This window comes from Mustela lutreola, chromosome 5 (assembly GCF_030435805.1).
Source record: "Mustela lutreola isolate mMusLut2 chromosome 5, mMusLut2.pri, whole genome shotgun sequence".
NCBI lineage: Eukaryota > Metazoa > Chordata > Mammalia > Carnivora > Mustelidae > Mustela > Mustela lutreola.
This window is the reverse complement of record NC_081294.1, coordinates 4,283,705-4,355,793: the sequence shown is the minus strand read 5'-3', so window position 1 is coordinate 4,355,793 and position 72,089 is coordinate 4,283,705. Positions and strand designations below refer to the sequence as shown.

General features: G+C 46.3%; 1 long non-coding RNA gene across 1 annotated transcript; it reads right to left on the bottom strand.

Moving 5' to 3' along the window:
- Positions 1-29,447: 29,447 nt before the first annotated feature.
- LOC131831560 (uncharacterized) lies at positions 29,448-57,287 on the bottom strand. The gene is made up of 3 exons (XR_009353693.1): positions 56,954-57,287; positions 38,100-38,198; positions 29,448-30,894 (listed from the first exon to the last, which is right to left on the bottom strand). It is a non-coding gene; the product is annotated as an uncharacterized LOC131831560 (long non-coding RNA).
- Between the last annotated feature and the right edge of the window lie 14,802 nt (positions 57,288-72,089).

Below are 72,089 nucleotides of genomic sequence, written 5' to 3'. Positions count from 1 at the left end.
GAAAATAATACAGTTGCTGTGGAAAACAATACGATGTTTCCATAAAAGATAAAAATAGAACTACCATATGATTCAGCAATTCCACTCCTGGGTATACACCCAAAAGAATTGACTGTCAAAGTGATTTTTTTTTTTTTTTATTTGACAGAGAGAGCTCAAAAGTAGGGAGAGAGGCAGACAGAGAGAGGAGGAAGCAGACTCCCTGCTGAGCAGATAGCCCGATGCGGGGCTCGATCCCAGGACCCTGGGAGCCAAAGGCAGAGGCTTTAACCCACCGAGCCACCCAGGCACCCCCAAAGTGATTTTTTTTAACATCAACATTCATAGCAGTGCTATTTACAGTAGCTAAAACACAGAAGCAATACAAATGTCCATCAACAGATGAATAGATTAGCTAAATGTGGTATGTACATTTAACGTGATCTTATTTAGCCTTAAAATGAAGGGAATTTTGGCACCAGCTACAACATGGATGAACATAGAGGACATAATGTCAAGTGAGATAAGCCAGTCATGAAAAGACAAATCCTGCATGACTTCACAGACATGAAGCACCTGCATTAGTCAAAACCATAGATGCCAAAAGGAGATTGACGGGGGCTGTCCAGAGGAGTGGGAAGTTATGTTTCAATGGCTGTGGCATTTCAGCTTCACAAGGTAGAAGGTTTTGGAGATGGGTCGTCGTGATGGTAGTACAACATTATGGACTTAAAAATGGTTAATATGGTAAATGTTATGTTATGTGTGTTTTATAATAATAAAACACAGGAAAAAAATGTAGCATTTCCCAAATTGATTAACCACAGAAATCCTCCAGATCACCACTACTGCTAGCAGCACTCTAATGGCCATAGAGAGCCCAGGCGAGGTCTAGAAATGGTGCTCAGACAGGGGCATACTATCCTGACCCTAAAATCAGGCCAAAACCATTTCTTCTCAAGACTCTCAAATTAGGTCTTTAGTTCTTTTCAGAGAGCAAAACCAATACATTTCATGTTGTATGGGATTAGGGAGATATCCTCCACACAGTACCCTAACACACACACACACACACACACACACACACACACACACACATACACAGGCAGAGGGAGAGAGAGAAAGAGAGTCATTATTTCCTTTCCAAAGCAAGAAGTGCTGCTCCTCTTAGGTTAGTTACTTGGCCTTCAGTTCCATGGGAAGGACAATTCTTCTCCCCACAGTCCAGACAGATGATAGAGAAAGCCCGTCCTTCCTCAGGAGCTTCATCTCCCCCACAGATAAGTGAACATTCGCACTGTGCTCTTGCACAACCAAGACATGTCCCAAAGAAGAGCTCATGCGAATCTGGATGATATTACTATGCCATCCCATAGCACGGATTCTTCACGCCATCCAGAACACTTGGGTAGTACTTGGGTAAAACCGACGTGAATTTTGCTAGTATTCTCAAGCTGGCTGGGCAAAGGACAACTTCCTGAACCTGCGGTAGATGGACATCGCTGACGAATGAGACCTCTAAGGCCAGCCTGGCAGATCCAGTCGTCCCTCCCCCCTGACCTTCCTCCTCCTCACTACAAGCCCTGGGTGTGCAGGTGACGCTGGGAGGCTCCGAGGGAACTGCCGCAGGGGGTAAACCCATGCTTCTTGGTTGAAGGGAGTGGAAAATGCAGAAAACAAAAGGGTGGAAACCCACAGGAAGAGAACATGTAAGTGTGTTCAGAGAAAGAAAACCACACACTCTTCCCAAGGACGAGCTCTTGGAAGGAGGAGAAGACAAAGGACGAAGGGCGAGTGCGGGAGGCCCTTCAAGGGACCAGGGCAGAGCTGAGAATGACTGCAGGAGTCCAGCAGGGGACACTTTGTCTGTCTTTGAATCTTGGCTGAAGTGAGGTGTGGACAGAGGACAGCTGGGTTTAGCGGCAAGCCTGTGGGGAGCTCTGCAGAGGGACGCACATGGCATCCAGAGGGGAGAACACGGCAGAGACAAGGGGATTTCACAGCAGGTTTCCATGCTGGAATCAAATAACTTTAATTGCATTTAACAGAAGATTTTAGGTAGGTAGCAGAGGGTCAGTTAATAAGCCAGCTTAGAGCCAAGAGCTGGGGTTTTATTAAATTTTAGAGGCAGTACTGAGACCATGTGAGACACTGTCAAAAGAAGTCAAGATCAAGATGAGGCCTGCTGCAGAGAATTCTTTCTTCTCTGCCATGCCAGCCGGAGCTCTGGAATATGAGAAATAGGACCGGGTTTGAAAAGTCTCCCTGGCAGCTGGTAGGAGATGGGCGTTGGGGAGGGAAGAATTGACCGTGAAGTAGGACACAGACAGAGGGAGTTCGAAAACAAACAACCAAATAGACAAACAGAGTCAAGTGTGATGGGTTAAGGACACAGAGAAGTCACCCAATGGTAACCTTCCATGGAGACCTAGAAAGGCTTGCAGGTCTCGGGTATGTAGTTGGGGACCACACGTGGACAAAGTAGTCACGGATTTATTTGCTCACTCGAAGTTTACTGAGCAGCAAACATTGCACTAAGCAGTAAGACACAAATGTGTGTCACAAAAATAATCCTGGACCCTCTGGGTATTCACCGTCTAGAGGAACACACAGACAGGTGACAGTCAGTAACAGCAGGTGTCTTTAGAGCGACGACAGAGCTGGGGGCAGGATACCAGGGAGCCTTACCAAGTCTGGAATGGGGGGCAAGTAATGGTTTCTTCAGGTGCTAAGAGGGAGTGAGAGCCCAGCCCTCCCTTCTCTAGGGCGGCTGATGCCAGCGGTCTTCCTCTCCATCAGGGCTTTGACACTGGTACCCCGGGAAGGCAACGGATGCTCTGTCTTTGCAGGAACATCCCTGGCGAATGACTTGATCATGGAATTCCTTGGGGGGCAGTTTGATACATGAATGCAGAGCGTAGGGGGTGAGCTTGATGTGCGGAGGAAAAGACCACGGAACCCAGAGGGTAGGGCAGCAGTCACACTGAACACTGGGCTGCCATCAGTGGGTGGCTGAGGTGCAGGATGGCCTTGGCAACAGTTAATGGGTTAATATTCTCATCTTGCAGGTGCCTCATAATAGCACACGGCAGGCACGATTCTCAGCTGGGCATCTGAAAGATCTGGGCTTCCAGTCTTCTCTCTTGCTGTGGTTTCCTTTCACCAAGGCGCAACCCAGTTCCACGTACGGTGGACCTTCGTGGCTCGTGATCCGGCCCCGGGTGGCGCACTAATTGGCGGTGGTGTGGCGCGTTCCGGATGCTTCTCCCCTCCCCCTAGAGTCGCTTCACCCCTTGAGGCTGCAGCCTTCCCACCTGAACCGGACAGAAATATGGACCTGCTCACAAGCCCACACATGCCCACCCTGTGGCCACACAGCAGGGCTCCCTCCTGGTTTCTCTTCTCCGCTTTACCTTTCCTCCCGCAGGTCTCGCCCCCCCCCCCCCCCAGCAAAATTTATTATTACATTTTCTGAGCTGCTGCTTAGGTCCTGAAAAGCAACCTTCCATTTCTTTTCTTTCTTAACTCATTAGCATCTTATTGAAAAATGGTCCAAATTTCTCTTCCTGTTCTTCTGCCTGTAATTACACTGGATCGTTTCCATTCCATCTTTATCACCTTCACGGTATTTATTCTGTGCCCCTTACAGAAATTACAGACGGTGAGGGGTTTTCGGTTTACCAGGAGATAAGCACTATGTCCAAAAAAGAGCAACCTGGTAAGAATAAATGGTGAAATATAGAAATGTCCAGAAAATGTCGGCAGTTGCTCTATTTTTAGTTTCCTGGAGGCAGAGCTTGAGTCAAGGATTCAGGAAGAAGTGTAGGTTTGGGCAAAGCAGGAGTCGCTGCGAGTGGTTGGAGAAGTGGGGGATTAAGGGAAGACGGTCAGCCAACAGCATCACCAGGCCTGCTGACCCCCACGTAAGTGTTCTAGGAAAAGTTGGGGACACGCAGCCCAGGGTGAGCCCACCCACCAGGGAGCAGAGACCTGCTGCTCCTGGATTCCTAGCAGTCATGATTGGAGGCATGCTGACCCCTCACAATTGCTGTCTGTGTGCAGAGTTCCTGTCCTTCCCTTTGGAAGGAGCTCTGAGCTGCTGAGATGTGCACAGTGAGACAGCAGTCCAGGGAGGTATGCTTTTGGACCCTGGTAAGCCCTGGCCGCATGGCTACCACCCACTGGGCCTTGGGCAGAGCTGGCCACCCTGTGTCTCCCTGCTGCTCTCTTAGCTGCTGTGGCTACAGAAAAATCACCCGACCTCCAGGACCACAGCTTTCTTGGGGAGAGAGCCACACAGTCCTTCCATCTCTGAACTGGAGTGAAGCTTCATTTAACAAAATGCATTTCTTCCTGGTCCTCTGTGCTCCTCTTCCCTGGCTCTCCTGGCTCTGCGTCTGCCACAATTTCAGAGTACAGAATTTGTATTCCTGCTCTTGGAGGACTGCAGCATTAAAACACAAAACAAAACAAACAGAAAGAATACAAGGAAGTCTCCTCCACAGTCAAGGTCACCCGGCTCCTCCGTAGAAACGTCGGTGCGTCCCCAGCTATCCCGTGGTCCCTCGGTGGTTCTTCCGGCTGAAGGTGCCCGCCCAGAAGATCAGTTTAGCCTCTGACACCTGCTCACCCATGGGTCTCAGCCAGATGAATTGTGGGTGTCTTTAGAATCCCATCTTTGCGGCTGGCGGGGGTTGGATGTGTGCCTTCGCCATCAGGCCCCCTGTACGTTGTGCCTCTTCTCGCCACATCCCCAAACATACCTGCAGCATGCACACTGGCCATGAAAGGGCACATTGTACACTGCAGCAAAAATGCGTTTTTTGCACGGATTAAACGTGTCTACAGTTTTGAAATGGGCAGAGACATTGCCTCATGTTTCCCCAAGCCCCTCTCCCTTCTGCCGGGGCACCGGCCACACTGTGTTTCCAGCGTCCTCTGCATTTAGGTGTGATCAGGTGACAAAGTCCTGGCCACAGAGTACTGGGAAGTGACAGGTGCCACTTCGTGGACGGGCCCATGAATCTCCATCCCTATGTGCCCCAAGGAAGGCAGAATCCCTGATGGAAGGAAGCTGGGTACCAGCTCGCAGAAGCATCTCATTGGACCTCACATGAATGAAATGAACTTGTCTTGGGTTAGGCCACTGAGGTCTTGGGGTCCAATCAGTTGCTGAATCAGCTAGAGTCCCCAAGACACAGATGGCACTCTTCTCTAATGCAGTCTCCTCTGGGAAGCAGCTGGAGTTTCATGACCCACTAGGAAGTTCAAATTGACCTGCATGTCTATGGGAGGTCTTTAGCACCACACTCCCTTTGCAAATTCCCTTAATGCCAGGAAATTCTAAAACTCATGTGTAGCTTTTCACTTTTCTGAAATAATTTCTAGCTCTTACGCCTTCTTTTCAGGGCCCATGTCAATTAAATTCAACTCTCATCTCGTGTTCACCCATTCTGTGTGTAAGCACGAGGCCGTCCACAGAGATGGGTAGCCTTATATTGCTGACTTCACCTATTGTTCCCCAGAACTGGGAGCGTCTGTGCAGAGCTGTTAAATAATGCAATTAACAACCCGCCTTATGCCAGGCTCTGTGCTGAGCATCGCGCTCGGTACTTGCAATTAAAATTCAAATAAAACGTAGTCTCTCACCTTCCGGAGCTTGCAGTCAATGGCACACTGTGAGAGGCTGTGGAAACCTGGAGAATCATCTTGTGCTGGGGTCAGACCTCGCCCTGTGTCTCTCAGCTTTGTAATGGAAACATGGGGTTCTCCATCCACGAAGAGTGACTATCTGGGGGATTGGCAATATTGTGATCAATCGTTTGGTTGTAGAATCAAACGAAATATAGTGGGCACATGCCCTCACACACAGCAGATGTCCACTGCAGGGAAAGTATTATTTTCAATAGCTGGAACTAAATAGTTGGGTAGCGGTTTGGTTTCGACAAATGTTGGCTGCAGGGGAATGAGTACGGGTGTTGAGCCTGCTAGGGGACACCCGGGCAGCCTGGTGGTCAGGTGGTGTCCTGAGGGAAGTGGTGACTACATTGAGTTCAGGAGCTAAGCATGAGTTAACCGGCGGCGGGAGGAACAGGGATGAGAGAGATTATCCTTTACAAAGGACAGGGGGAGGACATGAAATTCCTGGGGACCACCTTGCTTGGAAAAGATCTGAGTGGATGTCACCTTAAAGTGGGTCGCAGTGTCCCCAAACACTGAGATGATACCAAAGGACAAAGGAAACACAGTAAGAAGACGATGATGAGTGAATGGCCCAGAACCTTCGGAGGGCAGAACTTTCCTTTGCAGGTCTAAGTTGCTTCTTTTTGCATTTAGCTCATGTGAGGTTAAGGCTGGACAAAGGTGGGCAGACCCAACGTTCATTTGGCTTCTGGGACCCAAAGCTGCATCAGCAAGAATGAGACGGGCTCTATGGCCGTGGGGTGGGAGCAATAACAGTGATGGTAGGAACTCTAGCAACAATAGCAAAGTCAGTTAGTACTGGGCAAGTGCCCCACTCTGGTTGTATTTCATTAGCTGCTTTACTGTGCACTGTGTTACTGGTTCTACTTTGTTGCCTATTCTACAGTTGTACCTTCTTACAGTTTGCGCCTGGGGCTTAGTGGTTACACAATTCGCCCCACCGCCTGCAATTGCTAACAGCAAGATTCACATCCAAGACACAGTGACCAAACCCTGTTGCCCATCACTCACCTGGTCTGCACAGATTGCAGGGGGCGGACAGGGTGCCCTCACCGGGGGGTGTCTGGGAAGGCGGGTGGGAGGAGCAGGTAACCATCAACCTCATGGAGAAGGGATTGGAGCCTTGGGAACATTCCAAAATCCCAGCCAAACCTGCAGCCCTTCCAAGAGCCGTCTCACCACCAACAAAACCACTGTGGCTGAGGGCGTGTGGGCAGAGGTGCCCTCTTGTAGAAATTGATTTATTAATTCTGCCATTTTTGCAAACGCTCCTTGAATGCTTTTGACACTCTAGACTCCACGCTGGGGATCAGGACCCAGGAAGATCCTCCTTACCCTCCAGAAGCTCGCAGCGCTGTGTGTCCGGCCGGCTAAGCTCGCTGGGCCCTGGGGCACTGAAGGCGGATGGTGCAGGAACCAGCCCCCAAAACCAACACAGGCTCTCCGAGGCAGCTCTCTGGGCTGCTCATGAAAAGCCATGCAGATGTCTGTTCCAGAAGCAAGCTAGCATCTCAGGAGGGCACAGGGGTGACAAAGCAGCTTCAACCTGTAGTGCGGGGAGCCAGGACAGGGGACAACTAGTGATGACAGGAGTCAGCGCGGGTTGGGGTCGTTGGTGCCCGTGCAGTGTGTGGGGGCAGGGGAAGATCTAACAGGAAAATCCGCAGTAACTGCCGGTGGTCCGCCCCGGGGAGGGGGACTCACACCAAACACGGACTCCCCACTGCAGAAGGACGCGCCCCACTGTAGGTCAGAGGTAAAGAGGCAGGATGCGCGTGGTCAGCTCCGCACGACCCAGGAGAAGGAAGAGGGAGGTCAGGATGGACAGCTGGACACCTCCGCAGTCGCTGGGCCCTGTTAATGATGAGGTTGGTTTGCTTTTTAAATCCAGCAACGGAAAATAAAAAGAAATTTCATGAAGAATGTACATGCTAATCACTTTGAAGCTGGAGGCCCTTTGGTGACTGAAAATGATTCTACTGGCCCAAGTGGGAGACCTGAGATCCATGACTTTACCTCTTGCCTGGGCTCCCTTGCTCCCAGGGCCTTCACTCTCGCTTGTGTCCCGGCACCTGGAAAGCGACGCCTGGGGTTTGGGGGGCCCTCCCCTCTCTGAGCAGCCTGCGTCTCCAGGACTGGGGTGACACCTGGTCTTTGTCATCTCCCGCTGGCGGTGCAGGAATGGACATCCTTCACCGAGAAGCAGCACCACACCTGTGCTCCGGGGCCTCGCTCCATGGTTACTGGAAAGAAATTTCCAGCAAAACTAGTCTGTCTTTTGTTGTTGTTGTTGTTGTTACTTTTTTCTTCATGTTTGTTTGTTGTTAGGGAAATCCATGCCTGAAATGTGACACTGGATTTCACGGGCCTCAATCCGCTGGCCCACTGCCTTTCCCGGGGTCCCTGGGGAGAGCGCCTAATGCCCAGGCACGGCTGGAGTGCCGAGCTCAGATGAAAAGCCCCGAAAAGGTCCAAGCTCCTATCTGGATGCTTCCTCCTGATTCCAGTCTGTGTGGAAACAGCTCGTGGAGACTCCCGGTGAGAGAAAGACTGCGAAACCTGACCTTTTCCGTGGTTCATCTCCATGCCCTGCCCTTGAAGCCACCTGCCCGTGACCTCTGTCGCACAGGCGCCTCTCCCTCGACTTCAGAGTGCAGCTACGTGTGCCGTCAACACGCCGACGTCTCTCGTCTTGCACTCTCACGGTCAGCTGGGCGCACCTGTGCAGCCCCTAAGCCAGGTGGCTCCCGGGACCTTAAATTGAACGCGTTTGCGGGAGGAGCGGCTGGGGCGTGGGTCCTACCTAGAGTGAGAGCTGACCTTGTTCTCCTTGTGGCCCCCAGGGCGGGAGGGAGGGAGGATGCGGGTGTCATTGGGCGGATCCCTGGCGGCCTCCGAAGCAGAGCCTAAGGAGTCTGTGGGGACAGTAGATCAGGATGTGACCTGCAGCGAAAACTAGCACTGCCCCAAGGAAGTAAGAGTGAAATCCAACACAATGATCTATTCCAACAGAATAATCTGGTCACCAAACAGAGGTGTGACCAAATTAGTAATAACTCAAATAATAGTAAAATCAATAATAAAAAATTTTTAAAAATAATAAAAAAATCACTATTGGAATTTAAGACATTCTCTGAGAGCCAACAGGATAGAGCAGGCGAGCCCTGACACACACTCATCATGCAGTTTTCCCCTCACAGCTGCCGAGGCACCCCCGCCCCCCGGCCCCACATCAGGGACATGTCCCACTGTGGTTTGGATGCTGAGCTCCAGAGAGGAGCTGTGTGACCTCAGGAAAGCTACCTCACCTCGGTTTCCGGTTTCCGGAGAGCACACCTTTCGCATTTGCAAGGAGTGTGGAGGGAGTGTGGGCCAAGCAGCGGGTGGTGATGAGTGGATTTCTTCCTCATGTCTCTCTCAGCCTGTTTCTCAAAGAACATCCCAGCGTCCCAGTTAGGCGGGGGCGGGGGGTGCGGGCGGCACTGCCAGCCCTGCGCCTTCTGACTTCGGAAGGCACAGCTAGATCTGGGATGCATGGGCCCTAGTCCCTCTGGGACCCTGTGTTCTAGATGCTCCTTGGGAGGCCCTTAGGGCTTCAGGGTGCAGGGGGAGGTGCATTGCACATGCTCAGATCACCCTCATCCTTCTTGACCAGGGCAGGTGCTGTGCAAAGAGGACACCTGAGGGACACCTACACAGCAGGCTGGGATCACATGAAGGTCATGAAGAGGACACAAGCTTTGGGACAGGTGACACCATCAAGAATTGTCTATGAGTAGAAACATTCTCTAAGTTCGAGGGCAAGTTCAACAAAAATGTTCCCGGTCTTATCAGCTCCCCATATGATTGCTTCACCCCCATCTTGTCTCCTCCAGCACCTCAGACAAGGTCTTACCAGCTCCCCATATGATTGCTTCACCCCCACCTTGTCTCCTCCAGCACCTCAGACAAGGTCTTACCAGCTCCCCATATGATTGCTTCACCCCCATCTTATCTCCTCCAGCACCTCAGACAAGACCCAGAGTCAGATCAAGGTCAAAGACCACATCCACAGTTTTGAGGTCTCATGTGTGCCCCAGTTTCCTCTCTTGCATGTAGTGGGCATTTTGGGAAAATTGTTGGAGCCCCCTTGAGGACCATGATGCCAAGCACCCAGTTTAGGCCTCTTGCATCTCGCCTCAAGTCCCAGGTGAGATCACCTGTGACCTGCAAATCTCCTCAGTCCTTTTGCTGACCTGGATTTTTGTTCACAGGTGGCCCCGTATATTTGTTTGGGCTCCTTCCTATCAAGCAGCCTTGGTTCACTTAGTGAACTGGTCTGTGGTGGAACATAGGACCAGAATGGATCATGGCATGAGGATTTTGTCTCCATGAACTTAACCTCTTTGGTCACCGTATTTTCCTTGCTTGAAGGTCATTTCATGCCCCAAGGCTCTGCCCTTCTAGGGCTGAGATTCTTCCCCATATACTTACTTGTTTTTGTCGGTGTGTTGATTCTCAGGAGCTGCAACAATTGATTAATAAGATAAATATAAAGGCTGTTGGATTTTTTGAGAACGCAGCTAATGTGGGTGTCTTCCTCTCCCTGAAAGGAAAGCTACATTGCACAACCGCATGTCCAATTGCAATTCTAAACAGAAAAGTGCTAGACTGAATAAACAAACATCAAAACAATAAACATCTCAAAATGCAACCTATCTGATAAAAAGTATAGCTCTCTTTTATGAAACTGAGACACTCAGGAGTATTTCCACCTTTAAACCATGGAAAAGCTGACTTCATGCCTTCTCTATCATATATTACTTCTGGATCTTGGCAATAAAAAGCCATTTCCAGCTTTGCACCTAATTTGAAAAGTCATTCTAGTACCCCTCACCTCTCACTCCCTTAAACCGACTTTTTAGGAAACTTGAAGAAACCTAGTTTTCTTTTTGCTAAAACAATAGTCCACTTCCTTAGCTATCCATCAATGTCATTCCGTATAGGACTCAGAATTCAAAGCCTCTTGCATGGCATCAGAGGAAAGTGGGTTACGACTGACACCAGGAAGCCACGTCCTGTCCCCTCGCTATGATCTCTGAGTAGAGTGTGGAGGCTGCCCTCGGCTAAGGGTTAGGAAGGGACGACGGAGAACTGAGTGTGTGAGGCTGAGGCAGTGCCAGGGGAAGGCTGACGTATCTGACGGGGGAAAAGACACGTGCCTAAATGCCAGGGGTCACATTTCTGCTACGCAGGAACGAAGTGGGTCCCCTGCTCCGGGGGGATGGCAATAAATACTTGCCTCTTGTTGGATGGAAGCTGGTGAACATGGAGGCGCCTTGGTGTGGCCATGTCCCCATCACATGGAGGGAAATGCTCTGAGCTGTGACCCTCGAGACTTGTGTTTTATTTTTGGCTTTGTGGTGTGACCTTGTACGTGTTATTAAATCTCTCCAGGCTTTTATTCCAGTTGATAACTCTACCCTATTGTCTCTTAGAAGAGCTTTGGTCCAGGGATAAGCAGGGGGAAGCTTTAGTTGGGAGGTCTGAGACACGCTATTGTCTTCAAATATGATTCAAGATGGGTGTAGGTGTCTCGCACCTGCGTGAGAACCTACCCTGGTCAGCAGAATAACTGCAAGTCCACTTTCCCATCATTCTCAACCCCACCGATCGCTGCTTTCCACTTCATTCCGTTGTGTGAAGACTCTGCTCTTCAACTGAGATGCTCAGGGGAATGAGAGCAGGGCTCGGCCAGACCCTGGGGCTGGCAATCTTTGATTTCTAGTTCGCCATTTAACAATCTGGAAATATATAGTGTGTATCATGATATTTGCCTCAAAGTGTTGTATTGAAGAGTGCAGTGGTGTTTGTCAAAACAGTTTATGAGTTCACAGTGATTCAGGACTAAAGTCAATTTAGACACCCATTTTATCTTTCATGTGACTTTCACTTTTCACAAAAAAACCCTTCCCTAAAGGCAGATAAAGCGCCATCTGTTTTATGATTGTAGAATTCCTTACTAAGGAAACATAACCTTGTACAGGGTTTTCCATGAAGACATACTTTAATTTTGCCCCTGGGTTTTGATTAAATGCTAAGGACTAGGCCCACCTCCCTAAACCCACCTTTTTTTTTCTTTTTTTTGGTAATATTTCTAATGAGAGGAGAGCTTTGCTTTGTCTGCTGTATTTCCTCTTTATTCTTCATTTTAGAAGGCAGGAAAACATGGCTTATATGTAGCAGATTTGAAATGTATAGGATTTTTATATTAAAGATTATTGGAAATGAAGTTATGTGTTTGTGACAGTTAATTTTATGTGTCAACTTCTCTGGGATATGGAGTCCCCAAATATTTGTCAACATTGTTCTGGAAGTGTCTGTGAGGGTGCCGCGGAGGAGATTTACATTTAAGTCGCTCAACTGTGAGTAAAGCAGGTTGCACTCCATTTTGTGGGTGAGCCTCATCTGATCAGGGGAAGACCTAAATAGAAGGGCAAGGTTGGTCTCCCCTGAGCGAGAAGGAAGTCTCCAGGAGGTAGCCTCTGGGCTTCATCTACCGCCCTGGTCTTCCTGGTTCTACAGCTGCCTTTGGACTAGAGTTGTAAGTTTGGCTTTCTTGTCTCCAGCCTATAAGACTTCAAGCTGGGATTGTGGTATCCGCTTTCATGGGTGTCTAGCCTGCGGGTGTATGCTGCAGATTTTGGACCTGCCAGTCTTTATGATCCCATCAGCCAATTCCTAACTAACTAACTACTTAATTAATTATATTATTTATATATATCATATATTAAAAATATAAAATATATATTATTTTATATAACATTTATTAAAGTATATAATATTACTTACATATAACATATAATAAATATACTAAATGTAATATATTATATTATTTCTATATCACATACTATATTACTCACATATACACACACATCTTATTCCTGCTGTTTCTCTGGAGACCACAGAATAACTCCACACCCTCACTCAGGGGAAAAAAAAATCACAAAACATCTCTTTTTATCCATCAGTAATTCCCATGTGCTCCATGGCCTCTGTAATTCAGGAGCCCTTGCAAAATGCAGTGACAGGCCTGGTGCATCACAACTCTGGAGTAACACAGAGCAGCCCAGGAAGATAAATGCAGAGAAATATGAACAGGGTGACATCTTAGCATATTTCTAAGGTCAGTAAGTGCATAAAAAATAGGTTAGTGAGAATATTGATTTTATCGATTTCCATGGCATCCGGTATGTGTTTTCTTCTTAAAAAATCATGCGTTTACAGAAGAAAGTTAATGTTGCGTTTTGGCTTCCAAATATCTAAAGCAATGAGTTTTCTGAAGCTCTACATTTAAAACAAACAAAATAAAGGAAAACAGTCTTGTTTTGAATGTTCCAGAGGCTCCGCATGGATTGAGTTAAATGAGGATTACATGTGTACATTCGTTGGCCAAATTCTGATCCAGAACTATAAAACAATGGCGTAATTGAAATAATGGGGCAATCTATAAATATTATGCCTAGTCACATGTGTACATATGTGTACATGTGACTTTCACACAAGCGTTTACTGTGTATATGATGCAGACATGCCTCCCTGAGGATGTCTCCCTCAGATGGACGCTCCTGGTTGCACATGGAGTCTTCAATAGTCTGTGCATGGTTGGTGCTCAGGAACGATTGATTTATTGAGAGAAGTTTCTATGTATTTCCACATTTTTCAATTTTTTTACGTTAAGTATTAGGAAATAAGAAGATTTAAATTGGGGGCACCTGGGTGGCTCAGTGGGTTAATCCTCTGTCTCTGGCTTGGGTCATGATCTCAGGGTCCTGGGACAGAGCCCAGTATCAGGCCCTGCTCAGCGGGAGACCTGCTTCCCGCTTCCTGTCTGCCTGCCTCTCCACCTACTTGTGATCTCTCTTTCTGTCAAATAAATGCAAAAAAAAAAAAAAAAAAAACATAAAAAAAAGATTTAAACTGTTTTGTAAAAAATATGCCAAAGTGTTATAAAATCTGTTTTGGATTTGCTTAGTATAGCTGAATTTAGTAGGAATTCGATCTGAGGGAGAGTCCTTGACCCTGCGTGGTGGGCCTGAGTCTGGCTGCGACAAACCCGAGAGAATGACGCAGACGACAGAAAGCTCATGAAGTCTGGCTCCGGGAAAGGAAGGGCACCTCCCACCTGCTGCCTCTGTGATGGGGAGCCAGGGATGCCACATCCTTCCCTGAGGCTGCGGAGTTGCCACAGGACCGGCTGCTAGATAGTGCAGCCCCACTGGGTCAATTCCCTTGCCCCCGGACAACCAAACCCCCCTTTGTATGATGCTTTTAGAAGGGGTCCCAGTGATCCGAAAGCTGGCAGGGGGATTAAAGTCATTATGTTCATTGCCAAGTATGTTTCTTTCCCATTAATGTAAACTGATGGCCGTCACTGCTGGGGACCCCCCGGAGAACTTGCCAAGACAGTAGCTATTCCCAAGCCTGTGCTCCATGCTGCCTCAACCTCCCAGTCACAGACAATGGGTCAGTTGACATACAAAATGTCTTGTCTCTGAGATTTTGATTGGGAGAGCATTACATTTATAGATCAATTTGGGCGGAAATAGCTGTTTTTCTGCTATTGAATTTTCTAATGCATTAATCCAATATATCTCTCTACTAATTTATATCTCTCAAGCTAGTGAGCTAGTTACTACGTGAGGGTTTTCACCTGTGTTTGTGGAGTAATCGAACTGTAATTTTCCTTTCTTGAATTGTCCTTTTCAGGTTTTATTATCAAGTTTTGTCTAGCGTTCTACATTGACTGGATATTTTCTCCCCTTTCCTCTTCTCTGGGAAATTTTGTGCAAAGTTGGTGTTATTGTACTTTAAATGCTTTTAGAATATACTGATGAAGTCAGCTGGGCCTAGAATTATGGATTAAATGATAGAAGATAGATGTTATATTATTTGTTGTGCTACTCTGTGTGTGTTCTAAAAATTATGCCAATATATTTATAAATTTATACTAAATGGACAAAAAATTACTATAATGTTTTGTTGTTGTTTAACCTTGAGATAAACCAAGTGTTTCTTTCTTGATATTGGTTTGCGTTCTGGAATCTTTGAAAACATTGGTCTACTTTGCCCTTTCTCCTTGACCACACCACTTTAGAGATCCCTACTGAAGATCTTCAAGCTATGCCTACTTTGGGGGTCCTCTACTCTTTTCTGCCATTTGACTTTTCCTGCTCCTTGGATTCGAATCCAAGGAATGGAAATCAGTCCACTTTTTTTAGTCAGAAAATGTCTTGAGGGAAAATACTATCCTGAGTGTTGGGGTTCCTCCTTTCTCTGATCTTGTCTTCTGATGTTCTCAAAGCCTAAGAAGCTCTCCAGTGTTCTTATGACACTCTTAAGTATCTTCGGATTATTAATGAAAATGAGAAGAACCCTTAAATAATCCCACCATCCATGCTGCGTAGGTACTGTATCATTCCAGTAATTGACCATCTTTGGAATCATTCTGCATGATCACCCTTATGCCATTTTCCCATCCTCAGAGTGTGAGGAAGGAATTATGTGTAGTTGCTGCACAATCAAGGAATTCAGGTAAATTAAATTTGTTTATCCATTTGTCTTTTGAAGGGCATCTCGGCTTTTTCCACAGTTTGGCGACTGTGGACATTGCTGCTATGAACATTGGAGTGTAGATGGCCCTTCTTTTCACTACATCCGTATCTTTGGGGTAAATGCTCAGTAGGACAATTGCAGGGTTGTGGGGTAGCTCAATTTTTAATTTTTTGAGGAACCTCCACACTGTTTTCCCAAGCAGCTGCACCAACTTGCATTCCCACCAACAGTGTAAGAGGGTTCCTCTTTCTCCACGTCCTCTCCAACATTCATTGTTTTTTGCCTTGTCAATTTTTGCCATTCTAACTGGTGTAAGGAGGTATTGCAATGTGGTTTTGATTTGAATTTCCCTGATGGCTAATGATGATGAAGATGATGTGGTCCATATACACAATAGAATATTACGCCTCCATCAGAAAGGATGAATATACAACTTTTGCATCTACATAGATGGAACTGGAAGAGGTGATGCTAAGTGAAATAAGTCAAGCAGAGAAAGTCAATTATCATATGGATTCCCTTATTTGTGGAGCATAAAGAATTGCATGGAGGACATTAGGAGAAGGAAGGAAAAAATGAAGGGGTGTGTAAATCAGAGGGGGAGATTAACCATGAGAGACTATGGACTCAGGGAAACAAACTGAGGGTTTTAGAAGGGAGGGGGGTGAGGGACGGGTAAGCCCAGTGATGGGTATTATGGAGGGCATGTATTGCATGGAGCACTGGGGGTTATATACAAACAATGAATCTTGGAACACTACATCAAAAACTAATGATGTACTGCATGGTGACTAACATAACATAATAAAAAAAATTGTTTATTTGTTTCCAACATGCATTTAGTGGGATTTAACAAATAGATAGAGGTTAAGATGAATTTGGAATAAACAAAAGAATAAACAAAATTGGGGACAAACAAACAAACAAAAAGACTATTTTCACCTGGAAAATTCTGTGATTTGGAGCCTGGAGCTTGGGACTTCGTAACATCCATGTCAATTGGGAGAGTGTTTTCCTCTAATTTGTACTTGGCAGCATTAATAATCTAAAAAGTGCTTCGATCATTAGAAAGCAAAAAGGAGGCATAACAGGCTGCAAATTGCCTTATTCACCCAATCACATGGTACTTACCACACTCACAATGATGATTATTCACATTTTTATGTGTCTGCCTGTTTTTTCATGTTCCAAAGTGGCAATTTTCTTCTCTGGCAAGATCAGTGTTTTGGTTGGTGTAAATGGTAATGTACGAGGCGGGTAAAGAAAAGCTGCCAATCATGGGCTTCCAGAATTTGAAATGAAGACCACCAAAAAGGCAATAAATAAAATGAAGACCACCTCTCGCATGGGTGACAAAGCTTTTTAAGAAATTTCCAGTATACGACTGCTGTTTGAGGCAACAACCTGGTGAACCAGCAGTGTACATGAAGCAGACTCATCAGAGCAAGTTCGTTGAAGAGGAATAAGAGCTTTCTCAACCCATCCCCCCCCCCACTTCAGACAGGGCTCCCTCCCAGTCTCTCCACGGCCAACAATGATCTCCAAGTTACACATTCCACTCGCACTGCTGGACCCCTGTAGCACTGGGCATGAGTGAACAGTGTCTCCTCCCTAGACACACACCCCTACTTTTTGTGTCCTTCCTCGGTGGTAGCTCCTTTACAATCTTTTCTGCTGGCTTTTCCTGGCCTACCTGCTTCTGAGTGTTGACACGCCTCTGAGGTTAGCCCTCCACCCTCTGATCTTGTCTCTGCAATTGTTGCAAATGAGTTCATCTACCTCACTGACTTTAAATATCACCTAACTGTTCATTACTGCCATGTTTCTAAGTCCTGTCTGGACTTTGGCTCTGAGCTCCAGACACAGTCATCTGGCTGGAGATACAGTGAGATAGTTAGACTTAAAATAATCACCCGGCACTTAGAGTGTTTCAGAAAGGACTGGAAGTTGGAGGCATCTTTCTAGGACTAGCGATGGCTTTTTACTGAGCCGTGTTTCTTCCCTGAAGGCTCAGCACACCTTCAGATGGATGACTGTGGTGGTGGCTGCTTGTTCTTCGCCAAAGTCCATCTCCTTCATTGGTGGCATATATCACATCCACAATTTCCAGCCCTGTGTACAGATAGATGAATGTGGTCCATGCTTGGGTTCTGTCCAGCAGATGGACAGCAGAGGGGCCAGAAGGCAAAAGTGTAGGAGAGCTCTGTGCTCTTAGATACGCAAAGCTCAGGGACCATCTCCTTCACCCAGTGAGTATTTATCGAAAATGCAATCAACAACCGGCTAGTTGGCTGCTTAGTGGGACACCGGCATGTAAAAGGAACCGGTTTATCCCTTGGAAGCAGCCTACTTGCTAGGATAATCTACTTAACTGCAAGGTATCCCTGAAGCTTCTGTGTTGAATAAAGAATGCTTTGAGGAAAAACAAAATAAGATAAAACAATCCCTGAAGGTTTTGTTATCACAATATATCTGCAGCCAATTACTTTGTGGAGTAAAGTAAATTATTTACTTTGTAGTAAAAAAAAAAAAAAGAAGTACAAGTGACTGTTTTACATTGAGGATAAAAATCGGGCTCTGCTGTTTCACGGCTTCATCTACTTTGTTCCTTCTTTGCTGTGTCTGAGCCTCCGTCTTTCCACTGCCCACCCTGACCGCCTTGCGGAGCCTCGTTCAAAAGGCTGCTCATTTCCTCTCTCATGCACTCCGCGTCCCCAACGCCCACCTCTCCAACACCTTGCTGTTCAGGCAAGCATCATGCCAGATTTTCAAATACTTCATCTTGGCTCATATACCCCTGAAAGATAACTTAGAGCAAAAGCAGTATTTTCAGCACTGGTTCATTGGAAAGTACACCAGAGTCCTGCCTTCATCTCTTCCCTGGAACAAAACAGCATTCGTTGAGAATGAGGGGTCCCAAATCTGCCCTCTTTCATGGCACAGATCATGATATGAATGCTGGGTTGGTTTTCATCCAAAATCACATCAACAGACAAGCGAGGCCAAGAGCCCTTGACACACACAAAAGTCATTACATTTTCTTCTTCTCTTACATGACTTGAGGAATCTGAACAACGCAAATGCAAAAAATAAACATCTCAGAAGTTGATGGGGCACACCCTAGCTGTGGACATCAGTGGCCCCTCGGTTTCTCTGGCTAGGGAAGTGCGGTCCGACCGCTGTGGTGTGAGGGTAGAAGGTGTGGGGGTGAGCAGTGTGGGCTTTGAATGAAAGGGTGTGGACGTTGGACTCAGCAGGGGACACACATGGCAAATATTTGAATCTGACATCAATGCCATATCCAGGTCCTATATCTTCATCATCCCCTGGTATTAATTACTCAATTCTCACACGCAAAGGGGTCACACCGTGGTCATTTTCGCCAAAAGCTATGTGTCATTGCTCCTCTGAACAAAGGTCAAGTGGACTCATGGATCCAGAGGACCTTTGGAGACAGAAACACGGTAACACAGTCCACTTGTGATGTAAATAAAGTGCCAGGCAGCCACAGAGTGCACAGGTGGGGGCCCCACTGCACCCCAGCACCCCCTCTGGAACTTTGCACGTTGCTGGGAGAGCCAGCCAGCAGAACCATGTACATACAACCCAGACATGATAATATTTGCCTGTACGTAGATGACAGAGAGGTAAGGACAGCTCCTGCAGGTACAGATACAGATCCCACAGACTGGCATATTTGTACACAGGGGAGTCTGTGGCCACCCACGTGCAGATATGTGCCTGTGTTCGTATGGGATACCCCTGTATGGGAGACATGTGCCTGAATGGGATACACGGGGATACATGTATGGGAATATAGTCTGTGTGTATAGAGATACAGGACATGCTTGTATGTGTTTACACGGGATACATGCATGTACATACAGCTCGGTATGTACGGTGATAGAGACCTGGTACATAGGCTTACATGGGGCCTTTGCCGGTGTTTATGGGGAACATGTTTGTTAAGTTCATGCAAATGTCCCATAGTGGCTATCATCGTTGAACTTGGACCTGCCTTGCAGGTAGTGAAGGACTACATTAATCCACATTGGAGGCGGCTTGGTGTTAACTTTGTGGCTATGTCTGAAGTTGAAAATAAGACTATAAACAGGTAGAACAAATGAGTAGGTCATTGAAGTTATTGGTAATGAAACGTGGGACGGACCGAAGGCCATGGGAGTATAAATGGAGGGGCGGGCACACACTGGGGAGCCCACTGAAGCCCCTCAACAGTGAGGGAAATAAGCAGTAAGGGTTTGGTGTGGAAGTGGGTGGGAGGCGGGAGGGAGGTCAGGCATGGCGGTCAGGTCTCCTGGAGAGACAGGCCGGGTGGCCAGGGATGGCCTGGGGACGGGACAGGCAGGTTGAAATGGTTTAGGTGTCTGAGCTGTGCATCAGAAAGCTGTGTGGTGAGCTTGGGGCTCCTGGCCGTCTGTGATGGCGGCCACGTCAGCCTTCACGGCAGGGAGGCTGTGGCACAGGCTGCAGGCATCGTGGAAGGCAGCTTCGATGCCTCCCTCCTTCCTGTGCTCCCTGCTGGACCTGAGTGTGTCTTTAATGTCTCTCTTCTCCAAGTTCCTAATTTGCAAAGTGATGAAAGTAAGAGGGTTGTTAGGGGGTCTTTATGAAGGTTGGTTTATGATTTGACACAGCTAAAGCTTCTAGAATAGGGGCTGGCACTCCATCATGTTTAATGACAGCCAACATTTATGTAATGCTCCTTCCACAGTTCTAGCCCAAATCAGCTCTCAAGCGTACCTGTGATTTTTCCGTGTGGGGGGTTGCAGGCAGAGGCATGAAAGATTTTCCTGGGACAGAGAAGTCAGTGAGAATAGCAAAAGGAAAAGGAAGAAACTGGGGATAAGTCCAGTGCTTGGAGGGGAGATAGTGTAAGAAATCGGAAAGGAGAAACTGATACAGACTAGTGAAGGGGACAGAGACTAGGCATCAGAGGGAGCTGGAGGCGTGGGTCACCCAGGGGCACTGACCTCTGTCACAAGGGACCCTGGCCTCAGCCTTAGATGTGCTGTGACCATGTGCTCCTCAAACTCTAACACGTGTGCCAGTCCTATCAAATGCAGATTCTGTGCAGTTGGTCTGGGTTCTGGCCCGAGTGCATCTCTCACAAAGTTCCCAGGGGACACTAATGCTGCTCTGCAGATCTTGCTTGGAGGAACAAGGATCAAACACTGGCGGTAGCTCTTGGTGTTGCTTTGTTTTACCTTAATGAAGACTAAGTCGCACACCACTCAGGTCGGATCTATTTCTATATTCCGTGCTCATGTCTCGCTACCAGCAGGTAGGGTCTCCACAGGGATCCCTTTACTTGTCTCTGTTCCTGGCTCAGGACCGAAAACTAAAGAGCTCCCCCTTCAGCATCTCCCTCTCTTCGGAGCCATCCCAGAGAACTCAGACACGTAGAACACACGACGCTAAACATGCCCTTAAAAGCTATTCAAGGCAGGGCCCTTGTTGAGCTTCCGTTGCTAACCACAGAGCCCGGAATTCCTGGTCTCAGGAATTGTAAACTGAATCCAGAAATCCCAGGGGCTTTGGAGGTGGGAAAAGTCAAGCATGTGCATTCTGCCTTTTAATTCTGTTCTCGAAGCCTCTGCATTAAACACTAACTACATAGCCAGGGACCAGATTCTTGGCAGGACATAAATTATGAATGTAAAAGTCATAAAGGGAAATTTATAGGTGGCTTCTGTTGCACTTAAAATTAGCATTTGAAAATTGTGTCACATTCTGATTCCACCATGGGATCGATCAATTGCTTCCTGCATTAATTTTCTTTCGTAGGTGCCACAGGTTATTGCTTTCAGGGGGGTGCATGAGACAATTTGTCCATTGCCCCTTGCAAGAGACCCAAGTTTTAGATGCCTGATACATCTTGTGTTACAGGGGGGAGGCTAAGGGTGGGCTTGGTGAAGGGGCACGGGAGTCAAGAGGTAGTGCATTGTCCCTGGGGCTCTGGAGGAAGACGGAGTCAGACCCCGAAGGCCTCCTAAAGGAGGTGGTTGGGACACCCACTGATCCCCCTTTTGTCTGGGCTATAATTCATCATGTCCTAAGGGAAGAAAATCTAGATCCCTCTTATTCTGAATTTATGGAGTTAAAGCCCACATAAATCCTAATACTACAGATTTAAAATTGGATTCCGGTGGTATAAATATGCAGTGGTACAAAACATAATATATTTAATAGGAGAATCTTCTCAAGAATGCTGGTTTTTGTGTTCTGCATTGCTACAGCAACTGATGCTCCCCTTTGACTTTTTATATCTGAGTGTCTTACTGAAAATCAAGTCTGATTTGCCCTGCTTCGATCAAGCAGGGAAATGAAGGGAGGACTTTCATTCCAGGCAGAGCCTTGAATAAACATAAGACGTCCAGAAGAACTGAGTTCAAGGTGTTGGCAGGGTGTTAACCATGAATGATGGCATCCACACTCTCCAGAACCAAAGCCCAAAATGAGTCAACCCCGATTTGTAAGGTGAAGGGGGGGTGCCATCAGCACAACCCAGATGTTGGTCCCTCGGCCCAGAGGCTCTGACTCGGGAACGATGAGGAAGCCCTGTCTGTTGCTATCTCTGTGTCCCTGCTGACCCTCAGACTTCACGGCTCATGCACCCAACCCCCTGGGCTCAGCCCACCCCACCCGATCTGCAGGGTCACGGAGGGTAAGACACCATGAAACGTTAGGGTAATGAGTTAAAGGAAAGTGTATTTCTGTCCTTCCTCCTGGTTCCTGTCCCTCCATTGCCAGACCTCTCTCTCCTCTCTCTCTATGCCCGGCACTTCCGTTCACTTCTCAGCCCACAGCCAGCTCTGAACTCCATCGTGGCCCTGAAGTGGCCTCCAGTAATGTCATCGAAGACTTGTAGCTGTCGACTCTGATGGTGACCTTCCTGCCCTGTGCTTATTGATTTTTTGCTAGAATGGACAATGCTCCGCCCTCCATCCTGCTTGGGATTCTCTGCTTCTGTCACTCCTGGGACCTGACACTCTGCTCTGCTTTGTGTCTGCCAACCCTTTGACCCTGGTTTCCCTGTGAGCGCCTCTTCTTGCAAATTTAAACGGTGGCATCCCCTTCCTCAGTGCTCACTCCATGAACTCACTTGGATCATCCCTACTGCTTGTAACTGAAGTCAGAGTTAGTAGCACTGACTCTAAATCTGGGTCTGTGGCTTGCACCTCTCTTCTGGGCTTCAGAGTCCCAGGTCCCTTTGGTTGCTGGAGCTTACTTCTCTCTGGTAAGGCACAGACTTCTCAAACCTGAAGTGTCTGCAGGTTTGAGACTGCTTCCTCATCGCTGCCGAGTCAGAGCCTCTGGGCCGAGGGACCAACATCTGGGTTGTCCTGATGGCACCCCCCCTTCACCTTACAAATCGGGGTTGACTCATTTTTGGTTTTCGTTCTGGAGAGTGTGGATGCCATCATTCATGGTTAACACCCTGCCAACACCTTGAACTCAGTTCTTCTGGACGTCTTATGTTTATTCAAGTCCATCTTCCCTCTTGAGCCGAGCTCTCTGACTGGCTGCCCCCAGCACTCACTCTAGTTAGCCGTCTGTGGCACTTCCCAGACCATCTTGTCACCTTCTCTTGTATCTGGCCAGTAAATGTGTCCGCCAATTTACCTTCCTTATAGTCAGGACGTTTCCCCTCTGCTGTCCCTAACTCTTCTGTGGCTTGGCTTCCGGCGGGAGCCTCGTCACTTGTCAGCTCTGTCCCATTGAGGTCATCTGCTGGCTGATCAGACTCGACGAAACACCTGTGCGTGTGTCCATCTGAATTATGACCTGGCTGTGCCTCCCTGTGCATGGAAGGGCAGATCTAGCTCTTTAGTCAGGGACCACATTTCCAACCTCAGGCCCTCTCAATAACCCCCCTCACTGCTCTCAACACGTCGCTCATACTCATACACCCCCTGTCGCCAACCCCAGAGTCACAGTCAAGACAGTTTACAGCTGGTCATGGGAGGGGGTGACTAATCAGGCAGGTGCTGGCCACTGGCTGGTGCAGGGCCATGGGAGCAGACTCCTGGGCCAACTGTCACCCTCCACACTGCACCTTGGAAAGGACAGTCCTGGGGAGGGACTGGGGATTTGTGCCCCGAGGGCTCAGAGCCAGAGGCACGGACACATTGTCTGTGTCACCCTAGAGCACCTGCTCCTTTTCTTTTGTCTTTGTTATAATTTGAATGACATGTAAATGTAGTAGTTGTTTTTCTGCTCTCTCACAACCCTATGAGCTGGGCGAGAGCAGAACATGGACAATCACCCTCCATGATATGCACACGTCGCACGTGAGCGTGACTTATAGAACTGTCCTCACTAATCATATTTCATTGAAAGCAGAATGTTAAGGAGGTTGGGCTATTGGAACAAAACCATGGGAAGTAGGTATGATGGAAAACACGCAAGCCAGCCCCATACATTAGAGACTTGTCCCCACCAGGCAGCACACTGCGTGTGTCATCTGGAAATAATCCCTTATAACTTTAAATCTCCAGATACGGTAAAAGCGCCTCCCTCCATACCTTGCAAGATTGATGTGAACATCAAACAGTATTCGGACGTAAAAGCGATTTGTAAAATATAGAGTGATGACTAATTTTAAGACATCATTATTAAAATATATTGAGGAACAGTGTTGGGCTTTTAAAGGACCGTGTTCCTGAGTGCCTCATTAACTCCACTTTGAAGAAGATGGCTTTAGGATCGAAGGCGCTTGACTCCATCGGGAGAAAGAGTTGATGCCTCCCGTTCCCCTTCCCTCTCGCCTCCCCTTTCTCCTTCTCCCCCTTCTTGTAGGGAAGGAAAAATTCTTCCTCTGCCCTCCAAGGTCTTTCAGCTGGATGAAGGATTACATTTACACGAGATGGTTAATAGGAGGAAAATACCCACAATTTTATTATGTGCCCACAGAGGCCCAGGAATGAAGTTGAGACCTAAAGATGGGGCCAAGTTCTAAGAGATAATAACTTTGTAAACCATTAACAGGATAAAGAAAACAGATGTTCGGGACCATGATTTTTTTATTTTTTAAAAGATTTTATTGGTTTTGTTATGTTCAGTTGCCCACCATATAGTACATCATTAGATTTTGATGTAGTGCCCAATGATTCATTAGTTTTGTATTAATAAGGAATTCTAAACCGAATTTGGGCAGAGGTAGCAGATTAGGGGGAAAAAAAAAGATGATGAGAGGAGAAGGGCGTTGGGGGAACTCGGAGGGAGACGAACCATGAGAGACTGTGGACTCTGAGAAACGATCTGAGGGTTTGGGAGGGGGGGTTGGGAGGTTGGGTGAGCCTGGTGGTGGGTACTGAGGAGGGCACGGATTGCATGGAGCACTGGGTGTGGTGCATAAACCATGAATTCTGGAACACTGAAAATAAATTTAAAAAATAAATAAATTTTTTTTAAAAAATGACATTTCTACAGTGTTCTTGCCTTAGAAGTTCCTGTCTGTGGTGATAAGATATCTTTTTACTTCATTGCAAGGGGTAGGGACCTTTTACATGGGAGATTGACTTGCAGCTTTCAGGGGGACAGAGGAGGGTCTGAGTGTCTTTGCTGTTTCTTCAGAACTTACTTAAAATAATCAGTATGTTAAAGTGGCACATTTTGGGGTTCCCTTGGTCCCTACATCCTTCTCTTTCTTTGTCTTAAAATTGCCTTGTTCTAAGATCCTCACTGTAGCACATCTTAAAATACCTTCACCGAACCAGGGCATGGATTGGGAACAGAAGCATCCTATGGTGAGCCAAGTTCACTTTTCTCCTGGATTCCACCTCAGGCTCACCTTCAGACCTCTTGCCCCATGCCCTTCTCTGGGTGCTGGACTGGACAGACAGATGAGGAAGGAGGACTCCGCACACATTCTAGAAGCACTCCACATGGCACAAGAACAAAGCAGCCCAGAAGGCAACAGAGGAAGGAGGCTTCATTGGGCAACATCTTCTCACCAAAGTAGGCTCTCTGGGTAACAGAGAAGAGAAAAAGTAAGAGGATGGACCACAGAGCTCTGTGCCTGGTCCAGCAGAGGGAGCATATGCTTTCTGGGAGGTTCTGGTAGAGGTTTGGCACATGGAGGTCACTGCATACAAATTTAAGGGTGAAATCTAGTACCCCAGGTTCTCTCTGGCTGATACATAATCTATTTTACAGATGCTAGTGTTGTCTCTGGTGTGAGGTGACAGAAGTCCGACTATAGATATAATTCTTACCTTCGAATAAAAGAAAGCTGTCATGTTCTGGCTGAAAGATGGAGGAAGAAGGAACCACAGATGCTGGACATGTGAACTCCCCAGTGTGTCTGCTCAGGCTTTTAGTACTAGAGTAATTGAATCCAAACACACGGTTCTCTCCTTGTTTTCTACAGACAGGGTGGCTGCTGCCACTGGGAAAGCTCTGGATGGCACGGGAAGCCCACTTTCAGGCTGTGCTTTGGTAGAGTGACCAATAGTGACCTAACATGAACAAGACACAAACCCTCCCATCATATGTGCATAATTCCAGGGGCTTCCACACTGAGAAGATGGTATTATTCTCCTGTTAGAAATTGTGATCCCAGGAAAATACTTATTTTACTCTTGGTCTGTCATTCCATTCTTGGCTTCATAATGAATTCACTTTTCCTGTTTCCTTTATCTGTGCAGGAAAATGCTACATCCCACTGGAATATGAGATATGAAAACTTCACTGTGAAAAGTGAAATTCCCTTCGTGACTAGGAGGGAGCATCCTTTTGTCTCAAGAAAGGCAGAACAAAATGGCCATTCCTGGGTTGACGCAAAATTGCCAACCGAGGTGCTCTTGAGTGCCTCTGATGGGAGGGCGAGTGAACTGGATGGAGGGGTGAGGAGAGACGAGCCTCCAGCAGAGGCAGAACCCTTGGCTACTTCACAGTGGACTGGCTTTCAGCCACTGGCCGGTGGAAGCGGACACAGCCCAAAGTATGTGCATCCATTCTGGCTTAATTGGCTTTTTTAGTTTCCAGCAAGCATCCTCACAACCCTTCCCTGCGCAAAGCTCTTCCAGTGGAGGGAACTCGACGAAGAGGACAGACTTGGGTGGAGCCCAGGGAGCTGAGTGTCCCCACTATGCCCCCAAGAGGCCAAACCCAGGGAGGGATGGCATCCCCTCCGAGAAGTCTTGAAGATGTCTTCAGTCTCTAGCTCAGCTCAGAGCTCCCAGTCTCCAAAGGTCACCAGGAAAGTGACAGTCACCCTGGCCCTTGGCAAATCAAGGAGGAAGGGCCGGGGGAGGGCTGGGCTTCGAGAGCTCTCAGGGGACAACTGACCTCCCAACTGCCTCAAGTAAATGCCTGAGGCTTCCACCTAGGGGGACTGGCCTAGAAGCACATGGACATTTTCCCGCTAATATAGCTAGAAATAAATTTAAAAGATCTGGGCAGAACTCTGTTTTGTTTCCTGACCTGTAAACTTAGGAATCTCAGCTCTTGGATGATGTCAGGGATTCCTTACACGTCGAGGACACTGTATTCTCTGATGCTCATGATTTTCCTGGGAGACTCTAGGGTTCACCGCTTGGGGGCTCTGTGGCTTTGATGAGTTCAAAATCCCCTGTTGACTGGGCCACACTCTCTCGAAGGCTCTAGAGGAGGCCCCTTCCATCCCCCTCTCCTAGCTTCCAGTGTTTGCTGGGAAACCTGGCATCCTTGGCTTGCAGACACTCCACGTCCATCTCTGCCCATGTCATCACATGGCGTTCTCCCTGTTGGTGTCCAGGTCCGTGTTCCTCTCCTCTTCCATGGACACTAGCACTTGGTTAGTGTTGTCCTAATGTGTTTTGGCCTCATCCTACCTTGATCTTATCTGAAAAGCACCCATTTTCAAATAAATCCACATCCTTGGGTACTTGGGATGAGGAATTCAACATATCTTTTTGGGGACACAGTTCAGCCCATGCCAACATCTCAGTGTCCCCTACACAAGGTTAGTCACCGAGGACTTGTTAGCCAGTCTCATCCCTCTCTCCTTCACAGCGTATTGCTCTGTGTGTCCTAAAGTGCATCCTACAAGTTTACCAACAACCTTAATCAACCTGTCAGAGGTGTTTCATGGAGGAATCCTTTGACATTCAGATTTATCACAAAACCTCCTTTGTAGGAATCAGAAGAAAGACTCATTTCTCCCTGTTGTGTTTTACACACCATGATGACGATGGAAATGCAGTTTATTTTAAATAAAGCAAAAGAAGCCAAGCAGGACCTCAGCACATCACCCGTGTTAGCCGGCCACCTAATTATGCGTAGACCATCCGTCTTTTGATTTCCTTAAATAATTCTCTCAATGTTCCAGAAGGTTAGAAAAGACCCTTTTTTACAATAGTTACTACAAAACAAACAAAGAAACAAATAACAACAAAACCCTTTAGCTCCCAGGGTAGAAACCTATGCGAATAGGGGACATTTAAATCCACAAAGTGTTAACGAAGGGTCACAAGTTGAAAGTGATTTTGAACAATCAGGGGAGTGAGCTGTGGTTCACTGAAATCCCAGGTGTTTCTCGTCCGGTCAGCTGCGGGGATCATTTGCAGGTGGGGCTTCCTTCAAGGGCAAAGGCTCCAGAGTCCCCACCAACAGGGACCACCGGACTCACCACCAGTTTTGGGTAAGTATTCGGATCTGTGAGACAGCTCTTCTGCGAGGGTTCTTGAGCACAGGGCACCGCTGACTCACTAGCCAGGAGAAGGCTGGTGGTCTTCTCCCAGCTGACCTCGGTGGGCAAGAACAGTGGGCCCTTGTTAACCTGCCTCCCACAGAGGTGGAAGGAGCCCTTCTAAGTCCCCCCATGTTCTCGGGACAGAGGCAAGATGTGCGTGCTGGTCAGACTGGCAAGCTGTTTTCTCTGGCTCCCTGTTCACAAGCTGTCCCTGGAGTAATCTTTCGACATCATTGCTGACATTCTAATTCAAGCCTCATCTCCGTGTTTTGCCTTGGCATATTACGTCGGTCCTTTTTACATGTCTCTGGAAAATGAAAGTTATTTGACAAGAACAGAAAGACGAGCAGAATGTAAGTGGTAGGCTTTGATAAATGAAATTGATAAAAGGATATGGTTTGACATTCTTTAAGATGGATATTGATAATAACAGATAAATCTCTAACGGGGCTCTTACGGAATTTACACTCCTTAGAAAACCTACAAACAGGACTGGAAGAGAAGGTCTCTCCAACCTACAAACACGACTGGAAGAGAAGGTCTCTCCAACCTACAAACACGACTGGAAGAGAAGGTCTCTCCAACCTACAAACACGACTGGAAGAGAAGGTCTCTCCAACCTACAAACACGACTGGAAGAGAAGGTCTCTCCAACCTACAAACACGACTGGAAGAGAAGGTCTCTCCAACCTACAAACACGACTGGAAGAGAAGGTCTCTCCAACCTACAAACACGACTGGAAGAGAAGGTCTCTCCAACCTACAAACACGACTGGAAGAGAAGGTCTCTCCAACCTACAAACACGACTGGAAGAGAAGGTCTCTCCAACCTACAAACACGACTGGAAGAGAAGGTCTCTCCAACCTACAAACACGACTGGAAGAGAAGGTCTCTCCAACCTACAAACACGACTGGAAGAGAAGGTCTCTCCAACCTACAAACACGACTGGAAGAGAAGGTCTCTCCAACCTACAAACACGACTGGAAGAGAAGGTCTCTCCAACCTACAAACACGACTGGAAGAGAAGGTCTCTCCAACCTACAAACACGACTGGAAGAGAAGGTCTCTCCAACCTACAAACACGACTGGAAGAGAAGGTCTCTCCAACCTACAAACACGACTGGAAGAGAAGGTCTCTCCAACCTACAAACACGACTGGAAGAGAAGGTCTCTTCAACCTACAAACAGGACTGGAAGAGAAGGTCTCTTCTGAGCCTCTTCCCATGTTTTCCTGGGCACTTACGCACTTGCCACATGTGGGTCTATAGGAGATCGACACGTCTAAAAGAGTAGACGCTAAGTGTTCGATGTTGTGTGGGATCTTCTCATATTTTTGGGGAAGACCATATCTATATTTTTTTTAACTGTGGAGATGGGTCATTAACCCAGCAGTTCTGAAAAATAAACATAATAGTAGGGAAAAGTACCTATTATAAGAGCTTAAAGTATCAGAAGTCTGATGTGTTCAGTGAGTCACAAAAAGGGATAAAGTATGAGAAAAGCAAACTGCTATCACATGAACACAGAATTTCACTATAAAAATTCTTTTGTCCAGTGTTGAATTCTCAAATACAGTTTTTAAAAATGTTATATTTATTTATTTGACAGAGAGAGAGAGAGGGATCACTAGCAGGCAGAAGGGCAGGCAGAGAGAGAGCGGGAAGGAAGCTCCCTGATGAGCGGAGAGCCTGATGTGGGGCTCGATCCCAGGACCCTGAGATCATGACCTGAGCCCAAGGCAGAGGCTTAACCCACTGAGCCACCCAGGTGCCCCTCAAATACATTTTTTTTTTTAAATGTTGAATCATCCTCTGGAAATCGGTGAGAGAGCACATCAATGTTTTGGGAAGTCCATGAGTGCATGTTTGTATGTGTGACCGTCCCTCATAAACTACATAAGAAAAAGGAACACAAGAAAAGGTTGTCTCGCATCCCACAGACCCTGCCTTCAGCACAGACCGCCGCCTCCCGGTGACGCTCGCCCATCCTTGGGCTTACACTGAAGCCAACTCACACTCGTCTTAGATGTATTAAACTTATTTCCAATATGTTACTCTTTCCTTAATTTTCTGCTCTTGATAATGGTGCCTTAAATACCCAGATAATGTGTAATCTCTCTCACATTTTATTTCTATGTAAAAATAGCAAACAGAGCATTCCCAATGTCCCTAATCAGGCATCATATCAGCATGACATCGTTTCTTACTCAAACCCCTTCACTTCACAAATATTTAAAAGGAGGCAAACCCTACAATGTCCGTGGGGTGTTTAAGGCTTTACTGTGCTAGGTACCCACATGTCCTGAGAGATGGTTCCACCCAAGATGAGAAACGGAGAAGAGCATTTGCTTGGGGATGGATGGGCTGCAGTCAGGGGCCCGGCAGTCTGCACAGGCGTCCGTGTCCTGCACGGCTTTCCGTGACTTGCCGGCTGCAGGGGCGGGTCCGGCGGCACCTTGCCCATGGTGTCTCCAGTCTCCTGATGAAGGTCATGGGCCACAGGTACACTGTGGAAACACGAGTGCCGTGTTTCCTTTGATCACAGAAGCAAGACAGTCAGACTTGGCTTTATCACAGCACCTGACACGACTGCCTTCCCCAGGCGCCCCGGGCCAGTGTCCTTGCTGGAACGAACGTCCTGCATCAGATGACAATGACTCAGAAATTAGGTGCACGCACCTGTCCAGATGAGGAACCACTGTTTGCCAGCCCTGCTGCAAACCCAGGGCAGCTTCTCAGTTCACACTGCTGCTGGAATTAACACCCCAGTCCTTCCTGCTGCAAACGTGCTCCCGAGACGCACAATTGCAGACCTTCCTCTTCCCAGTTCCGTCCAGCTTGTGTGACATCTGGAAGTTCCATGGCCTTTCTGGGTCTTATTTCCCTGTGATTCAGCAGGTGCTTGCATTCCATGACTGTTCTGAGTGTAAAATAGAAAAGTATGAGAGATGTCTTGTGTAATGCAAACTGTAAGATCATTGCTCTCTTGCTTCCCGATCATTCCACAGGAAGTTCTCCCTCCAATCGTGTCAGCCTCGGACGTGGCAAGAGGTGAACGGAGCAGGTTGGCATCTACCTACCTTCCTACCATCACTGAAGAGTCCTCTCATGATCCTTTGGCTCGGGCACTGCTGCGCACAGTGGCCAGCCCTCATCGGTTTCCCAGTGTTTCATAAAAGCAACGACTCACCAGCGGCTCCACCAAGCCCTCGCCAGAAGGCTGGGAAGCAAGCCCAACGGGGCAGATACCTGCTGACTTGTCCCCTACTATGGGAAGAACCCCCCTCCCGAGATGTGTCCAAAGGGCTTTGAGTGACCAGGAACTGATCAAGCAATCCATCTCTGTATTGTATGGAAGTCTCTGGTATTCCGTAGGAAGCCTTCACAATTCGAGAGAGTGAGGAGAAGGACGTACGTAAATATAACCTTTAACTCCAACCCAGAAAGCTGGGTTCTCAGCCGTCTCACCTGAGACTTGGCCCCTTTCAGGAGGTCCCCGGCATCCTGGACAGAAGGCATGCACTGTGAGGGTGAACGAGTGTCCTTCCCCAACGTGTGCCCTCATTGTGGCAGCAGGAATACTCTGCAGGTCCGGTGCCTCCTGTACGGCAAGGTGTATGGGGGTCTCCACGCATGCTCCGTGAAAGGTGACATGAAGTAGGGCCATTTCTGTTAAGTGTCCTTTTGGTCCCCTGCTGCCCACCACTCCGGCTTTCAGATGCAGCCAGGACGCCATGAAGGCGGCGGAACCATGCGCCCACGGACCGAGCCTCAAACATTTCAAGGACTCCAAAGCAGGAACACGTGCCACTTGCCACAGAATCAGGCATTTGCTCCCTGAGAGCCTTAGCAGACAGCGACGTTCGGCCAGGATTCCTCTTCTGCTGCCGACAAGGATCAACGTTCTTTGTACACAACAGACGCGAGCTCTCCGCTTCGTCTTTAACACCCCTGGCTTGTGTCCCCCAGAAGGACACGATTTGAGTTGCTGCCTGAACTTGTGCTCCCCGAATTGCAATTCTGAGACCCTCAAGTAAAAGCTTCTATCTTATTTCAGGTCTGCCTCTTCTCCGTCAGCGCTCCCCACCCCGAAACTCGCGGCCAGTCTCCTGGAGCCAAAGCTTCATTCTAGGCTAGAGCATGTTTAAGGCATTAGATTAGAGAGTAGAAGAGACCAGAACCCAGTCTAAGTAATCACTGTAGGTTGGTTTGGGGAGGCTCTGGTTGCTGGTGCACATGTGTGACATGTGCGTGAGCATGTGAAAACGAGCTGGTGGGCTCTTCCCCGGATTCCTCTCGCATCAGGTGTCACAAGCTGGAAACCACTTGCGTCGCGACAGTGAACAGGGCAGTGTGGTACACAGCGGCCAGTCACAGTGGACTAGGTCCTTGGAGTCCGGCTGAGCCCTCCACACTGTGTCCCCAGCTCAAAGATGCATTGGCCTTCTCCTCAACATTCTGGAAATAAAATGCATCTTACAGTGGATTTGTGGGTTTAAGTCATTCTTTTCTTGTTTGAACCCTGAAAAAGTCAATAGAATGCTTCAAAATCACTGCCCTCTGGAAATCAACAAAATGGAATGTGAGCTCCGGGGCATCAGCGTTAGGAGATAAAATGAATCCCAACGTGATATAAAGTCTATTTACCCCATGGGGCGAAATGGGGAGTCCCGCCCCAGGGATTCCAGCTCCATCCGCTTCAGAGGATGATGAAGGTCACCACCTCTCCCTCTCCACTGATAAGGAAGTGCTAGGGAACATAGATGCACTGTTCCGGAAGGTCAAGATTCTGAAAAATCCAGCTCTCTTCATGGCCTGTGGCTTCTACAGGCTACTTGTAGTTCATTTCAATTCTATTTCAGCCTCTTTCTTTCTAAATGATGGAACTCCTTCAAGCGACCAGTTTCCTAAGGTTGGGAATGCATTTTATTTACCTGATAGTGACACAATGGCTAATTTGGTGTATATTAGTTGTTTTCTTATTTTATTTTATTTTTATTTTAGCTTTTTAAAGATTTTATTTATTAGAGAGAGAGAGCACACAGGAGCAGGGAGAGGGGCAGAGGGAGAAGCAGACTCCCGGCTGAGCAGGGAAGCCTGACATGGGGTTCAATCCCAGGACCCTGAGATCATGACCTGAGCCAAGGGTGGAACTTAACCAACTGAGCCACCCAGGTGCCCCTGTTTTATTTCTTAAATTGCTTTAAAGATGGCTTTAGAACCAGTCCTGAGACAGGGGGTTGCTGGATCACGTTTTAAGTTCTTTATTCATGTCGCCAAGCTAGCTTTGAAAAATGATACGCTCATTATAAATACTAGCAGGGTGTGATTATACCAGCCTCGCAACGAACTCATCAGCATTATTTACTTGGCTAATTTGAAAAGCATAACATATTACAACACAGCTTGCTTCTGCTCTGTGACGGTTCCTTGGTTTTGGGCTTATTTCATGTCTGTGGCTTTCCTCACTGTGCTGGCGTTTACGTGTGAGGCACTAGGGCTCTAGGATTCAGCCCAAGAGATCTAACTTTTACCTCGGTGTCAGTCTCGATCCTCGGGAAGCAGACGTGAGAATGGAGTTGGAAGTCAAAGGGTATGCGGGGAATGCCCGTGAGTGGCAGAGGGGAAAGGGAGCAGGAAGACGCAGAGAGACCCCAAGCACAGTGAGCGAGGACACGGCACTTGTGGGAGGCAAGGGGAACGAGGGAGGACCAGACAGGAGGAGCCTCGGAGGGTCGGCAGCAAGGAGGGTGTCCCAGAGCAAAGGCTAATTTTTGGAAGAGATCGGTGTTGGGTCAGGGCGGGGTGTCCCCCTGCAGTGCTCCTCCATGTGGTCACTGTGTGACCCCAGCCTGGAGAAAGAGGAGGCATGAAGTAAGCACCAGGAGGCTGTTGTCTGCTGCCTCTGCCTGCAAGGAGAGAGAATCGTGTTCCTGGCGGCTACTCGTCGTGGAGATGGAATGCTCAAGGAAGTTTGACTTATCATAGAAATTCAAGAAGTAAATTTAGGTTGGCTTGATTATTTACTGGATAATCACTGGAGTCCAGTGATTTTGGATGAATTGCCTGGGCTTCTATACTATGTGGAGTTTTCTGGAAAGATTTTTATTTACATATTTCCAAATATGGTTATGGATATTTGATTTTGTATTTTGAAAATTTGAAAATATTTTCTGGTATAAAGCATAAAGGCATATCTTTGGGGTCATATGTAACTATGCCTTTTACAAAGAGCAACAAAAGCAATCTGTGGAAACATTTCTTGGCTTGCATAAGGATTACAATGTTATAGCTGACACCACAGCCCCCTTTAAAGTGCCATGTCTTTTTCTCTCTCCCAACATGATACTATTATTTGGTTGATACACTTCTGTGTCTTTTTTCTGTGTATTCATGGACACATATATGTATAAAAATATACAGTATTATTTGTGACCAATCATGGGTGTCAGTTTCTTTGGCCATTTGCCGATTGATGGGACTTTGGGAGATCCGTCATCTTTCAGGAATAAAAACCTTGTCTCCAAGGAACCTGCCTTGACATCTCTCCCTAACCTCTCATCCCCCTTTATTTTTCTTAGAGTACCTACCTCTCCCTGGCCTGGCATCACATATAAATTCGTTTACTCAATTACTGCCTATCTTCTCCCATTAGAAGGCAACCCCCCACGCCGGCAGAGTGTTGAGTGGTTTGCATGGAGAAAATAAAAGATGACACTGCTGGCGGCCAGACTAGGATATTTCTACCTGGACCATGAATAATGCTCAGCATGGCTATGCCATTAGAGAGAGTTAAGTCAGCCCTGCAGCTCCAAGAAGCACTGGAGTTTCTCATCATTCTGTCTGACCTTTCTTCCTGCTCTTAGCAATGTCAGCTCAGCTCTGCTGTGTCCTCCCGGCGGCTCAGCGATGAAGATAAGTAAGATCCAAATCACCAGTTGCCTTTGTTTCACGAAGGCATCCGGCTCTCTCTTGCTTCCTTACCCAGCCCAAGCCCAGACCCCGTTAGGGACCCTGGGTCCTCTGCTCTGCTCACTCAGACCGAGGAGCTTCTGCAGTTATGGGGTGCCTTTCCTTTTGGTGCAGGAGGCAGAAAAGCAGGTGGTGTCAGCACAGGTCCCTGGTGGAGTTTTATGAAGCTGGCAACGTCCCAGTGCCCAGGTCGGTTCTGGGGACATGCGCGGCACTTTGCAAATAGTTTTAGAAAGAATTAGGAAGTAAATCCGGATGTTAAAACTCCTAGACCAGAGGTCAGAGGGCTTTTACATTTTAGGAAATAATTCCAAATTGCCCTTCAAGGTGGCTATAAAGACTTCAGTGTTTGAGAATAGTAATTTCCCTTCATGTCCATGGAGCCTCATTATTAAACTTTCTGGATTTTCCAATCTGATGGGAACAAATCAATCTGGTTTTATTTAGTTTTGCCAAGTGAGAATCACATGGCAAGGTGTTTTTGATTGTGTGCCCTTCTGCTTATTTGAAGTGTCAGTTCATGTTCTTTGTTTTTCCCATTGTGTTCCTTCTCTTTCTCTTATGTATTTGCAATAATCCTTTTTTGCTACCCTTCGTACTGTACATCCATTGCAAAAGTGTCTCAATGTGTCACGTGACTTCCATTGGTCTTTTTTTTTTTCTTTTCTTTTCTGTTTTCATTCGTTTTAAAAAATTTAGTTATGCTTTAGACCGTGTTCCCAGAGATAAGAATTCTTGTGCTGGGTTTCTTCGGAAAGTGTTCCCCCGGGAAGAGGGAAACGGGGAGAGGAATGTGTGTAATTCTGCACGGGGCCTGGCTCTGGGTGACCCCTCCAGGGGGAAGGAGGACCCTGCAGAGAGTGTCACCCCCCCACCAGGCACCCACTTGCCTGGGAGAGAGGAGGCTGCCTGTTCATGGTTCTGCCAGGGTAACTCAGGACAGGGCCAAACGCCGGGACAGGTGCAGCCGCCTGTGCGAGCCAACACTGCTCCTCAGGAGCCCAGGGATGAAGGAAGGGTTTCAAGGGCATCGGGCAATTAGCTTTCTATTTTGGTGAAATTTGCAGGTGAGACTTTTTTGGCAGATCCGAGCGTTTATTCCTGTCACAGCTCTTAGTCACCCTTTCCTTCTCGTGGCTACATTTGCTTATTGTCTATCTGCTTAGCACGTAACATTCTGACGAATAGTGTGCGCCCTGCTGTCCTCTTCTTAGCTTTCAAGGTCTGCAGTCCTGGTTCTTGCCTGGGCCAGTGTGCAGGCTCCGCCTGCTTCCCACACAACCGGGCTGCACCACTCCCTGAAGCAAGACAGCTTGTAGAAAGTGCTAGAACGATAAGAAAGCCCAAATCCTGCCTATCTTCCGTTTTTCCAGGGAGAATATTTTAAATTTACTTCTGTCCAAATCAAATGCATGAATTTTTCCATGACATGGTTGAAATGGATTTTTACTTATTTAATATACTTTACATACATGTTTAATTTCCTGTGAAATGCACCAATACATTCATTTGAAAATATTAATTTTCCCCTTTCTCTGCTGTCCCAGAACAATTTCATGTAAAGTCTGCATACTGAAACACCGTCTCCAGAATCACAGGAAATATGGCTTTCATCATCAGAAACAGATTTCCAGAACACATTGTATCGGTTCTATTTAAAGACTCTGAGACCACCTTTCAGAAATCACTTAGGAATGTTGAAAACCTCCATTTCACAAATAAGGAAACTACCTTCTCCAAGGCTTCCCTAAGACACAGCCCCGACATGATGCTCTTGGTTCTGGTCCTGCTCCCTGTGGCTACACAGCCTCATTCTCAGCCACCCAGCTTACATTTCCCTCCGTCATGGTCTTCTTTCTCTCTAAATACTCTTCAATTATACTTTCTGGATGAATTTGGAAACCCTTCCCTAATGATCCATGAAAGATTATACCCAAGTTAAGCGGAATCCGTCTTTTAATCTGCTAAAAACTGACATTATCATATTTATCTTTCTCACCTAGAAAGTGGGATGTGGACCATTGTATTCAAGGCTTATATAATCCCCGATAAACTCTGGTCACTTGTTGTATAAAGGTCATGCATCCTTTCTTAAATTTGTTTCTAAATATTTTATGTTTTCCTTTCTATTGTAAATAGAAATTCCTTATAAATGATTCATTCCAGGTTACTGATGGTATGGAAGAATGTAATTGATTCTAGGTATATTTATTTTATATCCTGTTAATCCATAAAATTTTTATTAGGTCTAAAGTTTCTTAACAGAAATGTGTAACTGTCTAAGGATATGATTATATTTATCATGATACTTTTTTGAGCCTCGGTTTTTAAATCTTACATTTGTTTTTTGCAGCCACAGGAGCATAAATAAGGCAGAGAAATAGACCAAGACCTACTGTAGCCCATTCCAGTGTCTGGATCATGTCCAGGGGTGGACGGATGTCACAGGAACCTCACAACAGGGACTGGAATTCAGGACACATGGAGATCCGAATCTGAGCCCCAGTGTGGCAGGGAGGAACGTGTCCTCTGAAATATAATACCTGGGTTTTTTTTATAATATAATATAAATATAGCAATATAATACATGGAAAAAGCTTCTTTGTAGATATGCTTCATTTAGGGATATTGAGATGGGGAGTTTATTCTGCATTATTCTGCTGGGCCTTAAAGGCAGTCAGAGGCATACGTAGGGGATGATGGCAGGCTATCTTAAAATGTGCCACTTCAACATACTGATTGTTTTAAGTTAGCTACTTAAGAAACAACAAGGACAATCAGGCCCTCCTCTGTCCCCCTGGAAACAGGAAGTAAACTCCCATGTGAAAGATACCTCCTACTGAGAAAAAATAAAAAGATACTCTTATTACCAGAGATAGGAAATTCTAAGCCCAGAATGCTGTAGTACAAACCTTGTTCCTTTTTTTTTTCCTAATCTGCTACCTCCACCCAGATTCTGTTTTGAATTCCTTACGAATTAAAGCTCCCAAACACCTGTTTTCTTTATCCTGTTAATTCCTCACCAAGTTATTGTCTGTTTGGTGAAAAGTATAAAACCTACATGCCTTGCACATTTCTTTAGGTCTCAATTTCATTATTGGATCTCTGTGGACACATAATAAAACTCTGTTTTTTCACCTCCTGTGAACCTACCTCGTGTGGATGTAATTCTTTGTCCGGCCGGAAGATCTAGAAGGGTAGAGGAAGAGTTTTTCATTCCCTGATACAGCACAGGTTCGAAACGAGCATTAACTATGGACAGAAGAGAGGAAGGTCAGACAATGGAAACAGAGGGAAAGAGAGTGAAGTGTGCAGTTGACCCCAAAGACAAATACAGAGGAGGGCCAGGAACCTGACAACGCAAGAAGAGCAGCTCCGGGGGCGGGAGAAGGCAGGGAAGTAGATCATCCGCTAGAGGCTCCAGATGGCGCACTCCCAGCTGACACCTGCGACTCCCCCCCAGAAAATCTCTTTTGTTCCCTGAAGGCTTCTTCTTTTACTTCTTGCCATCTCTTCAGCTTCTGGCCCTCTTATTAATCAAGCCACAAGCACAAAATAAATTAACTCAAATTTATGAGGCAAGAATTTCTTAGCACTAAATTCTAAGACCAGGCCTTAGGCCTCAGCAGTAGGTCAATTGCCATCTTTACTGCCTTGGTGTTGGGTCCCAAACCGAAGCTGGCTACCATGCTCCTCCTTGAGCCAGGACGATGCACAACATTTGTTTCCTATTTTGGAAGGAACTAGGAGAGGAAAATCTGCTTCATGTCTAGACCTGTCACTTTTTACGTTTTAGGTGCTAAGGAATTGTCCAAAACTTCCCGCAGAAGGTTAAACAGTGAGGTTCGGGGGGAGAGGAGACAAACGTCTGACGTTCTCTGGAAAGTTCCTCCCTGGGTAAATGTAGGGGTACGTGGACTCCCAGGGAGCAGAGGACAGTGGTGAGACGTGTCTCAGGAGGCGCTCTGGGCCCTGCAGGAGGCCCTCTGCTTCTCCCCGACGTCACGTCCTCGTCAGCACAGCTCTTCCCACGGCTGATGTCCTCTCCCAGAGCCTCCCCTTCACACCTCGCAGCTCAGCCACAGAAGGGAGACCCACCTCGTGTCAGGTCTCAGCTTCCGGGTTTAAAAGGAGCAGGAGAGCAAGGACGGGGGGAAGGAGAGGGAAAGAAGGAAGAAGACCACGACCAGGAGCCGGGCTCGAGGAGGAGCCCCTCGAGGCAGCGGTGAGCAGGCCCCTGTGGGTGGGCGGGCACGGGTCAGGCAAGGAGAATAGAGAAGTTTCTCGTTACCGGAGGGAAGGTGCCGGCAGCTCCATCCCAAACACGCTCTTGACTCAGTATCCTTGTTTCATTCCTGATTTTAAGACTCCTTCTAATATATGTCTATAGTCATTATAATAATAATGGTCATAATATTAGAAAACACATAAAAGTTATAACAATTATTATGGCTGCTTAAATGAGGAGGGGGTTAGGTCACAGAAAGGTTAAATAACCATACTAACGTCCATTTGCTTGCATTTGCTGGAGCCCAGATTTGAATCCAGGCAGTCTGGTTCCTGAGCGCATGCCCTCTGCCAGAGCCTTTGTCCCCTGCCGATGAAATTTGTGTTCCGTGTGCTTTATATTTCAAGGTGCTTCTCTTTATTGCATCTTGGAGATAGGATTGTAAATGTCTCTGGAAGCTCTGGACACTAAGTAAAATGTTGTATATTTAGGGAGTGCTGTTGGGATAAAAGCCATGCAATTAGGATGTGTGCTGTCGGTTCTGAGACACACAGCTCACGTTTTAGGTAAATATCACCCAGAGTGAGTGACCGAGCAGAGCCGTTTACTGCCGCATCCTGTAATGGCTCAGCCGCGTATCGGAGCAGCTTTTTGGACCTGTCAGCCTGCTCGTCCGCTCTTAAAGTGATGTATGGGGGATATTCTGCCTATGCTAAATAAGACCCCGTTGCCATTACTAATAATATCACAGTGATTCAGAACATGAAGCCATTAGAACAGTAATAAAAAGAGAGACTGTCATTATTTCAACCACAGAGCAGAAAACGAGAGTATCTTCCATAATTATGGACATTTGCAGCCGTGGGGCTCCAGCGACGAGGGAAAGGCTGAGAAGCCCACCCCGCAGGCAGCTGGTATGGGAGAGGGCTGGCCACAAGGTCTGGGGTGTAGGCACTATTTTGTCCTGAGGAATGGGTGCAAGTTTGGCCCTCTCCCTGGGCCTCTCTGGTTGCTTGGGAAGGAGGGCACTTAATATCTGCCTTCCAAATGCATTTCTATTCATCAGACCGCCTGTGCAATGGCTTTGCTTCCATGGACCCCCACAAACCCTGAGCCCTACAAAATATTCCTTTACTTCTACAATTTGGGTGACTAGCAGCCATTATCAAATTTGCTTATCAAGGCTCTGTTTACTTTTTTAGTATCAAGGTGCAATTTGATTCAGGGGAAAGTTTCTCTTTTCATTAAACCCACTGGTGGCCTTTGGCAGTGTTTTGACTTAAGAGTATTGTTTAAAATCCAGCTTTGCAATGAAAGAAATAGACCCATATCTCTTATGAAAGTAGATACCAAATTCCTCAACAGAATACTGGCAGACTCTATGCAGCAATTCTAGAAGGCTGACCAGTTGGATTTTACCTAAAAATGTGAGCTTGCTTTAACACCTGAAAGTCAATTAATGTTGTCAATTAATAGAATAAAGACAAAACCAACATGATTCTCTCAATAGAGGCAGAAACTAAGGTACTACAATTCAACAACTCTGCAAGATAAAAGCATTCAAAAGCAAAGCATTGAAGGGAAGCCTTCACCTATTAAAAGCCACATATGAAAACCTCATATAATGTCACATTTAACATTGAAGCATCAAATGCTTTACCCTAAACTCAGGACATGACACACATCTCTAATCTCACTACTTCTGTCCAGTGCTGCTCTGGGGGTTCTAGCCAGGGCAGTTACATAAGGAAATTGCACATAATGCATGCAGATGAAACAGGAAAAAAAACAAGACTCTCTATTTGAAGATGATATAGTCTTGTACATACAACATCCGAAAGAATCCACTAAACATTATTGGAATAAAAACATTCAGCAAGGATGCAGGTTATATACACCATATACATGAATCAACTTATCTATATAAGCTGTCAATAAAAAAATTAGGAAAAATAATTTAATTTACACTAGCATTAGGAAAAATAAAATAGTTAGGAAAAAGTAGTCCAAAACTTACACTTCGACAACAATAAAACACTGTTGAGAGAAATGAAAGTGGACCTAAATAATGGAAAGATAGTCCATGTCCATGGATGTGATTCAACATTATGAAGACGGGAGTGCTTCCCAAACTGATCCACAGACACAGCACAACCCCTATTAAGATTTCAGCTGGCTTTTATTTTTTTTTGCAGAAACTGGTAAGCTGCTCCTAAAATTCACAGGGGAATTCAAGGGACCCAGAATATCCAAATCACTCTTGAAGAAGATCATCTCCCAATTTCAAAACTTACTACAAAGCAAATGTAATGAAGATACTGTTGTACTAACATAATGACTGACTTAGAGATCAATGAAGTAGAATCGAGTTCAGAAATAAACCTTAATATTTTTTGGTCAATTAACTTTTTAACAAGGGCACCAAGACAACGTAGTGGGGGAAGAGAAGTCTCCAGCAAATGACTCTGACAGCTGGACACACCAAAGAATGAATTTGGTTCCCTCATATACACACCACATATACACAAAAATTAACTCAAAATGAGTAGCCCTTAATGTAAGAACTAGAGCTACAAAACCCTGAGAAGAAGCATAACCTTAGGTTAGTTAGATATCACAGCAGAAGCAGAAGCAATAGAAGAAAATAGAGATGAATTGAACTTCACCAAAATTTAAAAATTTTGTGCCTCAAAAGATGTAACCAATAGCGTAAAGCTAAACTAAAGAACAGGCAGAATGGGAGAAAATTTTTGCAATTCGTATTCTGATAAGGGACTTGTATTCGTAACACATAAAAACACAACTCAAAAATAAAAAGAGAAATAACCTGTTGCAAAAATGAACAAGGTACACAAATAGAAATTTCTACAAAAAGACACACAAATGGCCAATAACTACATGAAAAGATGCTCAGGGCACCTGAGTGGCTCAGTGGATTAAAGCCTCTGCTTTTGGCTCAGGTCATGATCCCGGGGTCCTGGGATCGAGCCCCGTATTGGGCTCTCTCTGCTCAGTGGGGAGCCTGCTTCCCCCCTCTCTCTACCTACCTCTCTGTCTACTTGTGATCTCTGTCTGTCAAATTAAAAAAAAAAAAAAAAAGATGCTCAACATCATTGCCAGCAAAGAAATGCAAATAAAAGCCACATGGAGATATCACTCTACACCCACCAGAATAACCAGAATCAGAAAGACATGAGAACATGCCAGCGGGGATAGGGAGAAAGTGGAACCCTCACACACTGCTGCTGGGAACGTTTGGTGGTATGGCTCGTTTGAAGACAGCCTGGCAGTTTCCCAAAATGCCACTGATAGGCACAGATCTAATAAAAATGAAATTGTGTGTCCATCCAGAATCTTGTGCACTGATGTTCAGCCATAGTATTAAGAATAACCAAAAAGTGCAAATGCACTGAATGTCCATCAAATTATAAAGTGACAAATAAAATGTTACATCCAGACCATAGCATATTAGCCAGCAATAAAATAATTGAAGGCCTGATACGGACCGCAACAAGAACGGTCCTTCAAAACACACTGAATCAAAGAAGCTGCTTATAAAAGGCCTCGTATTTTGTGAGTCCATCTCTGTATAACTTCTGAAATCTATTCTGATAAAAAGTGGCTTAGTGGTTATCCACAGGGAGGTTAGGGGAGGTTGGGAATAAGTGGCAAGTCACAGGCAATGCATACAGCATTTCTTTAGGGGGGATAGAAATGTTCTCAAATTATGGCGCTGCTCACACAGATCAGAATATACTCAATACTCTTGAGTTGTACACTTCATTTTTAAATTTTTATAGAGTATAATTGACATTATATTAGTTTCTTAATGATTTGCAATATGATCACCATGGTAAGTCTCTTTAACCTATGTCACCGTAAATAGTTACCGTTTTTTTTCTCTTGTGATGAGAACTTTTTTTTAATTCCAGCATAGTTAACACATAGTATCACATTGGTTTCAAGTGTTCAATGCAGAGATTCAACAATTGTATACATCACCCAGTGCTCACCACGACAGGGGCACGCCTTCCTCCTCATCACTGGTCTCACCCGGCCCCCAACCACCTCCCCTCTGGTGACCACCCATTTGTTCGCTAGACTTAGGAGTCCATTTTCTGGTTCGTCTCTCTTAGTTTGTTTGTTATATTTCTTAAATCTCACATGTGAGTGACACGGTACTTGTCTTTCTTTGACTGGCTTCTTTCACTTGTCACAGTACGCTCTAGTTCCAGTCATAAGAACACATAAGCACTACTCCCTCACTGTCTTTTAAATACGCATTACAGCTTTATTAATTATACTTGCTGTATAATACATCTCCTTGACTTATTTGTTTTATAATTGGAACTCTGTATCTTTATATTTTTATACCTGTGTATTTATAACTGGAACTCTAGGATATTCCATTGTATATCCATTATGTATGTGTGTGTGTATTTATAAATATAAATAAATAAACAAAATTAAATTATATAAATACAAATAAAATATAAAGAAACAACTGTAGATGTATTTATAGTTCGGTATTTATATTACATATCTAGATATAAATTTTTTTTCTGTTTTTCCATTCAACCCTTGATGAACATGTAGGTCATTTCCATATGCTGGCTATCATGAATAAAGTTGCTATGACCACGGGGTGCCAATATCTTGTCAAATTAGTGTTTTCTTCAGATAGATACCCAGAAGTAGGATTGCTGAAGGCTACAGTAGTTCCACTTTTAATGTTTGGGGGAACCTCTGCTCTGTGTCCCACAGCGGCTGCACTGGTTTTTGTTCCCACCGACAGTGCAAGAGGGTCCCTTTTCTCTGGGTCCCCACCAACATCTGTCCTCTCTTGTCTTCTGCAAGAGCTGTTCCTCCGGGTGGGAGGGCACGCCCCGCTCTAGTGGACATGTGAGCTGCATGGTGTGTGGGTGAGAGCTCAGTCAAGCGGCTATTGAAGAACGGAGGAAATCGGGGAATCCCGCCTTCTTCAACTCTCGCCTCCTTTCCTGCTGCACACCCGTCCGTCTCTTCTCTCCTCTAAACCGAGCGCCGACGGTGACCTGTCTATTCCAGGCCTTACATCCCATCGCACGACCCTCAGAAATGACTGACGAGCCAAGGTTTATGAGGTCACACCTTTCCAGAGTCGTAATACTTTAAGAGTTGTTTGTTTAAGAATCAGAAAGCTCGACAAACGAGTTTTTGCATACTTACTGGTGGAGGGTCAGCCACTATCAGAATAACGACGAAAGCATGGGAAGGATAAAAAAGAAAACTCCCCAGTCCGTGCCCTTGATTTGTAAGGTCGTCTCATTCCAGAGCAAAATAACATGAAGCGTGCTTTGCTGGAACCCTGGGCCATTTTGCAGGTGCCTGGTACATCCCAGAGGGGTCCTGGAACACCATCTGTCTTCCACGGCACCTACAACATCGGTGAAGTCATCCCCTCTAGAGTCTGGCTAGCCGGAAGCCTGCAGGACCCTTGCGTTTGCTCCAGTCATTTCTGCCTGGTCCTAGTGCTTCGGAGAGATGAGGCCCACATCTGCACGTCTGGGAGCAGAATGGCCCTGGGGCTGGGGTTTAAATCCAGACATAATCCAGCTATCTGGGAATGCAGCATGTTTCCTGCAGGCTTCTCTGGGTTTGCAGACTTGTTGAACAGCCTGAGGCCCCACATGAAAGGAAAAAAAACCTAAATTTTACATTCATGTTTGCTTCAGTATATTTGAATGCTTAAAAAACCAAATGCGGGGACAATCTCTGGACACAGGTCTCTATGTGTTTGTAACCTCATTCATGTACTTGACTTGCTGTGGCCGTCCATCTCCGGCTCTGCACAGGTTCCCCGCACACTGGTGGGCATGCCTCTGTTCTAGAACACCAAGGAGCCAGCGGCCATGACCCTTCCCATGGGCTGTCTTCTCCTGGGCCCTGGCAAAGAGACAGAGATGAAGGAAACATAGTGATGGCAGAAGCCTTTCTCACCCGCACCCCCGGCCGAGGCAGAGCAGAGCAACAGCGAAGCACATTTCCGTGAGGCTTCATGAGTCCAGTCATCAGAGAAGAACTCCTTCACTTTTAAAAAGCAGCAAAAAACGGCAGCCCCATGTTTGGCTCCCACATGGGGTTGGGGAAGGCCAGGTCTCTCCAAGGGCCTGGGACTTGAGGGGGGACGGTTTTTCCACCCTCTCTGATGTGCTGGTCTTTCTGACTCTTCCTGAAGGCAGAATGCCTGGGACTTCTTGCAGAGGAAAATAAAATGAAACCTGACACTGAATGTTGAGATGCTTATGGGGGCTTGGCCGCTAGACGTTTCCCCAGATGGCAACACAGTTATTGTGAAGAGAGCTTAGAAAGGCATCCCAGCCACCCTGTGTAAGGTCGCTCACAGCTGGGCACCGAGGCATCAGCACCGTTTGAAGAATCTCCCTTTGCCTTCGTGATGATGGAGGACGGGGCTCGCGAGCCATTTGCTCGGCAGAGCGAGATATTTTTATAAGCTACGTGTAGCACAGGAACATGCAAACACAGCTTTACAGAGGAGAGTTTTGAGAGCATCGGGCCTGCTAAAACTGGCACTTTCTCCTCATTTTTCCTTTGAAGAAAATAGACATTTGACTTACGCGGGTGTCTCTCTCTCAGCTGCTGTGCGAAACCGCATGCAGGCCTTCATGCCGTGGGACCCTCCCAAATGCCCCTGTCTCGGACAAAACCCTAAACACGGTTGGCTTTCACACCACTGATGTTTACTTCCCAGAGTTCCAGAGGCTGGGGGTCCAAGATCAAGGTGCTGGCGGATCCCCTGTCGGTGAGGACTCCCTCCCTGGCTCACGGCTGTCCCCTTGCTCTGTCCTCAGAAGAAGCAGGGAGAGAGCTGTCTGGGGTGTCCCTTCTCCGGGCGCTGGTCCCACCAGGTCTCCACCCTCGTGACCCAATCACCTCCAAAGTCCCCACCTCTGTCCCATGGGGCATTTGGCTTCAACACATGAATCTGGGTGGGAGGCAAGGACATTCAGCGCGGGGCACACACGTGCCTCTACTTCCCATGAGTGGGGTTTCCCTTTATCTAAAGGAAGGTCCCCTGGTGTGGCCTTGGCTCCCGTAGCCAGCCTGAGGGGACCTCAAGGAAGAAACAAGGGCAGGAATCAAACTGGAAAGCCAAGTTCATCTTTAGTCCTGTTTGAACCTCTAGAGCTCTCTATCGGAACCCTCACATGATATTGTCATTGCCAAGTGGAAAATTGGATTTTCTATACTACTCTGAGTGTTCACACTGCATTTGCCATCTCTGCTAATACCTGATTAAAAACGATCAATAACAGTACAAAGGGGGGGGGGGACCCCTTGCCTAGAGCTGCATATAGTATTCAGCCAGTCCGTGCAAGAAGTGCATCTTCCAGTCATTTTAGCTTAGCCCGAAAGCAAAGGGCTCCGAATGTTGCCACGAGAATCGCACCCTCAGAGCATGTGCTTCATGATTCCGTACAAAACAGAAACCCACCCGGAACAGGACAGAACCGGCTGGTGCGTTTAGCGGAACAGAGGGGCGCGTTCCCATCCCAAGGAGTGGAGCGAGATCCCGAGCTCGAGGAAGCCGGGCACACATTGCAGAGGACCGTGGAAGGAAACCCGTCTGCCTGGAACATTTTGCATTTCCCCTGCAGGAGGCTGCACACAGTATAGCAGAACCGCGGGCTCTAGAACTGGTGAACTGTCACAGGGCAGCCACGCTGTCCTCACAGAGCACTCCCTTCTCCCTCGCCCTCCACGCGTCTGCCCCTTACAGGTCTTCCTCCCGGGCCTGCTCGGTTTGAAAGGATGGCGCTTGAATCTGCACTTCCTCAAACTCGGTAATACAGTGGCCTTCCTCAGCCACCTCCCCAGAGTGCTTCTCATTTAACGGAGTCAGTGGGAGACTCTCAAATGGAAATCGTGCTCTGTCCTCTGCACAGCTGGTATCACACCTTTAAAAGGTGTTCTTAGCAGTGATTTTCACCCCAGAAGCGCAAGCAGAGCAGGAGAGAGCGCAGACAGGGTTACGCAGCGCATTGTTGGTGTTCATAGGACACTTCGGACGTGGAGGCCCGGTGGCCAGCCTGCAGTTGGCAGCTGAGGCTGCACAGTCAGTGCCCGGAGCTCCTGGGGTCAGTGTCTCCTGAGAACACTGAAGTTTTATGGCTCGGGAGCAAAACCATGAGCCGGGACATACGAGAGGTCAGGTAGGACATACACAGAAGGCAGGTCCATGTCTTCTGACTCTGCATTCACACCCCTGACCACTGGCATGGTGGAAAAGGCCAAGCTTCTTAAAAACTCGGGCTTACATATCTACTGAAGAGAATTTGAATATCTCTGGTTTACCCAAGGCCAAATGGTCAGCGGGGAATGGAGAGATTTCTTCTCTGTTCAGTGACACTCCCAGCGAGATGCAGCTAGGTGAGGTAAGTAGAAGATCCCAAGTTGAACTCCTCCCCCAAATGCCTCCCCCATCCAAGAGACATATTTTCGAAAAAGTCCACCATTAGAGATTCGTTTCTTTGACAGTAACGTATTGAATGATCAAGCTTGAAGTATAATTTCTTCAGTCATGCTCTTCTACATCAGGACGATCTGTGAGAACATAGGTTCTGTCAAGAGAGCCGGATTTTCAGTTGAGATTGGAGAAGGAAGAGGCCCAGCACGGGAGATTCCCAATTTTTTTTTTTTTCACTAGAATAGTACATCAGACAGAGAAGAGCCTTCTTTCACAGCGTTTTAAGTATCTGACAGACCTACAGCATTCTTCATTTTTTTAAATTCCAGCTTAAAATATATATATTTAAAATTTTGTGAAACAACCAACCCATTGAGGAAACAGTGCAGTTCTAGGCATAGAAGTTACTTTAATTGGCCTTTAAAGCCTGTGCTCGAAGGAGACATTGTGGTCCACCACTTCATCTCCAGTTAGGGAACAGAGAGGGTCTCTCCGGAGAGCACAGTTCCTCGTGAGCCCGTGGGCTGGCAGGTTGTCCTGTTCCAGTGACGTCACGTACTGTCAGGCTTCATACTTGTCTAGGCTGTGTCTCTGGTGTCCCTGTGAACTTGGAGGATGGGTGTGGAAGGGACTGGATCAAAGTGGAAGGCTCAGGCAGTCCACCTGCATCTCACACATTCGCACAGAGAGAAACGACCTCTCCAAGCTCAAAATAGCCCAGGATCAGCTGAGCCTGACTATACACTCTGGGGCTTTTCCAGAGATCATACGCCACCTCGGAGAGGAAGGGGCCACCAAGGCTGCCAAGGAAAGAGCTGCTCAGTTACAATCCAAGAAGGAAAATCCTATAGATTCTGCCAGCTGCCAGGGAAATTTTGGAAGGAGAAGTAAACACTTCCCTATGTCCTCCATCAGTGAGTGTACAGTCCTGTGTTCTTAGAGGCCAAAGATGTTGAAAATTCCCACGCTCAGCTACCATGTTACAGAACAACTGATTTTCATGGTTGGCCAGTATATATCATCATATGAAAATATCTCTGCAGCTCTTGGGTTTGGGTTTGAACGAGGAGTCTCATTCAGATACGTCATTCTGCCGTAGACAGACCTTTCTGCGTTTGGGGACCTTTCTGCCCATGGGCGGGCTCCTGTCAAGGATCCATCAGCCTCTGATAAATTTTAAAATTAGGCACCTATATGGGGATCCTCAGCCCCTGGCCACTCCTCTAGAAACGCCCTGGTGTGACTCAGTCCCTCTTGTGAAGCGGAGCCCAGACGGCCGGGGCTCTGGCTGCAGCCCCCACTCCCTGGACCGTCTGCCTCCTGCCTGCACCTGCGCGTCATGGTCTCATCGAGGTGCACACAGATCATCTGCACTGTGTCACTCTGTTCTGCTACTTTCTTACCACAGGGGCATCACCGTTGCCACCCTCTACAGAAACCCACCTCTGCTCGGGACACACCAGCTGCGCTCAGCTCGACTGTCATGAAACTCTCCTTGGTTTCTCTCTTGGGCCGCTCTCCCTTGGCTCATTGCATCCGGGCTGCCGTCACAGACAAACAGACAAAAAGCAATACTACAGCCTGCATGACTTATGAAGGACAGAGATTTATTTCCCACAGTTCTGGAAACTGGGAACCCCAGGGTCAGGGAACCAGCAGATTTGGGGTCTGATGAGAGCCCACTTTGTAGTTCACCGATGCTTTTCCTTTGCTGTGCCTTCATGGGGAATCAGGGGTGAGGGGCCTGTTGGGGGGTCCCTGTCTTCATGACCTCATCTAAACCTCGGTACCTCCCAAAGGCCTTACCTTCAAACACTATCATGTTGGGAGTGAAGGCTTTAACACGTGCATTTTGGAGGCACACTCCCATCTGACCCATAAGAGAGAGACAAGTCAGTGGTCAGTTTGGATGTTCTCCCCAGTTAGCTCAGCAGAAGCTATGTAACGATTCTTGTAAAACTGTTACAGAAACTGCCTGTTTGTGCCTGAGGCTGACATCGGCCAACTGCCCATCATACCCTCCCAACCCCACGCACCCTTCCACCTTGGGACAGTGTTTCTGCTTCTGAACTGGCTCCGTGAAGGCAGGACACTCTGGAGCAGCTACCCAGCAAAGTGAGCCAGCACTGGACCCCATCCACAGTCCTGTGGCTAGAGGAGTGTATTTTCCTAATGCAGTGTTTCATTCCTCCTAATTCTGACCAATCTCCCCTTCCCTAAGGGTAAGAATCACTTTTGATGTTGGCAACAGAAGAGAGAGTAAGGCCATCCCATGCAGCAAACCAGGGTGATGCCTTTCCTTCTATGGCCCCTCGCCTTCTCCTGCTGTTTTAGAAGATCGTTCCCTGAATTTACAACCCCAAAAAAACACATGCCCGGTGTTCCTAGGATCTGACTCATAATTTCAGCTTCCAGGCAGTCGCGTTGTGTTCATTCTGTCCTTGGGCATAAATTGAGAGCCTGCTCCATGCAGTCCTGAGCTCTGGGGCAGGGACAGGCAGCCCACCCTGTTCCTCTCAGGTCACTTACAGGCCAGCGAGGAGAGCAGACTTTTCACCAGTCATCACACGTGTCATCATGGAACATGACAAGTGCTAGTTAGGATGTTAAATTACCTTATGTTCTCCTGCATGTCTAAAACCATTTGGCATCTGCTTTTCAGTAGACCCAGATTAACAAAAATTATAGACATTCAGATGTACTTGAGACCAGAAAAAGAGACAATATTGTTCAGCGTGAGTGTAGAGAAAGGAGCTCAGGTCCTTGCCCTAAAGAACAGCAAGCAAGAAATCAGAAATCCCATATAGGGGAGACAGTACTCTAATAAGCAAGCTGGTTTATGCCAGAGAAATCCAGAAGACCTGAGGAACTGGAGGCAGTCTTTGGAACTTCTGAAGAAAGAGACAGTGATGGTGGAACATTTGTCTTAGAGCCAATTAGACCTTCAGCAGAAGATCTAATCCTTCTACCTCAGCAGAAGACTGGAGAGTACCCATCTGAACTGAAGGGTACCTGGCATAACTCAGCAGGAAGCCCTACTGAAAACATAGAATCAGGTGAATGGCAGACCCTGAGTCAGCATGCTAGTGGCCCTCCTTCTGTACCCAGACAGGAGATGGGAATACTTCTTTCCAGGGCAGATGACTATTGCAACTAGGGTCAAGGGCTTGCTAGCTCAGTTGCCCTGCCACAGAGCCCACCACTTTACAAGCAGTGCCCTTGCAGAGTTGCAGGCCCATGCATAATGTTCCATTCTGAAGGATGGACAGACGGCCACTGATCAACACAGATGTGGAAGGGCCTTTCGTGAAACACAGAGCTCAGAATAAACAAGCAGGATATAAAGAACTTGGAGGAAACAGACAATGAAGAAGGAAGAGAAAAGAACCTTATAATAAAACCCATTTTACTTAGTGGTTTTAGGGGGTAAGAGGTTTCAAACATGAATCAAGCATAGTATCCCATAAAAAAGGGAATATTTGGAGAAAAAACGCAATCTCTCAGATATTAAAAATGTTACAGTAGAAACAAAAAGAAAATTTAATTGGCTCCTTGAAAACAAACAAATAAAAAAGTTGTTTCAGACAAGACTGTTTCAGAATATATGACATCCTGCTGGTAAGAATCACAGAAGGGCAGAAGGGAACGGTAAAGGAAGGAATGACCAGAGAAAGGCAGTTTCCAGGAAGTCACCATATTAAAAGGTCTCTTGGAGTTCCCGATACAAAAAGGAAGGCGCACCCTTAAGAAGTTTCAAGGCTTGACGATAAAGACATCAAAGTATGCAAAGAGAAAAAAATGCAAATAAAGGATGCATAATCAGAATGTCCTCAACTGCAGCACTTGTGTCACAACATAATGAAAAAAATGCCTTCGGATTTCTTCAAATTGTTTCCAATTTAAAATGTAATGTTCAGCTGAATGATATAGTATTCACACTTGGAAAGAAATTACTGTGAATGATTTTTCTTAGAATACAGTTGAGAAGATGCCCCATCAAAACTAGGAACTAATTCTTTTTTAAGTATGAAATATTGAATAGGGGAAGCAGAATATTCAAAAAAAGAAAGAAAGAAAGAAAGAAAAAAAGAAAGAAAGAAAGAAAGAAAGAAAGAAAGAAAGAAAGAAAGAAAGAAAGAAAGAAAAGCAAGGCCATGTGAAGAGAAATCGCAGGATGACCATATGACACTGGGGGTAGAAAGCAGCCTGAATTGAAGTTGCCAGAGAAGAGTTGTCTAAGAAAGAAAAAAGAAAATGAGAAGGGAAATTGACAGATGACTTGATGTGTTTGAGTGTGATGAGAACACACATGGAGGAAAGCTTAAGAATCAATTACAGAAACTCAGAAAATCAAAAAATAGAAAAAAAATACAAGGCGATTATTAAGTCAAGAGGAAACAAGCAGTGACTTAAGAAACAAAATATAATCACAAAACAAAGTCCCAGTGAATTTTGACCCCATCTCAGGTTATAAAATCAGTGCACAGAATTCAGTTGCATTTCTATGCATCAATAATGAGACAGAAGAAAGAGAAATTAAGGAGTTGATCCCATTTACAATTGCACCCCAAGTCCTAAGATACCTACGGATAAACCTACCCAAAGAGGCAAAGGGTATGTAGTCAGGAAACTGTAGAACACTCATGAAAGAAATTGAAGAAGACACAAAGAAATGGAAAAATGTTCCATGCTCACAGGTTAGAGGGATGAATACTGTTAAAATGTCTATTCTACATACAGCAATCTACACATTCAGTGCAATTCCTATCAAAATGCCATTAAACTTCTTCAGAGAAGTGGAACAAATAATCTTAGAATTTGTATGGAACCAGAAAAAACCCAGAATAGCCAAAAGAATGTTGAAAAAGAAAACCAAAGCTGAAGGCATCACAATTCCGGACTTCAAGCTCTATGACAAAGGTGTAACCATCAAGACACTATGGTACAAAAACAGACCCACAGATCAATGGAACAGAAGAGAAACCCCAGAAATGGACCCTCAGCTCTGTGGTCAACTAATCTTCAACAAAGCAGGAAAGAATACCCAACGGAAAAAAGACAGTCTCTTCAATAAATGGTGTTGGGAAAGTTGGACAGCCACATGCAGAATCTTGACCTCATCTTAGTGATTTTTTTTTTTTTTTTTTTTAAGACTTAGAAGCTTTTATTTCTTGGGATATCTCCCAAGCTTTGAGAGAAGGAAGGGAGACAATAAATATATAATTTCACAAATAATCAATCCTTTACAAGCAAGTTTATTATTTCAAATACTAAGTGCTTTGTTGGGAGCAGGATAAGAGTGTGTCAAGGGGAGCTAACACCTCATCGTTGGTAGTATTTCAATAAATCATAGCTCAAATGGGAAAGAATCAAGAAATAACTATACATCTGCTATTTAAAAACACGAGTGTTTCGTGGTCTTAAAATACCGTTTCCCACAGAACAAGCCAAGGCTCCACGGAAAAATCACAGCTCCAGGTCCTCAGCGTGGGGCTCGAGAAATGATACTGAATCATCATGTCACACCATCGCGTAAGGCGCTGCAGAAGACCACCAGCGCCGCGGTCAGAGAACTCAGTGGCGGATTTGAACTTCGAGACTCTCAGGAGCCAAAGGTGGGACATTTGAAATGTCAGTCGGGTAGTAATCGAATAGATTGAAACATACAAAAGACGCGTACCTCCTTGAGTTCCTAAAGAGTCTAAAAAGCAAAAATGCTAACTGATCACAGCTGGGGGATGCTAACGAACGAACTCATTCTTTTGAAAACTGGTGAACACAGGGAAAATGAAACATCCATTCTGACTTTCCATGCAAAGCATATCATGGGACTTCCAAACAGTGGAAGGGAACGTTCTCTGTAGAGAAACACTCTCGCTAATACATGAAGACGGACTGATGGGATTATAACACTGTTTGTCACCCCTAAAAAATGAATAGATCACATTCCTGATCGTCAGTGGCTGTTTGCTGAGCGAAATGAAAGACACTCAGACACTGCATGCCTTTGGATGGAAGAACGGAGAGCCACCTTTGAAGTCGTCTTATGAGGAAAAGAATCAAACCTGAATTTCGATCAAACCTCCAGCTCCATTTACCAAGTGGCAGGAAACACAGAGGCCCATGCTAAATGATAACATGGGTTTTAATCAACAAAATCCAGAGTCTCTGGGACAAATGTCCTGATTTCTTTAACCAATAAATTAAGAGGAAACAAACACGCAAAGATGAAGAGAGAGTTTATCAATTAAAAGGGATTTAGGAGACATTTCAACCATTCCTCTCTCTCTCTCTCTCTCTCTCTTGCAATCTGAGTTGAAAGTCTGACCTCCCTCTGGGTTCAGGATGAACATAGAAGTCTTTCTTAAGGTGCTTTCAATGGATGACCCTGGATCTCAAATATGTCTGCACCCACATGTGCAGTAAGAGCTTGGACTGCACCCTCGTGCATATTCTCAAGTCTGTGATGCTATCGACAAACGTCTCTCTCCTCATCCCTCCCTGGGTTCTCCTCTCCCCGCTGCCTCCCGGGAGAGCAGGTCTGAGCGGCCGCCCATGCCGACTCCCCGCTGCCTCCCGGGAGAGCAGGTCTGAGCGGCCGCCCATGCCGACGTTACTTCTCTTCCCTTCTTGCTTCTCACTGTGTTTTGTCTTGAATGCGGCTCTTTGTCCCTAGCTGGCTCCATGCCGGGTCCCTCTCCATTCACATATAGCTTCAGTTCTTAGTCATCAGACCTCCGGAAACACTGACGGTCTCCACTGCGGACACAATGCCTGTCCCTTTAGGTCTGGTGATTTCCAAGTGACAAGAAATGAACATGAGAAAGCACAGGGTCAGCAGTTGTAGGAGTATCTCCTCAGACACGTGTCTCCCCGGCTGTCTCCCTCTCTCTCATACACACACACACACACACACACACACACACACATACACACATTCACAAAAAGCCCCTCCATGCACACAGATTATTCTGTTGTAAACAGACCCCAGCAAGCCAGGCATTGATGGAATACTAAAATTATCAGTAGTTGCCAAGGCATGAGTATAGGGAAAAAATATTACTTAAAATACATTTATATAACTCTTTATCCCCAGATAATACGCAGGCAAAAAGTACCTCCAAATCCTATACTTCAATCCAAGGGAGACAGGAAATAAAAAGCCTCTCTTTGAAAAGAAATGACAAAATATATTTCTGACAAAGGTGATTCAGATTATATTTCATTCCTAGCACTCAGATACTGCAGAGATAGGGAAAAGCAGGCATCCAGAGAAGAGAATTCAAATCTCATGCTTCTTAATACAGCACAGGTTTAAATTCATTACTATGTTTCTTGGGAAATTTCCTTCTTCAGAATATTTAATTCGACACAAAGTAAGTACATTTGTGAACTAACAGGGCGTATTAGTGAGGACACAGAATGTACACCGGCGGTTGGAAAGAAGAATCGGTAATGAAGGGACTCTAGAAAGCAGGGGGAGGGTTAAGGAAGCAAATAAGCAATGGTGCATCCAGATACATCTGAAGCCCCGGAGGAAGGACCACCCGGCAGAAGTTGTCACAGAGGACGGCTGTGTGCCCGAGATGCTGCTCTGAATGCTGGAGGAGCAGGGGCTAACCAGCTCTCTCTCTTCTCGCCATGGCTCCACTTCCCCTTGGCTGAATCCAACTGGGGCCCTAGTCTGGGAGCCCGAGAAATGGTTGTCTGCACAGGTGAGACCCCTGGAGCGAGAGCAGGACAGAGCAGGTGCAGGAGAGCCGGCTGGAGAGCAGACTGGGAAGCCGGTGGAGAATCAGCAGCACTCCAGGCTCTGATTTCCCTTCTAGCTACGTGTTTGCATTTCTCTCTGGACACAGTTGCCTCAAGCCATCTGGCACTTGACTGTGGTCCACCCCTCTTCCTTCACCGACTACTACCGGTATTATTCGAGCTTAATAACCCAGCTGGAAAATGCTGAGTGTTGCCGGTGTTTTAGATTCAGTGTCCAAACTCACTAGTTCTTTGGTTTATTTTATGACTGTCATTTAGTATTTCCCTTCTACAAGAAATTGAAGTCCGGTACCACTGCTGTAACATGAGGTCTGTGAGGCAACAGTCTATCAGCTATCCTGGCAGATCAACAGTTAACTGAAGATTTTAGATACAATGTGTAATACTCAGCCCTTCGACTATCAACTTGCTCCATCTTCCCTGTACGCCCTTCCCACCTCACAGAGCATATAGGGATCGTGTAAAAACCCAAATTTAAGAAGTCATAGATGTCAAGCTGAAAAAAGATTTTGGAGGTAGGTGCAAAAGAGACCACTCCTCTCCCCAGGGACCCACACTGCGATTAGATCGGGGTACAAGCAAGGTTTATCATTAAGGTTAGAACTGGTAAATTATTGAACTTCCTAATGCAAAGCCTTTTGTGCTTTATTATAAAAGTACACTGAAAAGATCGATCCTGAAGAAATGCCCATCTGCACTAGGTTCTAATCATAACCTTGTCCCTGCTTCCTGGCTTATAGTTAGAGGATGAATCAATTTTCCCCGGGACGAAGAATCGCCTGCGTCTTCTCCCTCTTACCCTTTCCTGATTAACAAAAGGACGGCTCACGGCACCTGGTTCTTTCTCTTAATCCTGCCTGCGCGCTCGCCCTCACTGCATCTCTTCAATTATCCTATTGTTTGAATCCGCCTTTAGTGGTCAAGGTGAGGCTGATAAAGCTATCAGAGTATGTTTGCTTTTTATTCTAGATGTGATGGGAAAATATTGGGGGGTTTTAAGCAAAGAAAGAACACCGTCTAATTTATAGTTTTAGAGTATTGCTCTGACTACAATGTGTCAAACAGACAAGGCTGGCTGGAGGCTGATGCAGCGGGACAGATGGGAGATATTAGTGGGCTGCCTTGCTTGGTAGCAGTGGAGGTAATAAATAGGAACGAACTTGGTATATGCTCTCAAGGAAGAGCCAGCAAGTGTGCTGATGGGTTGGAGGTAGGACCTCAGCGGTTCATGATCTCTCACGGTCATTTGCCAGAACAACTTGAGGAATGAGCATGTCATTTGCTAAAGTGGGAGACAGGGGGACTCTGGCAGGGAGAATCGAGAGTTTTGTTCTGGACATTTTATCTTATTTTTAAATATTTTATTTATTTATTTATTTTAGAGATAGCTAGAAGTAGAGAGAGAGAGAGAGAGAGCACCAGCAGGGGAAGGAGCAGAGGAAGAAGGACAGGCCGACTAGAGCTCCCAGCCTGACACAGGGCTGGATCCCTCGGCCCTGACATCATGACGTGAGCTGGAATCAAGAGTCAGACGCTTACCTGACTGAGCCACCCAGGTGCCCCCGTTCTGGATGTTTGAAATGGAATCTTCCATTTAGGGATCTAGATGGTAATGTCAGGATGCCTGAGTCTGGAGCTTGCGACGGAAGCTGGGCGTCTCAGAGTCCTCCACTCTGCAGTATTTCGGTAGTGGAAATAGACAGGGTCACCTGAGGAAGAAATACACACGTGGCAGGGAGCAGTATAGGGAAAGAGCCCCGTAGGACCCTATAATTTGGAGACTGGGAAGCAGGGGCAAAAAAGCAAAAATGGTCTCAGAAGCAGCTTCCAGCAAGACAGGAAGGAACCTGTGTGAGTTTCATTTTTCTTTTACTCTAAAAATGGGTACTGCGTGTCTCTAGAACAGGGGATTATGAAATCCACCTGTGACTCATACAGATTCTATGAAGCAAGTCCAGCCAAGCAATCCGGTACGTTCTCCCTGGGAATAGCTCTGTGTTTATCTGTGTATGCGCACGGACACCCACCCACACGCTCGGGCCGTCCTCACAGATGCGACGTTCAACATCTACGTGCACTTCTAGCCACCCACCACCATGGAGATATGGCAACACGTGATTCCTGGCAATCTAGTCTAAAGATAACCCGTCTGTTTTACTCTTCTGGAAGATCACTTTGACATTTTAATTATGTGTAAAAGTTCAACCAAATGTATTACGATTGAATATTTTGACAAGGTCTTTCATCCTATGTTGAAATTCCAGAAACCCACTGCTCCACAGTAATTACATAAGATGAAAAGGAAAGAAAAACCAGTAAATGGGTCACTTGCCCACTGAGTACCTGGAAGTAAGAAAGCCTTGGGAATCGGAGACCCTGCACCTCTGGATAGAGTCCGTTCTTCCTCGCTGCCTGAGAAGTGGCACAGCACCTCACATGGCTTTTATTACCCCACCGTTGCTGTGGGCTGGGGTCTGCAGGGGACTTCATGAGGTCTCTCTGGCTCAAGGCTTCCAAAGTTTGCAGCCAAGGTGTGGCTTGGCTTCTTGGCCTTGGCTTCTTGTGCCTGGGCCTCTCTGGAGGGACCCACCTTGGAAGCCGGGGCTTGGGGATCCTGCTGTTCTGGTCAGAAGCCCGTCATTGAGTCCAGCCCACACTCTGGGGTGGGGAGGCCACAGAGGAGAGAGTGGGGGGTCGGCAGGTAGCCAGGAAGCAGCACTTGTAGATGCAGTGCTAAGAGATCATGAGCCTTTGACCAGGGATGTGAAGCATTTTGGAGGGTCGATAACCATTTTGATGCCCCGCACAGCACCCATCGGTGAGTTGGCCGAGGACAGGGAAACAATGATGCTCTGTTCCCTACTGCAGTGATCGCTTCCTCCGTCTCGTCTTAATGTGGCACATTTCAGCCGAGCAGCAGCCTCGGAGCGAGGAGCGGTGACTTGGCAGTGCGGGTTATTTTAATGAACACTTTCAAGTAAGTCTTCGCCATCTGTTTTCTTTCCTAATTACGAACCTACTCTCATTTGCAGTTACATCATTAAAAGTGAGATTCTGGTGGTGCTCTCTAGATGCCTGTCTAGCTTGTCCTCTTGGATCCAAACGAATTTCTTCAGCGGTGATGTCTTGCAATCCAAGGCGTCTCATCTGAGGTGAAGACACAAAAACCAGTACGACTGTATGTACGGGATTCATGTCTTGATTCTCGTGCTTTCCTTCCCTCTCTCCGTTTCTCTGTAATTCTATTATTGCAAACAGAAATTCTCTTTAAGAAGGCTTTTACATTTCAAATTCCCCAAATGTCTTTGGTAATTTTAGCTTGCTTTAGGGATAAGGGGAGGATTTAAACGGAAGCCCTTTAAACAGGAATTAAACTCATTTGCACAATTTAGACCTGCAGATCTCTCCTGAGCGCTATGAGGCATTTTACAGAATTCAACACTGCAAATATTTTTCTATTTCTCTGCTTTCCCTCCCTAAGGAATTATTCATCAAGACGAACTCTAAAACAAATCAAGAGATGCCAAGAGATACATAGCTTTAAAAATAATCAGCTGATACTCCAACGATAGCAGGCGATTTTGCATCTCAAAGGACGCTAGCGTTTAGGAGAGGACAGATGCCAATCATCAAGACTGCTGCTGCTGCTGCTGCACAGGTGGGTGGCAATGCACTGTGGGCCTTCTAAATATTGACAATCTGCCACACAGCCCCCTGCCCACCACACTGTAAGAACCCACCAGCCATCGCAGTCCCTCCACTTGCACTGAACAAGGAGGACCGATGGTCTCAAGGAGGAGTGAGCAATACTGCTGCCGTCCTCTAGGTGCCGATGGTGAGCGTCTCCTGCCCGCTGATAAGGTTTTGCTGAATAGGGGGCCCAGGTGTGATAGTGCCTAGAGATACCACTCACAAGCTTGAATGCCTTCTCTTAAGCCAGCAGACGTTTCTGATCAGCAGACAGGTCAGTGTAGGCACAGGGGGATAACATCGGGCCTAGGAGCCCTGACATTTAGGTTGTTCCCTTGGATTCATCAGCCTTTGAGACCTTTGGTGTGCTCAAATTCATGGGGCCGTAATTGGTCCTCTCCGGCACCACACCCCAGAGCAAGAGTGGAAAGTGTCAGAGAACCTTGGGGAAGACAAAGATGGAAAAAGGCCTTGGGTTTCTGCGCACACTCATGGCTTTAACTGGAACGGATCCATGTGTTCTCTCTTCGGTCTGGTTTGCAACGAAATCCCACTCATGTCCCTCATGTGTGCCCGAGAATGGGCTGTCACCCTGTCACAGAAGACCACATCGTCCTAATGTCCTCAGCCTGGGGCAGTTTGCCTTCCAGCTCCTGTAGCTGGGATTATGCTTCAAGAATCAGATGCCGTCCTTTTTGACGCTGTGCTTAGATAGAGCGCCTACATAATTTCAGCTCTCCTGAATTCTGCTCAAGTCGGCTAAGAAAATACTTTCACAAAAACGGCTGGTTACAGACTTCTGATTTCCTGACATTACAAGATGCTGGGATTTTAAAACATCAGTCTTCAAGGGCAGAGGAGAAATACCACACCAGTGAGTGCAGGTGTGTCCAGAGAATGCTTTCAAGGCAGAATGTTCCAGAGCTCATGGAACAGATGTGAGCTGAAGGTGAAGGACCAGCTACTCCAGAAATTCGGGGAAAGCTGAGGAGATCCTCCAGCAGCTCCCTGGTGGTTTTCTCCATTCTCCCCGGGGCGGGGGGGGGGGGGGGGCTCACCCTCTTGCTGTGGAAACCGGACCTCGCTACTGCAAGTGTTTTGAAAATTGTGTCGTATCGTCTGGAGTTTGGGACTAGAGGAGAAATAATAAGCATGATGGGAATCCATGATGAGTGGAAAGAATACACATAAACACACATTGCAAATAGAAATTATCCACGGGGGGAGGAAAAAAAGCTGAGGGCAGTGGAAGAGATTACACATGAAAGTGAGTGGGAACAAGAGGCTGCATTCTCTTTGGATCAAACATTATTAATTTGGAGAGTTTTTGAAGATCTGTTTTTGTTTCAGCCTAAAGAATGTTCTTAAGGCATTGGTGCAACTTCTTGTAAGTGTTCCTTTGTTCAGCTTTTCCCCATTTTGGAATCTTTACGAGAGTTCAAGCCACTCAGTTACTATTTGGAGTTTGGGTGGACATGGTTGTAGGAGCTAGAGCCCTAGGGAGAGCTGGATTTGGGGGGGGGGGTCTTTTGGTGATCCCAGGGTCTGGCACTTGGCATGTGGCTGAAGACCAGAGTCCCTCTTCCCACCTGATCCTGGGAGAGGTTCCATATGTCAGAACTGCTGGACACAGAGAACAGACACGGAGACACTGCATCACTCATGAAGCTCTACCCAAACAAACGACTATGAGAAGGGGTCATTGTGACCCAGCAATTGCACTACTGGGTATTTACCCCAAAGATACAAATGTAGTGACTTGAAGGGGCACGTGCACCCCAATGTTTATAGCAGCAATGTCCACAATAATCAAACTATGGAAAGAACCTAGATGTCCATCAACAGATGAATGGATAAAGAAGATGTGGTATATATACATACATACAATGGGATATTAGGCAAGCATCAAAACCCCACGAAATCTCAGGGGGCTGGGTGGCTCAATGGGTTAAGCCTCTGCCTTCAGCTCAGGTCAGACAAAGACAATTATATGATCTCACTGATAGGAGGCATTTGAGAAACAAGGCGGAGGACTATAGGGGAAGGGAGGGAAAAATGGAACAAGATGAAACCAGAGACAGAGACAAACCCTAAGAGACTCTTAATCTCAGGAAACAGACTGAGAGCTGCTGGAGGGGAGGGGCATGGGAGGGATGGGGTGGCCGGGTGATGGACACTGGGGAGGGTATGAGCTATGGGGAGTGCTGTGAATTGTGTAAGCCTGATGAATCACAGATGGGTACCCCTGAAACAAGTAATACATTATATGTCGAGTAAATAAATAAATAAAAGAAGGGGTCATTGTGGAAATCTGTCAGGATACACGGAAGGCCCCAGGCTGTATGGGTGTGAGCTTAGAAGTGGGTGCGATGACTGCCGCACGTTGGTGTGGATGAGAAGGTATACCTGGTGGGGCTGGCAAGAGGCATCTCGGCCACTTCAGCATTGAAACATGGACGACTACAGCAGTTCCCGTGGTGTGCAGGCTTCTAGCTGCAGAGGGTGAATGGTGTCTAAACAAAATCCCCTGTTCCTTAATAGTGAGTACTGTTGCCACTAGCCAACCTTCTGTCTTCACTTGAAGGTGGAAACTGGTTCCTGGCCCTAACTTTCTTGTATTCTAGAGGGAAAAGCTTCCCCGGTGCACCTCTGACCCCATCTGCTGTAAGGAGTACTGACCTTGTATTTTCCCTTCCCCCTTCACTTCACGAAGTGTCCGGGACCCCTTGTGGTAGGGCCTGGAATGCACGTGCCGGCTCCCCCGGATTCCAGCAGTGCAGAGGCACTGGCAAAGATCCCCCGGGCTTACCTGGGACACAGATGGCCCATAGTCGCACACACTTGGAGCTCCTGCCCCTCATGATGATGCAGGAGCAAGACATATCCCATCCCTTTCTAGGAGGCCCTGAAGGGAGATGCACCATGGGCTCCCCTATCTGGCCCAAACCCCAAGTGGCATCGGTCTGTCACCAGCCTGATAGATCTGTCCTTGGCCATAAGAGCCACGTAGCCTGCCCTTGGACAGTCCCCCTGCTGTGGCTCCCACCTCAGCTTGACCAAGGGTCTTTCCCTAAGCGGGAAGAGTAAGAACGCATACCACGTTCTTTATACTAGAATGATAGCTTACAAAAGTGAACTGCTTGGGTCTCATGTCCACTTTTATTTTGTAGGAAATGGCTCTTTTAGGTTTCCCATGTAGCCATACCTCTACCTGGCGCCTCTAAATGGGTCACTGCATATCTGGGGTCAGGGAAGGGTCTGCCTGATTCTTTGTCCCAATGGAGATGGTCATATCCTTATTCTCTGGGGTATATTGATCACCAGGAGGCCCTCCAAGCCCTCCCAGCATCCCTCCGATGCAACCATATATTCACCAACACAGGACAGGATCATGTACAGGGAGTCATTGCTGCCTAAGGAAAGGACATCGGTCCCCGAGAGCTGGGAGCACTGACAAGCGCCCTGCTGTTTCATGATGCAGTGTAAGTGCCAGGGCTATGCGGGGACTTGTCCTGTAGATGCACGAATGACTGAGCGATTGGACTTTTCCTTTCAGTTCGACTCAAGCACACTGTAGCTATCCCCCCCAAGTCTAAAATAACTACCTCCTTCAGTCCCATTCATGTTGATGCAAGACCTGGAGTGAAATAAGTCAAACAGAGAAAGTCGATTATACGGTTTCACTTGTACAACATAAGGAATAGCCTTGAGGAAATTTGGAGAAGAAAGGGAAAAATAAAGAGGAGGAAATCAGAGGTGGAGGCAAACCATGAGCGACTGTGGACTCTGAGAAACGAAGTGAGGGTTTCAGAGGGGAAGGAGTGGGGGGTAGGTTGGCCGCGTGGTAATTAAGGAGGGCCCGGATTGCACGGAGCATTGGGTGTTACATGTAAGCAATGAATCTGAATAGTACATCAAAAACTAACGATGTGCTGTATGGTGACTAACGTGACTAATAAAAATAGTAATAATTAAATATAAAATAAAATAAAATAACTATCTCCATAATTGTAAGGTCTACAGAACCCATGTTCCTCAGTGGTGAGAGGAAAATTTAAGATGGAAACAAAAGGATCGTAATGAATCATCCACCACGTGAACGGCAAAATTAAAGAGCCCTCCCTGTTCTTGCAGAATGTGAATTGCTTTCCTCTTAGCAGTAAATCATTCACTCCATGAAAGATAAACATTTCTTCATTATTACACATAAGGTCCCCATGGAAAAGGCTTACTTCCCATGTCTGCAGTGGAAAAGACGCGGCTGTAATAGAATGTGTTGCTTCAGCTCTCTGAGGTCAAAAAGAAATGTAAATATTGAAAAGCTTTAAAACTTACAGAAGCCACAATGACAGATTTTTTTTTTTTTAATTAGGCCAGTGAACCCAGGCCAGAAACATAAGGTCTAGGGTGGGTTCAGGGAGGCTTCGGCACTTGGATCCTCCCGTTGCAAAGTCTGTCCAACTGGGAGGGACGAGGGAGACGGGAAACGGGCTCAGGAGATGTTAGCCCTGTCACGGGTGGTGGAGATCAAGGGTATGTTTGTGCACTTGCTCTCACTTCGTGCCTGGGAACCTTCCGAAGGACAGAAATCTGGTGGAACAGACCGAGAGACTGTTTAGAAATGGATTTAAAATAACACATATCCACGTTTTCCAGAATTCAAGAACACAATGAAAAATTTTTCTGAAGTCTTCCTGGAGGAGTTAAAAAGTACTGTTAAAAGCCAGAGGGATTCACCTCAATGTACAAACCAGCATGTGATGTCGGCTACTCTTCCCAGAACGGGGAAGAGAGAAGCATCGTTTTAGGAAACCAGAGAGCCGGGAGCCTTTCGTTGGGTGAGAGCTCTTTGACGCTTCCATTCCCTCCAGGGGTGTAAATCACATCACATCATGATATTGTAAAGTGTTCTTCTCTAATGTCAACCATGATGATAGGAGGGCCCTGGTGGAGGTCAAAAGGGTGCCCATACGTTCACGGGGACATTGCTGCCGCGGGAATGGAGGGAAGTGTCGCAGCAGAGAGAGCGCCCGGGCCCATCCATCACGGCTCTCTTTGTTTCTCTGCAGGACGGTTGCATCGTTGATTCCCCGTTTCTCTGTCTTTTTCTTGCAGCGTCTTCTTAGTCAGGCTTGGAGCCTCTGCGGGGCACCAAGTGTCATGCACACCTTTTATCTGCTCCAGCACATGTCTCTGGAAAGCCACAGAAAGGGAAGCTGGGATCGCTTAGGAGCTGAGTATATGAACTACCCATGCGGAAAGGCCAATTATGATGTACCCCTTGCCACAGAACTTGCAGGAACTCTTACGATGGTGACAGATCAGATCAGGGTGACAAAATGCCTCTAGATGGAAAAGAGAGAAAAGCTCTCTCTACAGACAGTACACGAAGAATCATATACAAGGTGAAAACACTTCTTAGAAGAAAGGTGATCTACTAATCCAAGTATTACTGTCTGCGTTAAACACAGACTGTCGCGGCCTCCGAAATGGGAGACTGGACAAAGTCATGTGGACACCTTGGTTCAGGGGTGTCTTTGCTTTTGCACATTCCATTGATTCAACAACCAGCTTGGACCATGAACACCTACAGACAACTGTACCCTGCGCCAGCCTCACTGTAGTTGATAAAACTATGTCAGATGAATTTTATAGAGTTCGTGTGAAGTTGAAATGATAGGTTTTATTCTGGGGAACACATTACCTGGTTTCGTATGAAGCTCAGAGATATTTTGTTCTTACTTACCGTGATAGGTGTTTTGCTGTATTCACGTTTGAGGAGAGTTTTAGGCCTGCTAACAGGGCTTGTCTCGCGATTAGCTCAGCCATGACAAATCCAAGAGATGTCACTGCTAATTGTTCGCCTGACAACGCACACAGTGGGGGACGAGCTTGTGTAAACTTAACTATCTATTTGCAGATCGTTCCTGTTGGTGGAGTAAAAATTATTTCTAAAACTGTCACTTATCAGATTATACTTTTGCGTTTTAATAAATGTGGTTGAGAGAGCTGCCCGGAGCCCGTGTGTTTGAGGCACCCATCCCCCCTGCTAGCCATCATCCCTGCAGAGGAGCTAGCGACAGAGTCTGCACGTGGGAGTGAAGCCATCAGTGTTTGGAAGCGTGTTCGTTGAGCCATCTCTCCCAGCTGGGGAGCCTTGCCCACGTCACAGGCACTGTGGGGCTGTTGAAAGCCTCTCTCCTATGTTCTGCACAGGAAGACCATCCAGAGCCCCTGAAAGGCATTTGGACAAGTGTCAGCCACAGCCATTCTGCACCGTTTGTGTTACTCTATGCTCTGCTTTCCGCATGATCTCCACGGCACAGAAACTTCTGAATTACAGGCAGAATTTCCCATATTCTGCCAGAGATCTGAGCCAAAGTGATCATGATTATCCATCCTGAGTATTTGCTCTTGCCAGCCACAATTAATGAGATGATATCACTCGTGATCTTTGAATATTATGAAAGAAAAACAGAAGCAGGAATAAAATAATGATGAGCGAGGGACCTCATTATCCAAGAAATAATGGTTTTCAATTATTAAAGAAAGACCATCCCAGCTTTGGAAACCAGAAGAGTTCAGGTTTCTCCCGTGTCAACAACAGAGGATGGAGCGGGAGGCAGGCAGACGTTCCGTGGATGAGTTGAGTTGCTGTGTCCGTCAGGGCTGACCCCTTCTGCCCACTTCTGTGTTCTCCTAGGGTCAGATGTTCTGTTGCTTCCCTGTGTTTACTCTGTCCACCTGGGTTGGGATGCGTTCATGAGAAACAATGTGAAACCTTTCTCAGATAACCCGAGCCGCTTCGTGCCATGGAAATCAAGTTGAAAATAGGAAATCTTTCTCCTACAACAGAAGAATGATGCTTAATTTTAAATTCTGGTGAGTGATCCACCATTGAAATTAGTATAAGCAAGACGGTCAAGTTAAAATGAGTTCCCATGGGGCGCCTGGGTGGCTCAGTATGTTAAGCCCCTGCCTTCGGCTCGGGTCATGGTCTCAGGGTCCTGGGATCGAGTCCTGCATTGGGCTTTCTGCTCAGTGGGGAGTCTGCTTCCCTCTCTCTCTGCCTGCCTCTCTGCCTACTTGTGATCTCTGTCTGTCAAATAAATACATAAAATCTAAAAATAAAAAATAAAATAAAATGAGTTCCCAGTTCTAATAAGCCATGAAGAATCCATATGCGTTTGGACAAGCTCTCTCTTTCTCTGAGTGGCTGTTTTTCTTCTCAATGATTGCAGAAGGCCTCCTGACTCAATGAATCTATGAGTCTCTGAATGTTAAAGGGTAAACAAATTTCTTGAAATTAAAAAAAAAAAAAAAAAAAAACCAAAAACCTGGAACGATACTTCTGATCATGTTACGGAGCACATGTGATCTCTCGATTTTCGTTGTGTTCGTCTATTCATTAGTTTAAATTACAACTCGATAGATACTTAGCTAGAAAGATGGGGGGATAGAGAGAAAGACAGATGAAGAGAGGGTCAAGCAGATGGGTAGAACCTAGGTGTCACAAGTAATGCAAACTGGTCCCTGTCCTAAGGAGCCTGGAGACGGAAGGGCAGGGTTTGGATGAATCTGCCGTTTGGTCGGCAGCATTCACCAGTACCAAGGCAAGCGTGTGAGTGTAACACTTAGGCCATAGGCTTGCATCCTGGGTCGTCACAGGTGAGGGGAAGTTTGTGTTTTTGTAGACGAATGTCCACGCTGATGGTTTTCCCTGGCAGAGCCACATTTGCTTTGTAAAAAGAGAAGATCGTTTATCACACAACTTCAAAGTAAATAGATTGTTTCTTAAGTTTATCAAACTGTTCAATTGTACATTAATTATTAAAAAATTTTAAAGGCTTGAAGAGTTTAAAAGACAGCTTAGTTTGTTTACCTGCCTCTAGGCAAGATTTGCATCTACCAACAGAGATAATTGGTATCCTGCCAAATCACTATTTTTGGTCTAAGCAATTAATTTTTTTTCTAATTAGTGGGGGTCAAATAAGAGTTGCTTCCTATAATTAAAGAGGATGGTTGCTACTGAGATTGTTTTGCTATTATGTTCAGCTCATGGAATCCAGCATCTTTTCTTGGGCTGGGCCATGTCTTCCCAGCCACTGTCCCGGAGCATCCTGTCTCTGAGGCCAGCCAGTGCCTGTTACAGGGAGTGCTGCTGTGGACAGTCATCATCTCAGATATGCACAGGGAAGCTTCTCTGTTGTTGTTAATGTGGGTCCTGCTCTCGTATCATCCATGGTCCCACACATCAGGCCCAGAGAAGCCAACAAAGGAGTGTGTCCTGGGAATCTGATCTAAGGCAAAGAAGTAGGTAAGATGCAGCTCGTAATGACAGCAACAATGACGACGGTCCTTGCTGAAGGTCCTTCTAATGTGTCTCTTGTGTGGCCTTGGGCATCCGAGTACGGGTTGTCTGATACCCACATCTTGTTCTACGAAGAACTCACGGTGCTCAGGGACATACCGAGATGATATTTAAGATCAAAATGTCCTCAGTCAGCTCAGCCAAATGCCCGGTGCTCCTTTTCCACATACGTGAGACATGATTGGTGTTTGCTGTGGGCAAGTCCTCGTGGACACACAGCAGCCCCACACTTGTGCGTAAGCACCCCACACTCTCCGTCACATGTCTGTGTGGCCCACAGAGCAGGTTTCATCCAAATAGAAGTGCTTTCCAGAGCCATTACATGCAAGACCTTCTCAGGAACAAGTTTCTAGAAACTTACAGCCAGACAGCCGGTTTCATGATGCTTCTTGGGAAAAGGTCTGAGAGGAACTTGAAATAAGCCAATTTAGCTTGCTGGTTAAGCAGAAATTTAAGACGTATTCTTTTTTCCTCCTCCCCTTCCTCCTCCTCCACCTCCTTCTTCCCCTATTCCTTCTTTAAATATAGTGAAACAAATCCTTAATGATTACTTACAAACAAGATTCAAAAAGAAGATTTGGTCAATATGTTTCACCAGGAGGTTTTAAGGGGAACAATTTATCCTAGTTAATAATTCCTAGCAGCCAGGTTTGTTCTGGAAAGCAAACACCAAAGTAATAACAACAAAAAAATAAACATTCCAAAACCCTTGAGTCCACGTGTGAGGTTTGGGTCACTCTTATTCCTCTACAGGGCTGACTCCTGTTCTGTGGTGCATTTTCTATAAAAGGGAAATGACAAGACTGCTCAGCCTCTCTGGTCGCAGCTTGCAGATGGTTAAATCTGACGACACAGAACAAATTTCCAAAAGGGGTTGTAGTCACAAAAGATAATTAAGGTGCAGACTCCTGGAATACAAACACCAGCCTCATGAGAAACAAAGCTGAGTGTAATCGGGTGTCATCAAACGAGCTGGCATTGCCTGGAGAAAGGGGTGTGACGGGAGGAGAGGCTCCTCTCTCACCAGGGGAAGGAGGGCTCATCCACATCTCACTGGAAAGGCAGGATCTGAGGACCGTTTCCCCTCAAAGGTACAATAAAAGGCGTCTTGTTGCAAACAGAAGTTAGTGGTTGTGTTTCCTAGTAAAAAAAAAGACTCCTAGATGAATTTTTTTTTTAATCCTGTAAGATACAGAGAAAGAGAACACAAAGTAAAAGTCGTGGAGTGGAGTTTAATTCTGACACATGTAGACACGCCATAAGGGTTTTCAGAGGAAGGAAGGGATGGAATGAATATGGCCTCTGGAAGGCCGACTGCTGGTGTAGACAAGGTCTCCCCATCTTGGGCCTCACAGTGCTCCTCCCTGGGATGAATGGTTCAGCTCTTCTCTCCACAGCAGCCCTAAGGATGCCAGTGCACCTGTCGAGACCCATGAGCCTGGCCCTCCCTAGGTAGAAACCAGTTTTAGACTTGGAACTGTTTAGTGAACTACATTTCCTTGGTCTACATAGTTTAGATGCATTATCTCCCTCTCATTCTTATCATGTAGCATTAGTGTTCTTAGATTATGGAAAGAGAAGAAGAAGTAGTAGTCCTGGGACCAGGTCACTTAAGACCCTGATATTCTCACTGCACACACAGACCTCCCTGGGCTTGGGTCTAGCCTTCAGAATTCAGTATAAACTCACCTCTAGTTTTTAAAACCAGAATCTGGGAGTTAGGCCCACATATGCTATGGACACTTGTATATGCATGCAGTTCAAGCCTGGTGGGTGATGCACAAGACTTAATATACAACAAACATATTTAATTGGAAATTAAAATCCAAGAGTTCTGTCCTTCTTTTCAAACTAGATTTTGAGGCTCTATTTCCTAATAATGAAACTGAGAATGATATCTATTCTGATTGTGTCAGTGGTATTAAATTAAAGAGATAGTAGGTGCGGATGTGCTAAGCAGTCATTCAGAAGTTAAAGTGGGAAGTAAATTTTCTCCTAACATGTTCAGACTTAGAGAATTATAGAATCTAAGTACTGAGTGAAAGCCAAAGTTACCTGGTTGAAAACTCCTCTCAGTTCAAGAAACTATTGTATCGAGACATTGATCCATCCATCCATCCACTAATCCAGCCATCCATCCATCCGTCTATCCATCCATCCATCCACTGATCCATCCTTCCATCCATCCATCCATCCATCCATCCATCCACTAATCCAGCCATCCATCCATTCATCTATCCATCCATCCATCCACTGATCCATCCATCCATCCATCCATCCATCCATCCATTCAACCATCCATCCGTCCATCCATCCTTCCATTCATCCACTAATCCAGCCATCCATTGGCCCATTCATCCATTAAATAATACACCCATATGTCCAAATGTTTGTTAAGAATCTACTTTTCTCAAGAAGCCTGGGTGGCTCAGTCAGTTAAGTGTCTGCCTATGGCTCAGGTCATGATCCTGGGGTCCTGGGTTCCAGTTCTGCATCAGGTGCCCTGCTCAATGGGGACCCTGATTCTCCCTTTGCCTGCTGCTACCCCTGCTTGTGCTCTGTCTCTCTGACAAATAAATAAACAAGTAAAATCTTTTATATATATATCATGTGTATACATATGATATATAAAAATATATATAAGTAGATTTTTTTTAAATTATATATTTTATATATAAAAAGTAGATTCTTAAATATATATAATTTAATTATGTTAATAATCATATATAATTATTATATAATTATATAATACCATATATATTATATTATATATTATAATAATTTAATTATATACATAATTAAATTACATATAAATTTAAGAATCTACTTTTCTCTAGACACAGTGCATTAGATTTGGGTGCTTATTGATAAAACATGCATGATATCTGCCCTCATCATTTTGGGGGAGGAAGACAGAAAATAAACACTTTGAAGAAAATGAAGAGATTGGGAATGATGGCAGCACCCATTAGTGGAAAGTATTGAGGATCATAGCTGAACAGGGCCTCAGGACATCACAAGCTAACGCCCTGACTGTGAGCTACACCTATTGTCAGTGAATTTTGGAGGTCAGTCAGAATTAGGAAAAAGAGCAAATTATCGAAAGTCTGTTTTAAAAAGTTAATTTCAATAATTAAACCAAAATTTAATGACCCTTCTCGGTAAAGTCTTTAGAAGATATGTTAGTATGTAAGAATATTTTCAATTAGTATAAATTCACTTACTTCTGGTACACAGCATTAACATTAGCCTTCTAATCTTGTTTAAGTTATTACATTCTTAGTATAGTAGGGAGGTTAATGGCCCCCAAAGATGTCCACAGGCTAATCCCCGGAACCTGAGAGTACGTTACCTTACTTGGCAAAAGAAATTTCTCAGATGAGATTAAGGTTATGGGTCTTGAGATGGGACATTGTTTTGAGTTAGTCGAGTGGATGAAATCTGATCACAAAACGCTCAAAAGCAGAGAAGCCAGAGAGACGCATCGCGAGCAGGGCTCAGCCCCCACTGCTGTCCTCGAGAAAGGAGGAGTGTGCCGTGAGCCAGGGGTTGAAAACTGGGAATGGCCTCAGGAAGGTGGGGATGGCCTTCTGGTGATGGCTAGCATGAAGTTGGGGACTTGAGTCCCACAGTCTCAAGACACTGAGTTCTGCCACCAACCAACATACCCCCAAAAGCCGAGAAGACCAGGAAATGGATTCTCCCTGGAGCTCCCAGCAAAAAAGGCCGGCCGTGGACACCTTGGCTGCAGCCCAGTGGGACCGCTGGCGGACTCCTGACCTACAGAACTATGGGATGATGGATTTGTGTTGTTTTAATCTGTTCAATCTTTGGTGATTTATTATGGTAATGATGGGAATCTAATTGGCTTAGAAATGAAATGAGTGAGTTTCTGGGCAGTGTGGGTCTGGAGATCAGAAATACGATTTGAGTTTATCAGATCAAATAGCCTTTTCTCATCCACCCACCTCCCAAAACTCAGTTGGGAAGGAGAAGCCTACTAATAATCTCAAGACACAAGTTATTTGACCTGTAGCTTCCTTGTGCATCGAATTTCCTTGATGGCCCAGGAGAAAGCAGTCCATCACTGTCTGCTTGCCTAAACAATTCCTTGGTTCCACTGAGGTCCCAGAGGACTGAGGCCACCACCATTCCTATGATATATGGGAATTCTCTGCAGAAAATGGCAGAACATTGCTGAGGGACTCGCATACAATTCAGAATCCTTTGGCTTTGGAACTTACATTTCCTTATTAACTTCCAAAGACTTCTATTTTCTGCGCCCCCCACCTCTTGCAGGGAAAGTGTGCAAGGACAAATATGTCCAGGGAGCCACAGTAACTGTGGAAAACCATGGTGGCCCTTGAGTTTCAAGATCAAGAACAAATGGGGGCTGTGGCTCCAGGTGTGGAATGTGCTGTCCTAGCTCAGTGATGTGAGCTTTCCCAAGCCCTCCGGTTACGTTCTGCAGAATATCGCCCTCACCTGCTCCAGCCACACCTGGACAGCTCTGGAAGGAACGTGGCTCCTCTCCCATACACCCTCCTTCTACCCCTCTTAGACCAGCTTGTTCTGCTTTCTGGGCTTGTCTGAGTCATTTCTGAGGAAAGGTGA